The sequence below is a fragment of the Callospermophilus lateralis genome, chromosome 2 (genome assembly GCF_048772815.1).
Source record: "Callospermophilus lateralis isolate mCalLat2 chromosome 2, mCalLat2.hap1, whole genome shotgun sequence".
NCBI lineage: Eukaryota > Metazoa > Chordata > Mammalia > Rodentia > Sciuridae > Callospermophilus > Callospermophilus lateralis.
The window spans coordinates 207,785,137-207,853,503 of record NC_135306.1 but is presented as its reverse complement, the minus strand read 5'-3'; the positions used below and the strand labels follow the sequence as shown (position 1 = coordinate 207,853,503).

The 68,367-nt window shown below is 57.3% G+C and overlaps 3 protein-coding genes across 4 annotated transcripts; 2 read left to right on the top strand and 1 right to left on the bottom strand.

Annotated features, from left to right (window-relative positions):
- Nucleotides 1-8,225: 8,225 nt before the first annotated feature.
- Nucleotides 8,226-11,769, top strand: Fgf19 (fibroblast growth factor 19). The gene is made up of 3 exons (XM_076842953.1): nucleotides 8,226-8,481; nucleotides 8,724-8,827; nucleotides 11,467-11,769. The coding sequence occupies exons 1-3, from the start codon at nucleotides 8,226-8,228 to the stop codon at nucleotides 11,767-11,769; spliced, it is 663 nt and encodes a 220-aa protein (XP_076699068.1).
- A 17,886-nt stretch (nucleotides 11,770-29,655) lies between these two features.
- Nucleotides 29,656-35,579, top strand: Lto1 (LTO1 maturation factor of ABCE1). 2 transcript variants are annotated; one of them, XM_076844858.2, is made up of 5 exons: nucleotides 29,656-29,786; nucleotides 30,250-30,355; nucleotides 31,265-31,335; nucleotides 33,949-34,063; nucleotides 34,352-35,579. In XM_076844858.2, exons 1-5 carry the CDS (start codon nucleotides 29,737-29,739, stop codon nucleotides 34,418-34,420), a joined length of 411 nt encoding a protein of 136 aa, XP_076700973.1. In that variant the 5' UTR covers nucleotides 29,656-29,736; the 3' UTR covers nucleotides 34,421-35,579. The 2 variants fall into 2 exon arrangements, with proteins under 2 accessions (XP_076700973.1, XP_076700972.1); XM_076844857.2 differs by having other exon boundaries at nucleotides 33,946-34,063.
- A 6,429-nt stretch (nucleotides 35,580-42,008) lies between these two features.
- On the bottom strand, nucleotides 42,009-52,987 carry Ccnd1 (cyclin D1). Its single transcript, XM_076844859.1, has 5 exons — nucleotides 52,645-52,987; nucleotides 51,016-51,231; nucleotides 50,323-50,482; nucleotides 47,223-47,371; nucleotides 42,009-44,647 (listed from the first exon to the last, which is right to left on the bottom strand). Exons 1-5 carry the CDS (start codon nucleotides 52,840-52,842, stop codon nucleotides 44,483-44,485), a joined length of 888 nt encoding a protein of 295 aa, XP_076700974.1. The 5' UTR covers nucleotides 52,843-52,987; the 3' UTR covers nucleotides 42,009-44,482.
- Between the last annotated feature and the right edge of the window lie 15,380 nt (nucleotides 52,988-68,367).

The window sequence follows — 68,367 nt, the reverse complement described above, 5'->3', positions numbered from 1 at the left end:
GGAAGGTCAGGGCCCGTCACCCTCTGCCAGCCAGGCCCACATGTCATCTGTCCCCTGCTTCAGGCTGGACATGGCCTGGACAGCCACAAGAGCAGATGCCCTGTCCCACGGAGGGCGGGGGCAGAGAGGGATGGAGCGCTGGGTTGTCCTGACGGAGGGAGGCCTGCAGGACCCCTGGGGAGGGTGCCCCTAGCGGTGAGGCCAGGCCTGACCGGCAGCGGCGCATGAATTTGGGAAGAGGACCCTTCCTTTCACAGACCAAGCTCGGCTGGAGGCCTGGGCTGGGACTGGTGGCCCTGGCCCCGGAGGTGACCAGCCCCCAGGTCCCATGCCTGGGGTCCTGGCTGCTCCAGCCACGCCCAGAGGCCCTCACTCTCCACACCCTCCGCAGCCTCCTCCCTGCCCTCTTCCCTGGAAGGGGAAGCTGGTCAAGGACTTGTCCCAAGCCACACAGGGGGCCTTCCGCAGGAATGCGCCTTGATCTGTGGTATGCGAGGCCGAGACCCAGCGGACTGAGCCCACAGCATCTGTTCCAATGCCTCAACACAGAAACACCGCTGGCCGCTGGTCCCGCTGACCTGCCAAAAAGGAGGCTCCCCTTCACCCAACAGAGATGGACGGCACCCATTCCACTCCGGGGCTCCCCTGGCCTGGGCATCTAGTGCCGAGACACGTGCTCACCCTGGCCTTGACGGGCACCAGGCAGAGGCCCTGGGGGCCAGCCCTCACCCAAGCCTGCGTGCCCTGGAAGCCACAGTAGGGCTGCAAGTGAGCAGCCCCCAGCCCCCAGGACGGCTTACTGTCTGCAAGGTGGAGACGGCGCCCTCAGGGCTGCCAGGCACTGGCCTCGGTCCACACAGGGTGCACACAAGCACACTCGGGCTCATGCTCACGTGTGCACACCCACGAGCGTGCACACACACGTGTGCATTAATGCACTCACATCCAAACGTATACACAGTGCAGCCACAGCACATCATCACGGTGATGATTGTGGGTAATAAAAGCACAGAATGTTCTGGAACAGTGCACAGGGAATGGGCCTCCTCAAGGTCTTTACCTAAGGGGGCCGTTCTCTGTGGTCTGGGCCTGAGAGCAGCGACTTCAAAGAGAACGTGTCTTCCCCAGGCCTGAACACGCCCGGACAGCCAGCTTCGCAAAATTTTCCCATTAAAAAAAAGCATTGCTTTCGACCCAAGAGGAAGCTACCAAGTGAGGAAAGGTCTTGTCTCCATGTACTTTCAGAGAGCGGATGGGGGCAGGAGAGTGTCCTGGGATGACAAGTCTGGGGTCATCCCTTGGGAAGGGCCGCCTCGGGAAACAGCCTCCCTGCCCTGGACACTGGGGATGCAACTCGACTCCCATCTATTTGGGAGACACGCCCCACGGAGACCCAAAATAGCCTGGTTCTCCTCCACGCCCTTCTTGGGACTGCACCTCACTGGGTCAGCCTGTGGCCTCGAGCCTCGGTCTCCTGCTTTGGAAACTGGGATGCTGACTGTGGTCAGTGCATTTCCAGGGCTGCAGGAGGGGTGCCTGGGGGCATGTTTGGGAAATATGCTCTGGGAAAGCATCCCCCTCCCCCCAGCCCCCCCCCCCCCCCCCGCCGTGGCTCTGACTGACAAGCCACAGTCATGTCCCCAGGAGGTGGGCTGCACTGGTTCCCTTCAATTTTTTTTTTTTTTTTTAGATTTCAAACCTCCAGAGAAAAACATGCAACCAGCTGGGCACAGCACGGTGGTGCCTGCCTGTAACCCAGCAATCCAGCCACTTGGGAGGCTGAGGCAGGAGGATCACAAGTTCGAGGCCAGCCTCTGCAACTTAGCAAGACCTTGATATAAATAGGGCTGGGGATATGGCTCAGTGGTAAAGTGCCCCTGGATTTAAGCCCCAGCACCAAAAAAAAAAGGAAATAAAGAAGCAAGCTCCTTGTCCATCGAGCACCCTGGCCATTAGCATAGGCAGGTGTTTTTAATAAGGAACTTTCATCATGAGGGGTTTTCTTCTCTAAAAGACTTTAGTACAGATCAAAAGTGGAACTGGAACTGCGTGGAGAGGAAGGGGAGCCCGCTCACTGCGTGGACAATTGCTTTGCTACTTTGCAGTGTTTCTTAGCTTGTTCGTTGGAGGGTGAGGGCTTGGAGGGGGCCCTGCAGGTCCTGCCGACCCCAGAATTCTGAGTTCATCTACCGAGTGAGCTGCAGCTGTGCAGCCCTGGGCAGCGTGGCTCCCCGAGGGCCTCTGCTGTGGGATGGGGGGCTCCTCGGGTCTGGGGGCCACGGAGGGTGCCTGCCTGGCCACTACTTGTTGGGACTCCTCCCTGACACCTGCCTCCAGGAGGTGTCCTGTCCAGGAGACCTGCTCTCTGGGTGACCGCCGCCATCCACTGGGCTTCAGAGCTTGCTTGCTGTTCCCGTCCCCAACAGCTGTCTCTGGGCTTTGTCCTCTGTGACTTCAGCCCGCTGCAGGGCAGGGCTTAGGCACAGCAGGGGTGGACGGACGGGACCTAACTCAGAGTGGGGGTCTGTCTTCCACCAGGATTGGCAGGGACTCTCTGGGTCTCTTGCTGGGGAACACAGGGGTCCAGAGTCTGGGCATGGGCAAGTGTCCCCGCAGAGGAATTGTCGGGGGGATGCATTCCTTGGGAGACTCTGGAAAGCTCCGCTCACGCTGCCCCCTGGACCCAGCCCACTCACGACAGAGTGTGCCCACCAACCTGGGGGCGTCCTGCCTGGGGAGCTGGCGGCCCAAACACGCCCCTCTGGCCCTGGAGGAGCCCTGCCTCGGGGGCACCAGGGGACGGGAAGAGGGAGGGTCCCTTTGACCAGCCAGGATGCCTGACCCATGGAAGGGCCTGCAGGTCAGAAACGACCGATGGCACAGTGAGAAAGCCAGGAGAGGACACAGAGCCAACAGCAGAGTGCCCCCAGCTCATCCTGGGCACAGGCCCCAGGGACAAGGTGCAGGTTCTGTTCAAGGTCACCCCGGGAGGCTTCGACTGGGGGGCAGGTGTCAGGGAGGACGTCCCAACACGTAATGGCCAGGCAGGCAGCACAGAGAAGACCTGGCTGGGCCGGGCCGCCCTTGGGGGACCTCTCTGCTGCTTGCTGGATACCCCGGGATCTCAGTGACGACTCTGGGAGGCACCTGGGCAGCTCATGGGGCAGAGGAACTGGACGTCAGCAAGCTCTGAATTCGGGCAGACCTCCTGGCTTTCCCAAGGGATCCGTTTGGTAAAGAGCTTTGTTCAAAATTAACTCCACTGACCGTCGGCCAAATGCGCCCCCCACCTTCAAAAGAGGAAACACCACCGGACACTTGAGGAAAAGGCCCAGCTGCGGCCCGGCACCCCCTGCGGTCTTCCTGGGTGTCCCTGTCACCACCGCCACCACAGCCTGGGTGTGGCACTCAGCAGACTGTGCAGACAAACCTATCTTGGGATTTCCCAAAACCCTGAGAAGAGATGCAGGGCCGCTCTGCAGGGAACGAGAGGGGCTCGCCCGTGGGCCCCGGGGCTCTCCGCGCTGCGCTGCGTGTGCGAGGGTGACTTTCAAGCCCAGGGTTGTGTGGTTCTCCGGTGGCACTGTGGGCACGGCAGGGCTTCCACTGCGCCCCTTTCTGTCTTCTTCAGGTAGGTGGCTCTTGACGGGCTGCTGCGTCCTGGGTGAGGTTGCCACACCACGCTGTCACCCCTCCCCAGATCAGTGGGAACAGAGCTCCAGGCCTGGTCAGCCCCGGCCAGAGCCATCAGCTCCTGGTGCCTGGGGACACCACCCTGCCCGGGCACCCAGGCCTGGGCCTCGAAGGAGCCTGGTGGAGGTGCTGACTCCGGCTTCTCTGCCCACGTGCAAGACCCTGGGCGGCCGCTGCTTGGACACAGCCGGGTCTCCTGCAGGGATCTGCCCTTGGGGTGGGCAGAGCAGGCACTTCTGGAATTGCAGGAGCACCAGCCCTGCCCTTGCACAGGGACAGGGCCGACCTGGGGAAGAGGGACTCAGGATCCAAGAGAGGACATGCGTAAGGCACGTCTCCAGGGGCCTGTCCCGGCGTGGTCCATGCTCAGGGCTGCAGGTGCCCGAGGTGCTGTATTAGTGCTGAGGGAGGGTCTGCAGTTAGGAGGGAGGAGTGGAGGTAAGCTGCACCTTTGAGTTCAAATGCTTTTTTTCTTTTTTTAAGGTACATATGCAGGGCAACAGAGCACGTGCCTGTGGTCGCAGGCACACCTGAAAATCCAGGCGGGAGGGTGGAAGTCTGTGGCCAACCTGGGCAGCTTAGGGAGATCCTGTCTCAAAATCAAAAATAAAAAGGGCTGAGGATGTAGCTCCGTGGTGCAGCAGCCCCAGGTTCAGCCCTCCGCAGCGTAAAAAATAAAATGAAATAAAATAGTAATAATACATTCATTCGCGCCCAGATGAAAACAGTGGTTCGTAATGCAGGGCCGATCCTCGTTTTTAAGCGGTCTTTATTATATTTTGCTGGATCTGCCAAATTTCCCACCATGGCAAGCACTCCTTCTGCGATTAAAATGCTCAATGTTTTTGAGGTGTAACCAGGCAGAGGCTCGGTTTTACAAGATGGAAAGAGAGGAGAGGCACAGTGGCAATGGTTTGCAACATGACATGTGCCCTGGCCCCTAGGGCTGCAGGCTGAAAGCAGTTCAGATGGCAAATCCATGTTGTGTGTGTTTTAACCTGATTTTTAAAACCAGACCAAAAAAAAAAAAAAAGCTAACAAGATTTATGTTAATGCTTATTTTAAATCCAAACACCATTTAGCTGTGAAATTTAATGGAAATTACTTATAAACAAACAAACAGTGCACCCTGATTTTAAGGAAACAATTCAGTGAACTTTGACCAAGGTCGTCATGTGTGTATTTGCCACCAGGACCCCCATGGAGGACACTTCCCTCACCCTAGAAACTCCCTCCTCCCCCGGAAGCCATCTCCACCCCTGGTGACCACGGGTCAGCTTTTCGTCAATGCAGAGTTGTCTTTTTCTAGAACAGCCATTACATTTTAAGATAAGAATTTATTAAAATGTTGCCAGGAACACCAGAGAATAGCACCAAGAAAGAAACAAGAGACGCCCTCCCGGGACCACCCGACCCCCCCCCCCAGTCTCCATGGAAACACGGAGAGGGACAGAGGTACCTGATTCTCATATGAACCCTGGGAACTAGGTGCTCCCTTTGCCCCTCTGCCACAACCCCTGCTGAATTTCTGGGCTTGCTGGTGGCCTCTTTTTGGAGTAACAATCCATAAAGTAAGAAAAAACAAAGGGTTTGGTGTGTCCTGGCAGGTTCCGGGTTCTGGCCTTGGCTCGGCTCTGCCTCACTCAGGTGCCCAAGGCCCTTCCTGTCACTCGGGCAGCTCTTGCTTTCTGAAAAAGGTTTTAACAAATGTTCAGAAACTTCTCCAATTATGAAATAATTTTCAACCACAAGGAAGAGGCAGGGGGCATGGTAGGTTTATATGCTTAAGAGTGCCCGGCTGACCCTGGAATCCAGATTGATTTCATAATGTAGACGCCGGACACGAAGCTGTACACGACTTCCTTAGTTGCTAGGATGCAGGTGTAGAAAGGATGGAAATCTCTCCTTTGCTATGATCACAAAATAGCAACCTTCACATGCTCAGATGGAAGGACAGAAACCCAAGAAAGAGAATTCAGGGTTCAATAGGGCAGATTAAAAAAACCAAAAAAACCAACCACCTTCCCACCTTCCCAGCTAGGGCTGGGGGCATAGCTCCGGGGCAGAGCACTTGCCTCCTATACATGAGGCCCTGGGTTCCACCCCCAGCACCCCAAAATAACAAAAAACACACAAAACCTCTCAAATCAAACTAAAACTCTGAGCTAACATCATATCCAGAATTGAGCCAGGCAGAGGGGCCAGGGGGTGTGACTGGGACTCTGCTCACCACTACCCCCACCTCTGGGTGGATGGAATCTCGCCGGGACAATGCCTGAGGGAGCAAATCACAGGCACCCTGAAAAACAACAACAACAACAACAACAACAACAAACCCAACCCCAGGTGTGCGGGAGGGTCTGGGAGAGGGTCCTCCTCCCTGAGCAGGTCGTGGCTCTCACTAGAGGACCAGACAGGTGGCCACAGCGCCCTTTTCTGGCCAGTGAGCCCCCCCTCCACCCACAGCCACGCCGGGGAGCCCGGTGGGTTGGAGTTCCGCAAAGGCCCAGGGCTGGGAACCCCCGCCACCTGTCTGTCCATCTGCTCGTGCCTCAGTTTCCTCTCACTAGCAGGATTCAGCACACACACTTTCAGAGCTGACCCTTAGGATGGGCCATCATTATCCTAGGTGGTGTGGCCTTGGGTCACCCTGCCACTTTCTGACACCCCATTTTCTACCTGTTCAATGATGAGGAGTACACGGGGGTCCTAGGGATTTGCTCAGGGAACAAGGACAGGGTATAGGAAGCTCTGGAGGCACTTCTCTGAGCGCCGCATGTCCACCTGCGTTCACAGGCTGCCTGAAAAAGATGGTCCCCAAAAGGGAGCAGAGAGACAGGGTGGAGCCAGATGCTGCCCCTCCGTGCCCCCCCCCAGCCCTATCAGCACCCGGCATTTATCACGGACTTTAAAACGAAAGCTGCAGGGGAGGTAATTAAGCTTAATAGGAGCCGCGGACGATTGAAAGCCACAGGGGGGAAGTCATTAGATTTAACAGAAGCCGGGGCCTTCTGAACCCAGCGCACCGCGTGGAGTCCCGGTCCAGAAAACCTGGGATGGGGTCTTTTTGTAAAGGCTTTCCTGGTGACACTTCCTGCGCGCTGCGTCCTTAAGGCCAGGCACCGGCGGGGTCCGAAGGCGGCCTGCGCTCCTCGGAACTCACCGGGCCGGCCTTTCTCCGGTGGTCCCCGCGCTCGCCCGGGACGTCGCCTTTGCGATGGAGTTGGGCGCTTGGAGGAATAACGAGGAGAATCGGTGTTAAGCCAAGCCCCTAGGAGGGTCCCTTTTTCCTTCCCCAGGATGCCCGTTCCTTTATTCGCGGGAACGGCCTCCTGAGAGGTGCGCGCCCATCACCGCGCCTCACCCCTTCCCATCCGGTTAGGAGCTCCCGCCCTCCCTGACCATGCTGCTCTCCCTGGACCCGGCGCTCAGGCGCCCGGAGGCCTGGTCACCAACATAATGACCATAAGGCTCCCAGTCCTGCCTCTCTGCGCCTCGTGACCGCGACGAGCTGGGCCGGCGCAACCCGCCAGTCCCGCGGCTAGCCGGCCACCCAGCCCGAAAGCCGCCTTCACAGCTTCGAGCACCCTCCCAGGCCCCCTCCCCGCGGGCAGCCGCCGGGCGCGGAGGGGCTTGCAGCCGAAACTGAGCCTGAGGCGCCACCTAGTGTCCAGCCCGTGCCGCGCGCTCCCTTTAGGCCTCCGCCCGGGAGACAGCGCCGGCCCCCAGACCCCGGGCGAGTTCCAGGATGAAGGGGCTGGGGCCTGGGATCGCGAGAAGACAGAGTGGCCGAAGGCGAGGAGGTCGACACGGCCGGGGGAATGGGCGACCGTGACAGCAGGATACACTCAGGGCTGGGGCGGTCGTGGGGGGGACGGAGTGTGGTTTTTTCCTGGGAAGGGGCCCGAAAGCCGAGGCGCGGCTTCTGCAGAGCGCGAGCGGAGGAGGAAGGCTCTGGGCCTGCCAATCTCTGGCCCCGGGGTTCCTGTCCCCCGCCCCTGCTGGGGCCCGGCACCAAGCGCATCCCCCAGGGGCTCGGGGCCTGGGGGAGGGGCTGCAGTTGTCTACTTCGCGGCTTAATCAACTGAACCCGCTCAGCCAGGAACGCCCGAGCTGCCGCGCCGCGGAGAGTCGTCCCAGGGACACTGTCGCCAAGCGTGGCCTCAACCTCCCGGAGATCCTAACGGCCTGGGCGGGGTCACCGGGGCCTGGAGTAGGAGGCGCGGCCCACCTGCGGGGCGGGGGAGGGGGCTGGGGCCCGAGGCGGGGTGGGAGTGGGTGTGTGCAGGGGGGAGGAGGCTTGAGGCCATCCCGATAAGAGATTCTCGGGTGTCCCTGGGACCTTAACCACAGGGCAGGTCGTCAGGAGTGCTATATCAGGCCGTAGGCCCAGAGCCGCCGAGCCGTCGGAGCAGGATCGTGGCGCGCCGGAGCGCGGGTAGCGCACGTCTCGCTCTCGGGCAACAGACGCCCTGCCCCGACACAGCCAGCCCGGCAGCTCTTCCCGGTCGCCGCAATCCCCAGGAGGTGCCATGCGGAGCGCGCCGAGCGGATGTGCCTTAGCCCGCGCCCTGGTGCTGGCCAGCCTCTGGTTGGCAGTGGCCGGACGACCCCTGGCCCGGCGCTCCCTGGCTCTCTCCGACCAGGGGCCACACTTGTACTATGGCTGGGATCAGCCCATCCGCCTCCGGCACCTGTACGCCGCAGGCCCCTACGGCTTCTCCAACTGCTTCCTGCGCATCCGCACCGACGGCGCCGTGGACTGCGAGGAGAAGCGGAGCGAGCAGAGTAAGAGCCCGCCAGGTGCCCCCCACCCCGCGCCCCCGACCCACCGCCGAGTCCCTTCCCAGTGCGCCTCCTCCCCTGGCCTTCCTCAGCTCTTGGGGGTTCCCAGGAACTCCCAGAGACTCCAGTTTTCGGCTCCATAGCGTTACCTTTCCTCTCTCGGTCCCCACACGGGCCCGACTGCACCCACGTGTTGCGGGTCCCGGAAGGATCTGGATATACCTTCTTGCTTCCCTTTTGCCCAGGTTTGATGGAGATCAGGGCGGTCGCTCTGGAGACTGTGGCCATCAAGGACGTAAACAGCGTCCGGTACCTCTGCATGGGCGCCGACGGCAGGATACAGGGACTGGTAAGTGTCCCCACGCCGCGGGATGCGCTGGGGTGCGCTGGATCAGAAGCTAGATTTTCTCGCTTCCGTCCAGACTCAAATGGAAGTCAATGGAGGGAAAGATTGCAAGAGCCGATCCAGCTATTGTCTGATTTTCTCCCCCCCCCCCTACGGAAATTTATGGTCCCAGGCTGTAGCCACAGAAAGGGGAGGCCCGCCATGCAGTTCCTCTTGAACCAAAGGCCAGCCCAGCCGCACGAGGAAACCCCATTTCTACTCCTTTGATATTAAACAGGAAAACCCACCTCGACCTTTTCAGCTTGAGGCTTTGCATGTGTGGTCCTCACCTCTCTCTCTCTCTCTCTCTAAAGAAAAAGAGAGAGAGTGGAGAGAGACTATCCCCAAATAGCATCTTTTTAAAAAAATTATCAAGTTGGAAAGCAAAAAGTGCATTGAGGACTGGTCAGGTTTCCTTTTAATTAATTTCTGTGCACCAGGAAAACAGAGGAAGGGGCCCACGCGGTTCAGCAGCTCTCCTCCTGCAGGCCCTCCTACCAGCTCACCTGCAATGCAAATACTTTGGGGCATTTCGGGGGCTGGGGGCTGGGGGTTGGGGGCGGCTGGGAGGGCCCAGGTAACCTCTGAAGGCTTGGGGCTGGAAGCCTGCGAACGCTAGGGCTCGGGTCCGGGAACAAAGGCTGGAAGTTCAAAGGACGGAGCTCTCGCCCCTCCCGCGGCCGCACTGAGGAGCTGTGTGAGGTCCCGGCGGGCCCAGCGCCTCCCAAGCAGCCCGGCTCACTGGAAGGGGCAGGGGCAGGGGCAGGGGCCAGAGAGGAAGCGCCAGGCTGCCTGTGGGGGATGCGTCTGCCCCAGGAAAAATGCTTATGGTGGCAGTGCTCAGCATTTAGAGTCTCAAATTCGTTTTGTGGATCTGACGTCTATTTATTCGATTTATCTACTGAAAGGATGGGGGTGAGGGCAAAGGAAGGGGCACGCGGTCCGCTTGCTGAAGGCAGACTCCCAAGGGCTCCAACCTGCCCTGGCCACTTTTGTTATGTTGACATTTACTGTGACACAGATGCAAGTGGGAGGGCCGCCCGGGCACCCCCATTCTGCCCCGTGCACACTGGGGGTATGCCTCTTTATTTGGTGAGCATAGCCTAGCCCAAACTGAGGGTTGTGCTCCGCTCAATCCGCTTTTTTTTTTCACCCCCTTTTAAGTAGAAATTCCACATTCTTCTAGAAACTCAAAATCGTTTCATTTTCTGCATGGAGAAAGTTTTCCCATTGTATTGGAATAGAATATTTCCCTTGTTTATTTGAAGTTTACATTTCTCAGAAACTCAGCGCAATCAACTCGATGTCTGGTGGCTTTGTCCCAGGGTGTCATCAGCCCGGGCAGGAGCAATGGATTCTTGCTATTAAGACTCTTATCAGGGCCTTATCAGATGTCACTCACCCACCTGCAGTTCAGTGACCTTTGCAGACTAGGCACAGTCAGACTTGTGTTTTCTGAGCAGTCCTCCCTACTGCCAGCTTTAGGCTGTCCTCGCTGTCCCCAAGAGGTAATGACACTGAACAGTTCGGAACTTGGCACCTCACAACCCTGTGGACTAGGAGTGTTCTAAGACCTGGGACCAGGGACAGCTTCCTGCAGCACACATTTCCGGCCACCCGCTGGGTGCAGGCTCGGTCCTGGGCATGGGGGAGGGGGCTGCGGATTATCTCCGTGTTCCTGGCAGGCTGCCTGGAAGGAGAAGGGGCCAGAGGGGCTGATGCTTCTGAAAACCATCTAACAGGCGGCCTCAAAATGGAAGGGGAGAGCGGGCAGATGCCTGGTCTGGGCCCCAGATGGGGCCGCATGGAATGCTTCCGACCATCCTCGGAGGGGTGCAGGTTTGATCAGATTCTCAAAGTCCCGTGGGATACAGTGAACTGTTTCAGGGTTCTGTGAGCGTCATCACTCGGGAGAAGGCTGAATTCAAACAGCAACATGACTTCGTAGGAAATGCTAAGGAGCTGTAAAAAAGAGTATGTGATGAGTGGCTCTATGAAGGGTGTATGTAGCTATTAAAGGAATACGTAATATGTGCATATAGAAGTTGGGCGCCATGGTGCACCCTGTAATCCCAGCAGCTCTGGAGTCTGAGGCAGGAGGATCACAAGTTCAAAGCCACTTAGCAAGGTCCTTAGCAACTTAGTGAGACCCTGTCTCTAAATAAAATACCAAAATAAAGGGCGGAGCTGGGTTAAGTGGTTCAGTGATTAAACACCTTGGGTTCAATCCTCAGTATCAAGAAAGAAAGAAAGAAAGAAAGGAAGGAAGGAAGGAAGGAAGGAAGGAAGGAAAGGAAAGTATATATACAATATATGTGAAATATATGCCTGCGGTGTCTGCGTGTGTAAAACGAGTTTAGCGTATTAATATGTCTGTACTAGTATAATGTCTGTGTTCTCTATACCATAAAAGGTACTAAGTGTCGTCTATGAAACATAGTTGCAAGGAAGTCTACGTTAAGCAGACCAGGGATGTGCACACCCACTACTGGTAGCCTCCAGGGGCAGCTGGTGGCTGTGCGGGACAGGAAACAGCACGAGGTCCCTCGTGTGTTGTTTCGGGGTCCCTCCCTCTGGTGCTCACTTGCTGTGTCTGTCCCCAGCCTCGGTACTCGGAGGAAGAGTGCGCGTTCAAGGAGGAGATCAGCTATGACGGCTACAACGTGTACCGGTCCCAGAAGTACCACCTTCCCGTGGTGCTCAGCAGTGCCAAGCAGCGGCAGCTGTACCAGAGCAAGGGCGTGGTTCCCCTGTCCTACTTCCTGCCCATGCTGCCCATGGCCTCTGCGGAGACCAGGGACCACTTGGAGTCCGATGTGTTCTCTTTACCCCTGGAAACTGACAGCATGGACCCGTTTGGGATGGCCAGTGAAGTGGGCCTGAAAAGCCCCAGCTTCCAGAAGTAACCAGGGCTCCTTCCAACAGTGCCCCGTGACGACAGCCCCGTGCCCCCCTGAGTGTAGCTTTAGGAAGGATGTTAGAAGTTGTACATAATCTGTGCGTCTTGCATGGTGGCGCCGGTTTCTAGCAGATAGACTTGCCTGATCGTAGCATTGAAAGCCCCGCACCTGCCCACCTGCCCTCCGAGCCCCCGCCTGTCCCTCAGCGCCGCGTGGCTCTGCTGGAGGCCCTCTGCTGACGGGGAGCCCACTGTCCCTCAACTCTGCGTGCCACACGGACTTCCCTCCTCCTTTCTTGTTGTTTTTGGCAGATGGTGTCAGCTCTGTACACTGTCTGGGGACTACGATGCCACCCCACGCGAGAACCCATTCAGATCTTAACTCTGAAGCAGTTCCCTTTCCCCACGTGCCCTGGCCAGAAGGGTCAGACAGACTCAGGAGCAGGGGGAGCCAGCAGCCCCTCTGCAGCCCCAGGAAATTTGGGAGCTCCCCTGAGGTTCTGGACAGAGGACTCCAGGGCTCGCTGCCCGGCAGTCAGGACTGCTCACCTCCTGTCCGCCTTGTCCAGTAGCCAGCATCCTGCAGAGAGGTGTCTCTGAGCCAGGAGCAGGGCCGGTTCCCCTGGGGGGCGGGGGTGGCCAAGCTGCCACCTTTGCCCCAGCTCAGAGAGATGGGCAGCAGAGATGGTTAGTCCCAGTGGCTCCAGGTGTCCTGGGAGATGGCACCCCACAGTCTGCCCTCTGACGATGCTCCAGCACCTCCCCTGGGGCTGTGGATGTCCACCCAGAAAGACCAAGGCGCTCACAGGTCACTTGTGCCATTTCCCTGGCTCTTGTACAGCCCCTCGCCCCCAGTCATTGTGTGGACAAGCCACTGCCTCCTGGCAGCACCCACAGCTGCTCTGCCAACCAGAGGAAGGAAGGTTTGGAAGCCCGGGTCTTGCCAACAAGCCGTGGGAGCGTGGGGAGGCTTGGCGCTCTGTCCCCAGCACTTAGTTTCCAGCGTGATATTTATGAGTAATTTATTTTTTTATTTTCTTACTTTATTTATACCCCAAATTATATTTATGTACACGAGGTTTTGTTTTTCTACATTAAAGCAGAGCTGGTTTGTATGTGTGCACTCTTTTATCTGAATTGAAAGTCAGTCCCCTGAGGGGCAAGGGGAGGGGCTGCCCGGGGCAGAAGACCCGCTGGGCTCCCCCACGCCTAAAGCTCCCCAGAACCCCTTCTCTGCTGGGGCACTAAAGGGGCCCTAAGTTGGGGCCCTGGGCCTAGTTGGCCTTGGGGCCGAATGACCCTGGAGGGAGGACGTTCTTGCATGGGACAGGAGCGACCGCAGCATCCCTGTCCTACCGATGAGGTGCCAGTAACAGCCCCCTGGTTATGACAAATAATATCTCCAGGAGTGCCGATCTCCCCTGGGGGCAGAGTCACCCCATGGAGAATCCATGGCCTAAGCAGACAGGACTCCTGCAGGATTTCTCTCTGCCCAGGAACAAGTCCGGAAGAATGGACGTGTGCTGCTGGTGCTCTGTGCCCGGGGGACCTGCCCTCTGTGCTGTTCCTGCCGGCTCTGATGCTGTGGCCCAGTGTGGCTCAGGCCAGGGCGGGGCAATCCTGGATCTGCTCAGGGGAGCCAAAGCCACTGCACCCCTGCACCCCTGGTGCCAGGATCCGGTCGCACCCCAGCTGCAAGGCAGCCTGGGAAAGCAAGTCCTAAGGGTCCATTGCCCCGCCCAGGTGCCCTGCGGGCTCTGTTGGCAAGGAGAACGCAGAGAAGGTGGGGAGCCCAGAACAGGCCCACCCCCTGGAGGAGAGTAAGGGGGGTGCTGGACTGAGCTGGGCATGGGAAGCCCCAATTCTGTTAGTGGTAGCCAGAGGCTGCCAGGGATTTGGAATAGTGGGGCAGTGAGGGAGGGGTGGCTGAGAGGTCTTAGTGTCCTGGACCTGCCCTGGACCTGCACCCTGGAGGTTGCAGTGAGCTGACCAACGTGAAAAAATAAACAGAATTGTACCCGTGGCTAAGATGTCACCCCTGGGGGAGTCGGAGTGAAGGGCACCCAGGACCTCTGTCCTGTCCCTGTAACTGCCTGAGAATCTGTCATTATTTCAAGGACACAGCGGTACAAACTGCCCTCCAGTAGGTCCTTAAGACACCGCTCAAGAATGGCCTGCGGGACCATGAATGTGGGTGGGGCAGCCTGGGGGCTCCGCAGATCTCAGCTCCCAGCTGCTCCCAGAGCAAATCAGTGACCTCCTCCTTCCTGTCTTCATCTGTAATCAGGAGGCAGACTACAGTCCTGAGTCCTGTGCCACTTGACCACGTGGATTTGAGATTTAGGTCCACAGGCTGGAAAATGCTGACACAGCATTCTCCATCCCTGGTTTTGCAGAGGAGAAAGTGCAGGACCAGAGAGGGGAAGGCGCTCAGTCAAAGCTGCACAGCCTGGAGGCAGCATGCCCGGGTGGGGTGTGCACAGGCCAAAGCAGAGATGAATCCCAGAGTCTGTTAACTTGCTGTGTTGCCTTGAGTAAGTCATATAACCTCTCTGGGTCCGCACCCTACTTCACACAAGATGCACAAAGTCTGCCTTGTAGGACTTGCGCAAGAGTCGCAAGAGTCTGATGGAATCGTGCCTGCAAGATGCCCAGTCACAAGGGGGCCACCAACCGCCAGCAGCCCTTGCCAGGGACACAGAGATTACCGTGAGCTCTTAGCTGGTTCACAACTCTGACTGCAGGTGAAGATACCTGGGAGAAGTTCCCACGGTGGATCCAGCTCTGGAGACTCTGGTGTAAGTGGACGGGGTGTGCCCTGACCCAGGGACCATTCAGAGCCCCTCACAGTTCCAATGTGCAGTCCAGGGCGAGAACCATGAAGGACCGTGTGAAGCTCTCCCTTTGTGCTGGAGACACGGCTTCAGGGGGAAACGGAGGAGGCACTGGGTGCTCGGATCTGTGTGGAGTCTCCTTTCCACACGTTCACAAGAAGACACGGTGACTTTGGGCACTAACTCGCGCCAGAGTGTTGATGGCTGATACATTTTTGCCTGTCCTGCCAGCCAAGTCGCAGGGACTCTGTGGATGATGCTAGCAGGAGGGGGGGATTATTCCTTGAGGGTGCATCTCAGCACCCTCCCCGCCCCCGCCCCCGCCCCCGCATCTCTCCGGTGCAGGTGCCTCACCCTCAGCTGCTCACCCTGCTTCGTGCAGTGCTGCCGGAGCCTGTAAGCAAGAACGCCGCGTGCCCCGCGTGCCCCTCAGTCTGGATTGCAGATAAACGAAGCCTTTTTTTTCTGTGTAAGTGGACTTGTTAGCAGAATTAGCATATATTTATACTAAAAAATTGTTCGTTGTTGATCTAAAATTCATACTTATCCAGATGCCATGGGTGTTTTGTTTGACCCTAGCTTTGGATCCCCTAGATCCCCACCATTGGTGTGGGGTCGAATTACGACACAGGACCAGGGACAGACAGTGGTTGACTGGACCAGTCTGTCCAGTGGCGAGGATGGGAACAGAGCAGAGCACCCAAGCGCCAGGCTCCACCGGTGGCGCGGGGTGGGGGGGGGAGTGGAGGAGCCTCCCCATCTCGGGCGCGGTGACGCACCCTGTCATCCCAGAGGCTCCGGAGGCTGAGGCAGGAGGATTGAGAGTTAAAGCCATCCTCAGCAACAGCAACTAAGCAGCTCAGTGAGACCCTGTCTCTAAATAAAATACAAAATAGGGCCGGGATACGGCTCAGTGGTCGAGTGCCCCTGAGTTCAATCCCCGGTACCAAAGTGCTCCCCAGCCAGCAGGGACCTATGCTGTGATACAGACCGCGAGAGCCTGGGGGAGGGCTCCTGCAATTGCAGGGACAAAGACCTGCTCCAAGTAGGAAGGGAACTGGGACTAACTGGCTCACATGGGCCAGGGGCTGCCCAGCTTTGAACATGTTGTGTCCCTCTGGGGACACAGAGGACCTCAGGCGTCGTGCCCTCATGACTGGGGCTCCCACAGCTTGGGCTTATCTGCTGTCCAAGTGGTCCCACAGAGATGACTGACCCTTCTCCTTACTAGGTCCCAGAGCAGAGCTTCACAGCCCCTCGCTCATCCCAGCCCGGGGTCCGGACGCTCTGTCCCTCCTCCAGCCCAGAGAAGAGCCAGCCCCCAAGGGACTCTGGGACTTTGAAAGGAGGAGGTAAGGGGCACCCAGGGACAGAGAGTCCCTCTGGGATCCTGCTCTCCCTCCTCACCAGCCCCTGGAGGGACGTCCCTCTTTTGATTAGGAGATGAAAGTTGGAAATTTTTTAAAAGACCAGAAAGAAGGAGGAGCGGTCAGGATGGGCCCTGGGGCCCAGAGCGCACTGTCCCTCGAGGAGGGCGGAGAGGAGAGCAGGCTGCTGCCTGGGGCTCTGGCACTCCGAGCATGGATTTGGTCTTCAGCCCCATTTCCCGGCACACACGCCTGGAATCCTGGAATCCTGGAGTAAGCCTGTCTTCTGGGTGATAACAAGTCCACTGTGCCGAAGCCCCCGGTGGCTTCAGGATGGGGCCTGTCACCCTGTCACCGAAAAGACCAGGGCAGGATCAGCCCACCCCACTCCCTTCCACCCAAAAGGACAGGACCAGACACGAGCTTCTGGAGTGGGGGCCGCCCACTCGCCCCATGTCCCTCTCCATCCGTAGCCGGGGCATAGTCTCCAACATAACATAAATGTGAGTGTGCCCCCAGCCCCTGTGGCCTCTGGAGCCCAGGAATCAAACCCAAGGCGCTGTGGGACCCCGGCTGCAGGCCGTCCAGCCAACCCTGGGGCTCCCATGGCGTCTACAGAGGGAGAAGACTGGGGGCTGAGCCTACCCCATCTCCGCCACCCCACATGGGCCCGGCAGGCTGCTGCCCACCTGCTGGCCTTCCTGGTGGGGGGCGTCCCCACATTTCGGGACCACAGAAGCTAGGAGCGGCATCAGGAGACACAGGCTGAGATGGGGTCCTTACAGATACTCCCCGGCCACGGTTGAGGCCACCCGAAGGGAAGCCCAGGCTGAGGAGGGTGCGGGAGGGAGGAGAGGGCTCCAAGGAGGGAAGGGCGCCCTGGAGCTCCAGATCCCCCTGCCCCGCTCAGTGGACTCCCTGTGGCCTGCTGAGGCACCTTCACCACCGCTGCCTCAAAGTCCTTGTCAGATAAACCGGTCGCCCATCTGATTCACTCGGGTTGGCCTGCGTGGACAGCGTAGACCTGCCTTCTCTTCTCTTCTCTTCTCTTTCCCCTCTTTCTCTCTCTCTCTCTCTCTCTCTCTCTCTCTCTCTCTCTCTCCCACCCCCTTCCCCTCCCCCTTCCCCTCCCCTCCCCCTCCCCTCCCTGGAATGGAACCCAGGGGCGCTCAACCTCTGAGCCGCATTCCCCGCCCTTTTTATTTTTATTTGGAGACAGGGTCTTGTTAAGTTGATTAGAGCCTCACTAAGTTGTGGAGGCCGGCTTTCAACCCCCGTCCTCACGCGCCAGCCTCCCAAGGCGCTGGGATTACAGACCTGCACCACCATGGACACGCGATTTTTTTTTCTTTCTGTTTTTTTTTTTTTAAATAATATTCTTCCTGGGGGCTGGCTCAGAGGTACAGCGTTTGCTAGCACACAGGAGGCCCTGGGTTCGATCCCTCAGCACCATGTAAAAATAAATAAAGATTTTGTGTCCAACTACAACTAAAAAACTAAATATTAAACAAAATCATAGTAACATTCTTCCTTCCCTTCTTCCTCCGCCCTTTCCTCCCTGCCTTCCCCCTCTCCCGTCTCCCTTGCTGACTTGATGCTGGGCCACTGGCTTTACCTTCTGTCATCGCTGGCTGAGGGAGAATGTGGCTCCCCCTCCCCTGGTCCTGCAGCCCCTGGTCTGGGTGCCTCGGTCCTGCCCCCCCAAGCTTGGCCTCCGTGTCCCCACAGAGGGGATGGAAAGCGTGACATCTAAGGGACACCGCAACGAAGCCACGTAGGCGCCGCCTTGGGTGTCTAGCTCAGCAAATCAGCTGTGAAAATGTAAGTGTTTTTAATTATCGCTGGTACTGGGGAAGGAACCCAGACTTTGGGCATTTGGAGAACCAGCTTTACCAGCTTCACCAGCTTCACCACTGAGCTCCTCCCCAGCCAAAAGATTTTTTTTTTTTTTTTTATCCATCAAAATAAACGGAGGATGTGAGGGGGATCTGGCGTGGCGCCTGTCACCTGAGACCGTGTCCTGTGTCTCCTAATGCCGCTCACAATGTGACAGGGTCCATCGCCAGGGCTGATTCGGCTGACCTGGCTGGCTAGGTGGGGGTCCCTTTGCTCCCTCACCGCTCCAAGTGTGGCCCTCCCGAAGCTGCATGCTCCATCCAAGAGGACGACCTTCCCGAAAGAGGAGGTCCCAGTGCTCCCAGCGGTCATGCAGGGCCCAAGCTGGCGGTCCACCAATCAGCACAAAATCACCCCAAATTTCCAGACACTGGGTGGAGCGCAGGTCCCACTCCGGGATCCTGTTTTCTTCTCCGTATTCGTTACAGACAATTCAATGCGCTGCCGTGGACCATCACCGCGGCACCTCCCGGCATCACATCGACCGTGCCCTGCTGACGTTCAGTGGCCCTCCGCGGTTGCTGGATCATTTCACCTGTAAATATTTCACCAGGTTCGCGAGCAGATGAAGCTTTGATTTTTAAACATAACGAAACGTGGTTCCTCCCAGCAAACTCACATCAGTACCCGGTGCTCGGCGCCTCCCGCTTATCTTGAGAGCGCGTTTGGAGGTTCTAGCGGAGAACCCGGATCCTCTGTACCCCTGACCGAAGGACCACTGGGAGTTGGCAACCCGGAGAACCTGGCAGCCAAGAAACATTTTTGCAAATTAATAAACATTCTAAATGGAATAAGTTCTGGATACACCGTCCACCTCAGGTCGTGGAAGGGAAGGAGGCCACGTGCCCAGGTCCAGGCACACAGTGGGGGCTCTGTGAACCGGACTGGTGTGCACTGGGTACTCTTTGCTTCCTGGGGGCTGGTCTGCAGCAGTGGGTGGGTCAGGGTCACCAGCAGACCAGGCTGGTGGATGCGCAGCAGCTGGGTTAGCGCCAGACATTCCCGTGGCTTCCCAGTCCGACCTCACCCTGTAAGGGGCGCCTTCCTGAAGCTCAGGACCCGCGGGCTCGCGCGCCCGTTCCGTGTGCCTCTGCCCAGTGGCGCCTTTGCAGTGTGGACAGGTCCTCTCGGGCCACCCCCCCATAGCACTTTGGTGCTGGAACCTTCTTCTGAGCCTCCACTGGTCCCAAGCAGACCCCAGGAATGACACTCAGGACCCGTGTTGTGTCGGACCCTATTCTTGGGTGATAATTCTCAAAACCACTGCTTTGGAGATGGACATTGTTGGCATCACTCAGGGCAAGGTACTGAGACTCCAAGGGCCTCCTAAAGGGCACTGTCCAGGCCAGCCCATACCTGGCCACTGCACGCGGCTCTGCCAACCTCAGTTACAAGCCCCTCCTCTCCACTGGCCCAGCTGGGACAGGCTGCGGGTCCCCACGTGGGCCTCCCGTTTCCCACCTGCTTGGAGTTACAGGCACGTTTGCCAGGGCTGTCATGACAAGATGCCACAGGCTGGGCGCTCGGACCTCAGGGGCCACCCCCTCACAGAGGCCAGAAAGCCCAGGTGGAGGCCAGCTCCTCCCAGGTTCTCCTCGCTGCCCGGTGGCTTCTTCTCCGTGTCCTCACACGCCTGGTCTCTGTGTCTCAGAAAGCCCTCAGTCTGGCTGGTTACAGCGCGTGGCCTCCGTGGCCTCCTGTGGCCTCCCGTGGCCTTCGTTACCTCCTAAAGGAATGGGGGACATACTTCACTCACGCTGGGGCAGTACCCAGGACCTGGGTGTGCTGAGAACACTCCACACCACTCCTCCCCGAAGGCCCAAAGACCCCGCACCCCAGCTCCCTGGTAGGGTTTATATTTTGGGGGGTGTTGGGGGAGACAGAACCAGGAACTGAATGAAGCAAAGGGTCAGGAAAACGTCCTCTCAGGCCCCTCTGGGGTCCTCCCTCCCTTGTCCCCAGAGGCTCCAGTCACCTGCTTTCTGGACTGCCCTCCAGCCACGTTCCCCGTGTGTGGTCCAGAAGTGCTGGGGCGGGTGTGAGCATGTGTGCACACGCGTAGCTGTGAACTGCAGCTGTGAACTGCGCTGTTAACTGCGCTGGGAACTGCGCCCGCAGGGTGGATGTGGGAGGCGGAGGCGCAGTGACAGCCAGACCCAACCCTCCAGGACTTGAGATGACATGACATTCTTCCTTGCCCCATGCCCCACCCCTGCGTCCCGTGGTCCCAGCGATCATGCAGGGCCCATGCTGGCGGTCCACCAATCAGCACAAAACCACCCCAAATTTCCAGACACTGGGTAGAGAGCAGGTCCCACTCGGGGGTCTTAGTTTCTTCTCCGTGTTCGTTAGAGACAATTCAACGCGCTGCCGTGGACCATCACCGCGGCGCCTCCGGGCATCGCATCGACCATGCCCTGCTGACGTTCAGTGGCCCTCCACGGTGGCTGGATCATTTCACTTATAAATATTTCATCTGTAAATATTTCACCAGGCTCGCGAGCAGATGAAGCTTTGATTTTTAAACATAACGAAACGTTGTTCTTCCCAGCAAATTCACATCAGTACCCGGTGCTCAGAGCCTCCCGTTTATCTTGAGAGCGCAATTGGAGGTTTTAGCAGAGAACAGGGCTCCTCTGTACCCCTGACCGAAGGACCACTGGGAATTTTCGGGGAGGAACAACGTTTGGTTATGTTTAAAAAATCAAAGCTTCATCTGCTCGCGAGCCTGGTGAAATATTTACAGGTGAAATGATCCAGCCACCGCGGAGGGCCACTGAACGTCAGCAGGGCACGCACGGTCGATGCGATGCCTGGAGGCGCCGCGGTGATGGTCCACGGCAGCGCGCTGAATTGTCTCTAACGAACACGGAGAAGAAAACAAGATCCCGGAGTGGGAACTGCTCTCCACCAAGTGTCTGGAAATTTGGGGTGGTTTTGTGCTGATTGGTGGACCGCCAGCATGGGCCCTGCATGACCGCTGGGACCACGGGACGCAGGGGTGGGGCATGGGGCAAGGAAGAATGTCATGTCATCTCAAGTCCTGGAGGGTTGGGTCTGGCTGTCACTGCGCCTCCGCCTCCCACATCCACCCTGCGGGCGCAGTTCCCAGCGCAGTTAACAGCGCAGTTCACAGCTGCAGTTCACAGCTACGCGCGTGCACACATGCTCACACCCGCCCCAGCACTTCTGGACCACACACGGGGAACGTGGCTGGAGGGCAGTCCAGAAAGCAGGTGACTGGAGCCTCTGGGGACAAGGGAGGGAGGACCCCAGAGGGGCCTGAGAGGACGTTTTCCTGACCCTTTGCTTCATTCAGTTCCTGGTTCTGTCTCCCCCAACACCCCCCAAAATATAAACCCTACCAGGGAGCTGGGGTGCGGGGTCTTTGGGCCTTCGGGGAGGAGTGGTGTGGAGTGTTCTCAGCACACCCAGGTCCTGGGTACTGCCCCAGCGTGAGTGAAGTATGTCCCCCATTCCTTTAGGAGGTAACGAAGGCCACGGGAGGCCACAGGAGGCCACGGAGGCCACGCGCTGTAACCAGCCAGACTGAGGGCTTTCTGAGACACAGAGACCAGGCGTGTGAGGACACGGAGAAGAAGCCACCGGGCAGCGAGGAGAACCTGGGAGGAGCTGGCCTCCACCTGGGCCTTCTGGCCTCTGTGAGGGGGTGGCCCCTGAGGTCCGAGCGCCCAGCCTGTGGCATCTTGTCATGACAGCCCTGGCAAACGTGCCTGTAACTCCAAGCAGGTGGGAAACGGGAGGCCCACGTGGGGACCCGCAGCCTGTCCCAGCTGGGCCAGTGGAGAGGAGGGGCTTGTAACTGAGGTTGGCAGAGCCGCGTGCAGTGGCCAGGTATGGGCTGGCCTGGACAGTGCCCTTTAGGAGGCCCTTGGAGTCTCAGTACCTTGCCCTGAGTGATGCCAACAATGTCCATCTCCAAAGCAGTGGTTTTGAGAATTATCACCCAAGAATAGGGTCCGACACAACACGGGTCCTGAGTGTCATTCCTGGGGTCTGCTTGGGGCCAGTGGAGGCTCAGAAGAAGGTTCCAGCACCAAAGTGCTATGGGGGGGTGGCCCGAGAGGACCTGTCCACACTGCAAAGGCGCCACTGGGCAGAGGCACACGGAACGGGCGCGCGAGCCCGCGGGTCCTGAGCTTCAGGAAGGCGCCCCTTACAGGGTGAGGTCGGACTGGGAAGCCACGGGAATGTCTGGCGCCAACCCAGCTGCTGCGCATCCACCAGCCTGGTCTGCTGGTGACCCTGACTCACCCACTGCTGCAGACCAGCCCCCAGGAAGCAAAGAGTACCCAGTGCACACCAGTCCGGTTCACAGAGCCCCCACTGTGTGCCTGGACCTGGGCACGTGGCCTCCTTCCCTTCCACGACCTGAGGTGGACGGTGTATCCAGAACTTATTCCATTTAGAATGTTTATTAATTTGCAAAAATGTTTCTTGGCTGCCAGGTTCTCCGGGTTGCCAACTCCCAGTGATCCTTCGGTCAGGGGTACAGAGGAGCCGGGTTCTCCGCTAGTACCTCCAAAAGCGCTCTCAAGATAAACGGGAGGCGCCGAGCACCGGGTACTGATGTGAGTTTGCTGGGAGGAACCACGTTTCGTTATGTTTAAAAATCAAAGCTTCATCTGCTCGCGAACCTGGTGAAATATTTACAGGTGAAATGATCCAGCCACCGCGGAGGGCCACTGAACGTCAGCAGGGCACGGTCGATGTGATGCCGGGAGGCGCCGCGGTGATGGTCCACGGCAGCGCGTTGAATTGTCTCTAACGAATACGGAGAAGAAAACAGGATCCCGGAGTGGGACCTGCGCTCCACCCAGTGCCTGGAAATTTGGGGTGGTTTTGTGCTGATTGGTGGACCGCCAGCATGGGCCCTGCATGACCGCTGGGAGCACTGGGACCTCCTCTTTCGGGAAGGTCGTCCTCTTGGATGGAGCATGCAGCTTCGGGAGGGCCACACTTGGAGCGGTGAGGGAGCAAAGCCAGCCAGGTCAGCCGAATCAGCCCTGGCGATGGACCCTGTCACATTGTGAGTGGCATTAGGAGACACAGGACACGGTCTCAGGTGGCAGGCGCCACGCCAGATCCCCCTCACATCCTCCGTTTATTTTGATGGATAAAAAAAAAAAAAATCTTTTGGCTGGGGAGGAGCTCAGTGGTGAAGCTGGTGAAGCTGGTAAAGCTGGTTCTCCAAATGCCCAAAGTCTGGGTTCCTTCCCCAGCACCAGCGATAATTAAAAACACTTACATTTTCACAGCTGATTTGCTGAGCTAGACACCCAAGGCGGCGCCTACGTGGCTTCGTTGCGGTGTCCCTTAGATGTCACGCTTTCCATCCCCTCTGTGGGGACACGGAGGCCAAGCTTGGGGGGGCAGGACCGAGGCACCCAGACCAGGGGCTGCAGGACCAGGGGAGGGGGAGCCACATTCTCCCTCAGCCAGCGATGACAGAAGGTAAAGCCAGTGGCCCAGCATCAAGTCAGCAAGGGAGACGGGAGAGGGGGAAGGCAGGGAGGAAAGGGCGGAGGAAGAAGGGAAGGAAGAATGTGACTATGATTTTGTTTAATATTTAGTTTTTTAGTTGTAGTTGGACACAAAATCTTTATTTATTTTTACATGGTGCTGAGGGATCGAACCCAGGGCCTCCTGTGTGCTAGCAAACGCTGTACCTCTGAGCCAGCCCCCAGGAAGAATATTATTAAAAAAAAAAAAAAAAACAGAAAGAAAAGAAAATCGCGTGTCCATGGTGGTGCAGGTCTGTAATCCCAGCGCCTCGGGAGGCTGGCGCGTGAGGACGGGGGTTGAAAGCCGGCCTCCTCAACTTAGTGAGGCTCTAATCAACTTAACAAGACCCTGTCTCCAAATAAAAATAAAAAGGGCGGGGAATGCCGCTCAGAGGTTGAGCGCCCCTGGGTTCCATTCCAGGGAGGGGAGGGGGAGGGGGAGGGGGATGGGGAGGGGAGGCAGTGCACACTAGTCTGGTTCACAAAGCCCCTACTGTGTGCCGGGACTTGGGCACATGGGCGCCTTCCCTTCCAGGACCTGACATGGACGTGAATCCAGAGCTTATTCCATTTAGAATGCTTATTAATTTGCAAAAATATTTCTTGGTTGCCGGGTTCTCCGGGTCGCCACGGGAAGTGAGTACCAGCAGCCTGGGTGGTGAGGCTGCCCGGCTCCCTGTCACTGCCGGGCCCTGGGGCCTCAGAGGCAGGCTGGGTAGGCCGGGGATCATGGGGCCTGGAAGGAGCCACTGCCTGGCTTCTGGAGGGGGACACTGGGCGCCGGGAGGGGTGGGGAGGGGAGCAGCTCCCAGCTCCTCTCTGCAGGAAATCCTGCTCCCCGGGGGTGGGGAGAGCGCAGCTGGCGCAGGTGTGGAGAGCTGTGAGGAGGCCCAGGCAGGGGGAGGCCACAGCCGGGGGAAAGTGGACACCAGAGGCCCAGAGCTGAGAGCCATCTGCAGAGGGGGTGTCAGTCACGGGTCATGGGTGGGTCCTTGTCAGGCCGGCCCTCCCCCCATGCAGGATGAGGCCCCGCGGGCAGGATGCGGGCAGGATGAGGCCTCTGGATGGAACAGAGCCGACCCGCCCATTCCCCCCCCCCCTTGGCTGGATGGCCCCGTCCACCCCGCCCACCATTTCTTCCTTTGTCTCTACTCTGCTCTGAGTCTGGGACTGGTTTGGGTAAAGAAAGGAGAGAAAACAGCTGCTTACCTGGCTAGCCTCTCTGTGGAGAGGCCCTGAAAGGCCACCGTGGCCGATGCTGTGGCCAGCGCTGGCGCTGGGTCTCTGGCCCGCTCACCTCCCAAGGCCCGAGGGTGACCCACACTGCCTTCTCATTTGATCTTTCAAGGACTGTTTGTCGAGTGCCCACTGCGTGCTAGATCCTCTGCAGAGTAAGTTCTGCTGACATTGAAATTGTTACATATTATTTAAGTTTTTCAAAATTTAGCAAGTTAAAAAAATCGTTTTCACTGTTTTTGGTAGGATGTGCTTAGGACTCCTCTCTTGGGTGGATGGTGTTTTGCTGAGTTGGGCAGGGACAGGTGAGACCCATCCCATCAGTTTTATTCCAAGGGCAGATAACAACTCCCTCATCTTTCTTCTTTCTCTTTAAATTGGAGAAACTGTATGTTCCTGGAATTAAGGAAGATTTCAGGTAGTGCAAAAGCACGTGGCCCAGCCAGAGGTGACCCGTATTATATGGACTCCTCCATTCCCCCTGGGGTCTGGTGAGGGCCAGTGACTAGCCCCAGACCACAGGCAATTAGGATAGTGTGACCCTTCTTTCTCTCTTTCTCTCCTCAGCCACTGGGGCCTTGCTTCCACAAGGTGAAGGACAGCTGCTCGACCTGTGGCTGATTTTGTATGAGTGGGAAATGGCTCTTCCTGGTTCCCACTGGGATGCGAGGGCTCGTTTGTTTCTGCAGCACAACCAGCCTAGCCTGACTGATACAAGGATGTACAGTGAACAGTCTGTCTCCCTCAGCCTTCCAGTCCCTCCCAGTGGAAGCTCCATTGACAGATCCTTGGGCCACTTTCCTAAAATCTCCTCTGCTTTTATGTTAGCATGGGCACCCTGAGACAGCCCAGATGAGGAGTTCTGGTGGAAGTTGCTGGTTTTTCCCCTTCGGCTTTTGGAACCAGGGCTCTATCCCTGTGGATATGGCAGAGAGGAAAACAGACCATGAGGAGCTGGAGGCTGGAGTCACACAGGCTGGCCAAACCTCAGGTCTTGTCCCCCATGGACGGCCAGGCCTATGCCATCCCTGCTGCCTGGGACAGGTGCGTATGCTCACTGGCCACAGCAACAGACCCCCAAGCCCCATTCCCGCCTCCTGCTCTGTGGCTGCCAGAGGTTCCCCAGCGGGAGGGTAGAAAGTGGCACTTCTGGGTACCTCCTTTAGGGAAGGAACAGGGAGGAAGTTCAGCCAGAAAGCTCAAGCATGTCTTCTCCCTTGGATTCCCTTCCCACTGTCCCATGGGTCAAACCTGGGCCCCCAAATGGCCTCTTTTCCAGCCGTGTTGTCCTTGTTTATAATGAACATAGGAGATGTATGGCCCTAAAGGGAATTGTCATCTGAGAACTTCCTTTTAAGAATTTAAACAGGCCTGGCGCACGCCTGTCATCCCAGTGGCTCGGGAGGCTGAGGCAGGAGGATCGTGAGTTCAAACTAGCCTCAGAAACTTAGCCAGGCCCTAAGCAACTTAGTGAACCCCTGCCTCTAAATAAAACATAAAAAGGGCTGAGGACACGGCTCAATGGTTAAGTGCCCCTGAGTTCAATCCCCCATACCAAAAAAAAAAAAGAAAGAATTTAAAATGGCTTCCCCCTTGAAGAAAGGTCTGCTTGCTTCATGCAAAAGTAACAGACAAATAAAGAGCGGGGGCAGAAACAGGTAAGGGAAAAACAGACCCCTGCCCAGGCCACCTCCCACCAGGCTGCTGTGGCTCGGGACCCCTCCTTGAAGGTAGCTTCTCTACATCTGTGAACACCTGTGGGCGTGCCCCAGGTCCCTCTGAAGCAGAGCACCCGTGGATGCATTTAGTTCAGCGCTTGCTCCTCCGCCCCCGTCCAGGGCGCTGCTGCTGCAGTCCCGCCTCTGGGTCAGCTGACTCAGTCTTGCAAGCCTCTGCTGATTTGCTCCAGAGCTCCCCTTCTAACAAGTCAGTACCTGTTCCTGGACCCTTTTCAAGATTGAACTTTGGATGGATTTGGTTTTTTCACTTCAGGTATGTTGACCTGGTTTGTCTCTTGAATTTTTTCCCTTTAAAAAAAAAAATGTGTTTTATCTTAGTGTGGTGGGTTTCTGAGAATCCATTACACCATCCCCTTTATACCTTTGGTTAAAAAACTAAATATTTTATGATGGTATTCCTTTTCTGCGGTGCCGGGGATTGAACCCAGCACCTCATGCATACCAGGCAAAATGCTCTGCCACTGAGCCATAGCCCAGCCTGCTGCCAGGCAGACACAGAATCAGTGCAACTTCCAGGGAAATGAAAACCAGCCTAGAAAAGTCCACGCTCTCAGAAGCTCTCCAGAGTTTTCACTGCACCAATACTAGATCATTGATACCACAGATCTATCACATCCTCAGGTGAAAATCCAGCTTGTAAGATACACACAGGCAAACATCGCGTGTTTTCTCAAAAACTGTCAAAGCAAGGGAGGTGTTCTGATTTTTCCTGCCTACTTTTAATGTGATCAGTTGCTAAACAAACATCAAATTTGGGATCATTTAAGACTTCTGAAACCAATAATATTGGCACTTTTAGTCTTTTTCCAACATCAGGGCTGTTTTTAAGGTGTGATTCTTATTTGAAAGCAAAGCAGTTTTTAAACATGACAGTGAAATGCCCAAGATAACACAATCAGGCTGGGCACAGTGGCACACGCTGATGTGAAGGCAGTCTGGGTTTGAGCTTGCGATCCTCCTGCCTCAGCCTCCCAAGCCACTTGGGATGATAGGTGTGGGATGACAAGTGTGGGCCACAGGCCGGGCAAGACTTGTTCTTTTTAATTTCAGCTAATAAAGTTCATGCTAAAAAAAAATGTATTTTAAATATGCAGTAATAACAGAACAGTCCCCTCCCTTGGGCATTGTTTGAAATATCATGTCAGTGGGCAGGGGAGGGCACAAAGATGTACACATGTACACGTATTAAGATTCTGGGAAGGGTCAAGAGTAAAGATGTGACATCAATCAGCCGGGGGGCCAGAGTGGCCAGGTGGAGGGTGGATTTCCCAGCTTGCTTCCTCCTTGGATTACTAGTGAGGCCTGCTGCTCCACTGTTGGCTCCCTGTGGCTCTTCCCTGTGAAATGTGAGTACACTGGTCCCTTCTGTTAGAATGTGACGTCCTCTCTCCTGTTAGAAAGCAGGTGTGTCTTCCCCATGTCAGTCAGCTCTTTATGAGCCAGAATTACTGTTCCTTGGTGACACAGCTTTTGTGTCTTCCGGCTCTCCCAGGGCCAAGTTTGCAGTTCCTATGTGGAAGAGGCTCCTTTTCCTGCTGTTATTTGACCCGTGACATTTAGGACCTGAAGGTGCATCTCCTATTTACCCGTTCCCCCTGGATTTCTTAGTGTTTCTTTCTCTTGCAGTTGGACTCTAATTCATCTGGAATGACTTTGAGGAATGGTATCAGATGTGAGTGGAACTTGACTTTTCCCAAGTGGCCGATATTATTTCCATTATAGTTACGGATTGGAATTCCCTCTCCAATCGATTCGGGACGCTCTTTTTACACGTGAGAAGGTTTCACAGCTCCATGTTTTCGCTCTCTGGGCTATTCTGGGGGAATTCCTTCGTTTGTCTCTTCTCGAACCAACATACTGAGACTTTAGCTCTTCATGTCTGATACAGCAAGTTCTCTGTTATCATTCCCCCCCCCCTTTTTTAAGCCTTAGTTATTGTGAACAATTTATTCAGGCAGACAAAATTCAGAATTCGGACACACTTTTCCCAGATCATATGCAATTCTGCTTGGAACTGATTTGCTCAGTGTCCCCACACAAGTTTGTGGTGTATCTCGAGAGTTTTCTTCATATAGCTCCTGCCTGAATTGTTAGAAATATTATTTCTAAGAAATTTATTGTAAGTACTGCAAAGCATCCCCCTCACCAGGCCTGCATAGACCACTGTTGATTATGGTTGGGATAACAGAAAGCAGGGGAATCTGTTTGTTTTGATACTTTTTGTATATATTGCTACTTGCGAAACCCTATTAAAATTCGGAGAAGGTTTTACAGGAGGGCTTTGGGTTTTCCAGATGGGTCACTTGCAAAAAATGATGCCTCTGCCTCCTACACTTCCAGGTGGTCTTCTGCATTGCCCAGGTGTGGCACAGGAACTTCGAGGGGCAGCTCTGTGATAAGGCATTCTTAATTTGAGGGACAAACTTCTGGTGTTCCAGAGGTAGGTTCTCTTGTTGCTGCTCATCTGAAATATTTTTTAAAACGTTGTTCAGAAAATGCCAGAACTAAAACCAACTCCTGTTCTTTCTTTTTTAAAGAAAAGAGTGGATGCCTCGGCTGCAGGGCAGCCTGGACAGGTGGGTGCTCTTGTGGGCAAACCCTTCTGTACAGCTTGGTTCTTGACGTTGCGTGACTTACTCTGGTTTTGCTTAAAACACCAACAGCAAGAGACAGTGCTCGGGGTTGGGGATTTAGCTCAGTGGCAGAGCGCTTGCCTAGCATGCGTAAGGCCCTGGGTTCGGTCCTCAGCCCTGTAAAAAACAACTAAAAAAGTATAAAAAAAAAAAAAAAAGGATAAAAAAGACCAAAAAAAAACAAGGTAACAGCACACACACAACCTTTTCTTCCTCATCTCCAGATCACTCTTGCATTTTGGGAGGGGCAACGTTTATGACATCCTTTTTTGGGCACCGCAGCACCCATCACCCCTGGCCAGGGCTCTAGCGGTGGCACCTGCCGGCCTCGCCCGCGACCCGAGCCTCCGGGCCCGGGCAGCCTGGGGAGTCGGTTCTGTGACAATTCCTTGGGTGTCTCTCGGAGTCACACTGGCCAACTCGGTCCCATCTACTCATTTTTTTTTAAAACAATGCAGACGTGTCCGATTTCCCCCACGTGCGGCCAAGTGGACGCTTCCGGCGGGAACGGACTGGCTCACTGCGGAGCAACGGGGGAGGCGAGGGGGACGTTGGACGGAGCCTCGTCCAGGCTCGCCCCGCCCCCCGCCGCGCGTGCGTCCTGAACCCTTTTGGGCCCTCTCGCGTGCCGTCCCTCCCCAGCCTGCTCCGCGCGGCCGTCCCCGGAAGTGGGCTCGGCGTCCTCGGAAGTGGTGTGTTGTGGCCAGGGCCTCGCGGCGCCGTGAGCCAGGAGCGCCAGTGGCGATGGCCGGGAGGCAGGACATGTTCGACGCCATCGTGATGGCGGATGAGAGGTGAGGGGCACGGCCGGGACCGCGGACGGTGGCTGCCCGCGCCCGAGTGGGCAGCGGTGTCGCGCGAGGGGACCCGGCCGAGCGCCTCGCCGGCCGCCTGCTCCCGGAAGGAGCTGCTGAGCGGCTCCCGAGCGCCCGTCCCGGCGGCGCCGCAGCCCGGTCCGCGTCCCCGAGACGTGGATGCCGAGGTCGGGAAACCGTGGAGCCAGCGGCGTGGCCGGCGAGGGCGGCGGGAGGCTCCGGCCTTGCTGCGGGCCGTCCCTCTCGGGCGGTCCTCACCCGCGTCTGCCCTGACCGAGGGGGTAGCTTCGCGGGAGAGGGCTGCGGCCGCGGCGGGAACCGGCCGTTGGCCTGGGCTTCGGGCCTCTGCTGCTCGGCCTTGGCGGGCTGTGGGTGGCACCGAGAGGGAGGGTCCCCCGAAGCACCTCCCTTGGTTGACTCGCTGCCTCGCCGCCTCCGTCAGATTCCACGGGGAAGGCTATCAGGAAGGCTACGAAGACGGCAGCAGTTTGGGTCGGATTGAAGGAAGACAGCATGGCGCGCTGCGTGGAGCCAAAATTGGGTCTGAGGTCAGTGGGAGCCTCCGCTCACATGGACGCTTTTCCAGGTTGTAATGTACTCGGATGCTCCGTGCGTTAGTGGGACACCAAGCTCTGAAGGCCCATTGTGTGGGCCTTTCCAGGCCGCCCAGGTCCCTGCGGGAAGTGTTCTTGGGACCCAGGGCCGGAGCATGTTGCTGTCTGGAGACCATTAAGTTATGTGGCTGGAGGATGAGAAGCTGGTGGTTGCCTCCACTTGCATTGGAGGCAGGACGCTGTCTTCAGCCACCTGGGTCCTCTCCCAGAGACGGAGCGCCTGTGTTTGTATTGAGATGCCACCTATAAGAGGTTGGCCCTCTTACAGGTAACTGGCCCTGAGTGCTGAGTCTGAGGCAAGGCAGTGAGGACAGCATTCCCTGCTCACCTCTTGCTGAGGTCAGGATGTCCCTCAGCAGCAGTGGGGTCTCCTGGGGCTATGCCCAGATGTCTTCCCCGGCTTCAGTCTCATCTGAAGGCTTGGCTAGGGCTGGAGGATCCACCCTGAAGGTGGCACACTCACATGACAGTGGGCATAGACCTCTCCACAAAACCCCTCAGGTCCTCCTAGCACTGAAGGGCAAGTGGTCCAAGAAAGCAACACAGGAGTCCCCGTCTCTCTATCCTCAGAATCACACCCTCTCTTTGCCTCCATGTTCTGTGATTATACAGGCCTCCCTGTGGTCAGGAGAACTGCTCAGGGTGTGAACGCAGGGGAGGAATGAGGGCTGGCTGCCCCACTGATTAGCTGCCTAGTTGCCACTGCCCATGCTACATGGGTCCTTCCAAAACACTAGCAGAAGCACAGCTGCCTCCACCCCTCCTTGTGTCTAGGAATTTGGTAATTAGGTTCAGCGTAGCCAGCTCTTATTAATTTTATTCTCCAACGTCTTTAAAATACAGATTGGGTGCTATCAAGGCTTTGCTTTTGCGTGGAAGTATCTCCTACACAGTGATGCCAGCGAGAGAGACAGGTGAGCTCTGAGCGTCCTTTCCTTTTTTTCCAGGAGGGGTGCTGAGTTCACTAACAGTGACCTTGGGCATTAGTTTTCCATTTTCTCATCTGTTAAGTGGAGAAAATAATAATGTCAAACTTAAATGCTGTTAGATTTAAAGGAAATAATAAAGACAAAATGTTGGGCACATCGTAGTCATTTGATGAACACTGGTAGTTTTCAATTCCCTAAAAAGTTCCTTTCCCAGCCATTCTTCTGGAATCACCAGTGCACCAAGTGCTTGTGGATACCAAGACAGTAAAGTGATGTTAAATTTGTACTTCTCACTCCTGAGCTTCTGATAAACAGATCACTGTCGTCTCAGTGTGACTAGGGCTCAGAAGTGCCCACTCCATGGTCCCCAGTTTAGTAAGACCTACCCAGGTGCGTTTGGCTGTGGTGAACTCATTTCTGACACCAGGAGGTGCTGCTGTTATTATCTGAAGGGGTTCAGCGCCCAGCCCCTGTGAGCCTGTCTTGCCTGTCCTCTTTCTCAGGTGGAAACAGCCCTCCAGTGAAAGAAAGGCACATGGTTCTCAGGAGTGAGAAAAAGCAGACTTAAGCTTGAACTCTGCATCGTCTGACACCTGGTGTCCTGGTCCTTGTAGGTGGCATCCCTGTTCATGCAGCTTGTCCTTTCATTTGAAATATCTTGAGTTTTTAGAGCCCAGGCCATACCCATATTCAGAAGTCACAACAAAGGTGCTGTGCCTGAGTGCTTCTGGGGTTGCCTGCGTCTGACTTGTCCCAGTCCCTTGCCTGCTCCGCGTGTCTGAGCAGGTGGTACTTGTGCAAAGGCTGCTTCTGTCTGAGCAGGTGGTACTTGTGCAAAGGCTGCTTCTCCCAGCCACAGGGCAGCTGTGGCAGCCTGTGTTGCCACCAGGTGGCGCCCAGAGCTGTGCTTTCCACTCAGGGGCCCAGAGGATGAGGAGAGGGAGGGCGCCAACTTGAGCTCCTTGGCCAACTCACTCTCCCCACTTCTAAAGTCTGGCTTTCCTAACTCCTCAGAGCAGCCCACCCAGTCTGTCCAAAAGAAGACAACCTGCTGCCGCTGATGCCAGGCTGGTGGGAACCCTGCCAGCCACCACACATGCAGCCTGGGGTCACTGAACCCGGAGCCTTGTCTTCACAGGTGTTGGGTTTATAAGTCAGTGCAAAGGGCTGGGCATGCAGCTCAGTATGTAGAGTGTTTGCCCAACCTGCACAAGGCCCTGGGTTCCCTCCCCAGCACCACACCCACACACACAGACACACACACACACACACACACACACACACAAAAAAAAGTCAGTGCAATATTTTCCTCTCTTTCTGGTGCTGGGGATGGAACCCAGGCCTTGTGCACACCAAGCAAGCGCTCTGCCACTGAGCTACGCCTGCAGCCCAGTATGTTTTTTAAAGTGAGAAAGGGCTGCTAGGTGACATTCGACTGCAAGGATGTGAAAGGGCAAAGACTTGTCTGCATGGCCACGTGAAGGAGCGGTAGCGCAGTGCCTGGGAGGCGTGGAGAGGCGGCCCTCAGTCCCGGCATTGGCGCTTGGTCACTCCAAGATGCTGTTGTTCCCTTCTTAGTAGCTGGCGATCCCTGCCACAGCGGCGCTGGCAGGACTGCCCACACCTGTAAATGTGTGCCTACCTGAGCTGCCTGCCAGGTGTGTCTGCAGGTGCTCCCTGAGCAGGGAAGAGGTCACCACCTGCAGAGGGGACGTGGGTGGGATTCTCCCACCCAGAATGCCCCCAACCTCACCTCAGCACCTTCCTCCAGTCTCTGGGAAGCCGGGGCTTGACTGCCTTGCATTGGACTTTCATGGTCTGGCGTTTCCAGGCGACGTGGTCCTTAGGCGCTGGCTTGCCCTTGGTGAGTGTGCTCACCCGCACCTCTGAATACCGGCTCTCGGCCAGCGCGTGGGACCTGGCCGCTCTGAATCGCCATTGCGTGCGTATCCGGCATGCTTCTGTCCTCTGGGACAGGTGGCCCCGAGCAGGGTCATCCTAAGAGTCGCTGTCCCTTGGAAAGCCCTGGGCCCCACCTGGATGCGTATTGAGTGATCTTTAAACTGCCCCAGGGGAGCCGTGGTCCCAGGGTCACTGGAATCGAGGACGCTCATATGACTGTGCACGTCGTCTGTCCTGCAGGTCACACAGATGAGCTAACACTTGTAACCCATGAGCTGTTGTCACTCCCCGTTTTGCAGATAGGACAGCAAGGTTGAAAGATGGGGGTGTCTAAGTGTCTGGGATCAGGGCCTCTCTTTTCTGCCACATCCTGTCTCCTTCCCTGAGAGGTGGCTGGGCGCAGGTGGCCTGCCCAGCTCTGGCAGGGACGCAGGCACGTCCAGAGGTGACTGGGTGGAGGTGGCCTGCCCAGCTCTGGCAGGGACGCAGGCACATCGACAGTTGGGACCCTGCTGTCAAGGCGCTGGGCGTGAGTGGCAGCCATATTGGTAGGTAAACCAGCGTGATTTGATGTAATTAGGAAATCCATTTTCTACCCTGAGCCTGAGCCTTCTGAGCAGGTGACGGTGTGGCCACTGCACATGTTGGCCTTTTGTGTCCCAAGGATCTGAAGGTCTGCTTCTGTGCTTTCAGCAGGAAGATGAAGGTCTTGGAGTCATTGATGGGAATGATTGAGAAGTTCCCCTACGATGACCCTGCTTACGACAAGCTCCACGAAGACCTGGACAGGATCCGAGGGAAGTTTAGGCAGGTCTGTTCCCTGTGTGCCTGTCCTCGGTGAGCTGGCACAGGCCCTGGGGTTCACTCGGTGGTCTTAGGTCTCGTGCACCCCCATGTGTGCTGTGTGAGTCATTGGAGAGGAGCATTGTCTCTGTGTCCCCATTCTAGACAGCTGAGGACAGTCTGGGGCCGGTGTAAGGACCCACCTCAGGGTTTCTGGTGGGGACGAGAACAGCTGTAGCCAAGGGAGGGCTTTGCTCTCGCTAGTGAGCAGAAATGCACGAGATTTTAAAACGTTGCCTTTCTTTTGTGTGTTCAGCTGTGTTCATTACTGAATGTTCAGCCTGACTTCAAAATGAGTGCAGAAGGTTCTGGACTTTCATTTTGAAGATGACAGACGGAAGCAGATAAAACTTCAAGGGACAGATGTCTGCATGTTAAGAATGTGATTAAAGACGAAACTGATGGGGTATTAGTTGTTCTGGAAGTGGGGGTTCCAGTTTGGCCTCCTGTCCCCTGAGGTTTTGTGCCTGGGTCACTGTGGTGCCCTGTCCCCTGTGCTGTGTGAGCCAGACTGCCCACCGCTGCTCTGGTGTGGGATGCTCCACTGGCCTCCAGCAGTGACTGTCCCTGAGAAGGAGGGCTGTGGCTGACTTGAGGCAGGTAATGGGAAGTGGGTGTTTCCCCTGAGAGCTCCATGCCGCAGCCCCAGCAGGTAGGTGGAGTGGCTGGGACTCCCCTTTACCCGGGAGGAGACTGAGCCGCAGCAGCAGAGCCAGGACTTGCACCCGCCAGTCACGCACCCCGCGAGGTACTGCCTCCTGGCACTGTGCGGGGTAGCTCCTGAGCACCTGAGAACCCTGTCCTCCATTGCCACTGTGCCGGGCCCCACGGGCTCCAAAGCTCCACCAGGTTCAGTTTGCCTGGACACTCGGCTGGGAAGAGCGGCCGGCCGATCTTGAGGGGCTCAGGTGTCCCTTCCCGCTGTCCCCAAGAGGGGGATGAACTTCACAGCATTGAGAAGTGGTTAAGCGGAAATGTTCTGGATCAGACTCACCACTGAGCTGCTCTCTACAGAGCGCTGTGCTCACCACGGTCTCCCGCCAGCGCTGGGCGTGGGTTGCTGGAATGGGTTCCTGCACCTGGGTGGGTGGGCACGTGGTGGCACGTGTTGACACATCCCCACTTGGTTGTCCCACTGCTGTTCTAGAGTGTCTGGCAGCAGTGAGGTGAGGGAACATGGTGAGATTTCGTTTCTGAGGGTGCTGCTGCCCTCTCGCTAGGGACAGAGACAACAGGTCACGCTGGGAGCACCAGGTGCAGGCCCTGTCCTGCAGACTGCTCGCAGCCACCCAGCCTCTAGAAGTCCTGCGGCGCTGTCTCCTGTGTCTCCCCCATCTCTGAGGACCAGCAGCGCTTCCCCTCCGGCACAGGGTCTGAGGGCCTCTGGCTGCTGCTTCGTGGTGGGTTTCTCTGTTTTCTAACTTACCCGTTTGATAATGTATTATTTTTCTTATTGGAAAAATAAATAACATTTTAAAGCAAAATTCTATCTAGGACTGTTTGTAACCCCTCCAGCCACAGTGTTCCTCCTCTGGAGTGTCAGAGTCTGCCTACAGAGGAGGCCTGTGCCCGCCAGCCTCCGGCAGCCGCCTCTCATCCATCCTGCTACCCTGTCTGCCTGCCCGCAGCCAGTGCGGTGCCTCTGGCATGCCCTCCCTCCCCACCTCCTCAGCCCCTTGCTCCCCCAAACCCCTGCTGCTGTCCCAGCAGCAGCCACCACTTCTGGAGCCACACCTGCTCACTGGTCATCTTCAAGATTCCTGGACACCGACCTTGACCTGTGCCCTCCTGGCCCTTCCTGGAGTACTGGGCCCAGTGTCGGGGATGCCTGGGTCTCCCAGCCAGACCTAGATTGCTGTGCAGATGGGGCCTCCTTAACAGCCGGGGGCCTCCAGGGCTGGGCCAGCGGGGGCTGCGTCTCCTCTCCTGGCTGTGGAGGTTGGGCATCTGTGGGAAGGGTCACCTCACTCCTGAGAAGGAAGCGCTCTTTGGGATGTGACCCCCCGGGCCAGCACAGGCAGTGCAGCCAACTGCAGGTGATGAGGCCCTGGAAGGAGCCTGGGCCTTGGTGCCCAGAGAACTGTTGCAGGAACTGGCCTCTCGCTCAGAGCCACCCCTGTCCACTGGCCGAGGCTGTGGTGTTTCCGTTGCTTGCAGACGAGCATCCTGCCCTGTCCAGCACCATCCTGTCAGGCTGGTCTCTGGGTGATAATCCTCGTCCGCGAGGCCTTGGCTTGGACTTCATCCCTTCTGGTGGGTCTCCTAGGGCGTGGCTGCCCCTCCTTCCTGTTAGAGCTTCAGTGTGCTTGGTACCACTGCATACGTTTCTGTACCAGTCTCCTGGCTGCCATGACAGAGGCACAGGCCTCGGGCTTGCCTCCGGAGGCTGGAGGGGCCCATGAGGGTGCCGCAGGGCTGGTCTTCTGGCAGCCTCTTCTAGTCTGCGGACAGTCTTCTCCCTGTCCTCACATTGGCGTTCTGGGTCTGCATCCTGATGTCGCTTTTGTTGGTTTTGTTCATGCTAGGCGAGTGCTCCAACACAGAGCCTCCTTCCCTGCCCTTTAAAAATAACGTTTGGTATGGCCTCACTGAGTTGCTGAAGCTGGCCTTGAACTTGCGATCCTCTTGCTGCAGCCTCCGAGTCTCTGGGGTTACTGGTGTGCCTCCCTGCGCCCAGCCTGATTTCAGGACCTTCAGGTGTATTAGCCCTGCCTTGAGACTTCATTTTAACTTCATTGCCTTCTTAGAGACCCTCTCTCCAAATACTGTCACACAGGAGGCAGGGATTAGGGCCTTAGTGCACCTGTTCCGTGGGGGCTTGGTCCAGGCTATCACAGGAGTCCCTCTGGCTGCAACGACAGTTAACTTGGAACTGATGGCGAGTAAAGCCACCTCTCCAAAGTAGATGTCGCATGACTGGGTGCTGCAGAGCCAGCGACTGGGCAGAGGCAAGGCCCCCACGGGAGCTGAGTCACGGCGGTGGCTAACTCGCAGCCACTCAGCTGTGCTGAGCAAGGCCACCTTCACTTTCTCTTGATTCTGCATTCCCTCCTTAACACCGTGGGGAGTGGAGGAGGAGGAGGTGGCAGAAGGGCTGAGAAGCCTAGTTGGCCCTGGCTGCTGGTGGCAGGCCCCCTGCCTCAAGTCGCTGAGCTGGCTGCTTCCCTCCCCCTTGCTGTCACAGTCTGCTCATGGCGGTGGTCAGCGGCTGGCCGCAGGCTGCAGGGGGAGGCACACAGGGCCTGAACAATCTGCTGGTCGTTCGTCCCGAGGCCATTTTCCTGGCAAGGCCTCTCTGGTCCACAGCCTGTCATGCAGCCAGTCTTACATCTCGAAGTCTGAGGAAGGGACAGGCGCGGGACCTGTGCTGGCTGCCAGGAGGAGGACAAGCAGTGACCAATGAGCCCTCAGCTGCCCCAGGCCCTGTGGGCAGCTCTCCCAGGGGTGTGTGTGGCCCCTGGGAGTCCAGAGGCCGGGGTGGTCTTCTGCTATGCCTGGGGACGAGGCCGGGAGGCCCCTGAGGAGCCTCCCATTAATCTTCCAGTTGCAGAATTCTCTTCACTGCTGCACTGCTCCGGGGACACCCGTGCCACCTGGATAACAGAACCGAGATTGCTCGTGAGCTCATCCCGACTGACCGCCGCAGTGGTCCTTGGTGGATGAAGAGAGTTGCAGCCCAGGAAACTGAAGACACTGAGCTCGAGGGGCTCATCAGAGCAAATGGGCGCCGGGTTCAGTGTGTCAGAGGACACGGGAGTCCAAGTGAGAGGGACTGCCCCCCAGGCTCAGTGACTTGGTTGTGCCGGCACTTTTCCAAGGAAAGTTGGTCTTTGCCCCTAAATGTCCCGTGATTCTGCAGGGCTGATGATTTCTCAGTGGGCATCGGGCTCCACTGGGAGGGTGCCCTGGCAGAGCCTCCCCAGTCCCTTTAACCAACTGGTTGGCCTCTGGTCATGGGGCTTGGGGCCTCTGTGCTGGGTGATCCCTTGCCAGGGTCCTCCAAGCATCAGGCACATGGCGGCAGGACCAGCATGGAGAGAGCTGGCCTCATGCTCTCAGCAGGGGTACTTGGGCATTGCTGTTCCCCTGCTGGGTGCACCCCAGAAACAGCAGGGGCTTGCTGAGCCTGCTGCTTGGCTTTGAGAGCTCAGCCGGGTCTGTTGCCAGTGGAATTGTGTCCTCCAAAAGGAAACACTGAAGTCTCAGCCCTGGCACCTGGGACTGTGACCTTATTTGGAAATAGGATCTTTGCAGAGTCTACAAAGCTGTAAGTTAAGATGAGGTTGCCCCAGGGTGGATGGGCCCTCGGTCCACTGTGGCGGGGTGCTCCTGAAGGGGGACACACTGAGAAGCACAGTGCGCAGTCCGCAGCTCCGCCACAGAAGGAGGCAGGGCCTGGGCTGAGGGAGGAGGGAGGCTGCCGCCCAGGGAGCTCAGCCATGCTGTGCAGGCCCTGTGGACCCCGACCCACCCCTCGGCTTCGCCTACTCACCTGCAAAAGGGTCACCAAATATTCCTCTGCTGCCTTTTTTGTAAATAAAACTTTATTGGCACATAGCCCCACGCATCCTTCACTCAACCGTCTGGCTGACCAGGCACAACGCGGTGCCTTGACCATCCCCTGCTGACCTGCAGTCACGCACCGTCAGAGTGCAACTACAGGAGAGCAGGCCAGGGCCAGGGCCAGGGCCAGGGCCACACAGCTTACTAGTGTGTTCCCTGCCTGTCACCAGCTCATAGGGCATTCTGGGAGCTGGGGCAGAGCTGCTCAGTGGTGTTCAGCACCTCGCCTGGCACACAGTAGGCGCACTATGAACTTGAGCTGCCCCGGCCCCTGCCCATGGTCACACGAGGGTGAGGAAGACGCCCCTGAGGCCCGGCAGGACTGGGGCCTGGGCAGCTGGTCCTTGTTGGGCCACTTAGCTCTGGAGCAGCCGCCACTGGCAGGCCCGCCTCTGCTGTCGCTAGGTGAAAATTAAAGGATTAATGGACGCCGGCTTTGATAGGCTCAAGGCCACCAAAGCCCCTCAGCGGAGAGTTCCACATTCTCTCTTCCCCATCCTCCTTGTGTGCCCCTGTGAGTGGTGGTGACAATGGCCCCCGGATGTGGGCCCCAAGGCCAGCCGCCCCAGTGCTGCCCGCCCACCCGTCCGCGGGCTATTGTCTGCCCCAGCCCTGCAGTGTGGCGCTGGGCTGGTGGGGCCCCACGGGCAGGGGGACTGTGGGAACGGATTAGAGGTCCTGGGCTTTCTTCCCCTGTCTTGCATAAACTCTTGATCAAAGACATTCCTGGGATGACAGAGCCCTGTGAGAGGCCAGCCCAGCATGCCCAGCGTGGGGGACGCGCACCCCGTGCCCCTGCCCCTGCCGGCCTGCCGCAGCCTGCTGGCCTGGCCCACCGTGCAGCGTGCTCTCAGCACACGGCCTGCATACGGTGACGGTGACGGAGGGCGCAGGCAGAGGCCGCCATCCCAACAGATGTGAGGCCAGGCCCTGCTGCAGGGCCTTTTGGGAGGGTCACATCATGAGCGAGGACAGCACTGCTACGGGGCCCTTGCTCTTCTGGATGCTGAGGGACACTGCCCACCCGGTCTTTCCCCCAGAAACACGCACGTGCCACTCTGCCAGCCTCTCCCCGCGTCTTGATGACCCAGGCTGCTGCCTGGGCCCCGGGAGCCCGACCCTCCTCAGTGCCCACAACTCAGTACAGTAGCTAAGACTGGCCTGAGGGTGACCCCTGGAGCCCCAGACGTAGGACTGGAGATCCCAAGACCTCCATCCTCTGGAGGGGCTCAGGACCAAAGCGGAAGGTTGCCAGGGCCACCTCTGTGGGTGTGAGGGTGTGGACGCCCTCACGGAGGCCGCCTGTGTTTTGAGCATTGAGGAACAAGCAGAGACGCAGGGGTGGAGGGCCAGGCAACGGCACAGGCCCAGAACCTGGAGCCTGGAGCAGTCGGGCGTGCCCAAAGCCCGGGGCAGAACCAAGGTCCAGGGAATGGAGGCTGGGAAGGCAGGGCCTCAGGGACCTCGGGCCAGCTGGGAGCAAAGAGGCAGCCCAATGGGTTGTGGACAGAGGAAGGGGGGCTGCCTGGGCACTGGCAGGCTGGTCAGGGAGCAGGAGGGCCCCACCGACTGGGTAGCAGGGAGAGCTGACCAGCAAGGCTTCATCTCCAGAGACCTTCAGAGGGCAGGTCTTCAGAGGCCAGGTGACTGGAGAGACCAGCACCCAGCAGGGCACCCTGGGGGTGTCAGCTGAGCTTGAGGGCAAGGATCACAGTCTGGGGTGCCAGCAACATCGTGGGTTTCACTGCCTGGCCAAGGAGTGTGCTTTAATGGTCAGCCATCACTGTGGGCACCAATGCCAACGAGGAGGCCATCGGGAAACCCTGCCCTGGGCCCAAACCCTCCTCCACCCGACAGGGGCGTCTTCGCTGCTCCCCGACTGGACAGCAGGACCGAGGCCACGCTTGCAGTCACATGGGCCTAGGGTGGGGACCTGGCTTCCTGCCCCAACAGGGACCTAGTTCTGGTCAGAGCTGGGCCACTGCCATGGTGAGCCTGGACGCTTCACTGTAGGTGGCTCTGCCCAAGGAGAAGGCTGGGCTCTCCTAAGTCATCGGAGGAGCCAGGTAGTGGCCTTCCCAGCTCCCTAGAGCTCTTGCTATGACACTGCCAGGGGCCTCATCTGCCTTCGGGAGCCCCCACCTTTAGGGGAGGGGCTGGCAGTGACTGTGGAGGCCAGGCGTCTCCTGCACACCCCACCCTCCTCTCAGAAGCGCAGGAGCCCACCGTGCACCACCACAGCCAGGGCTTCCCAGGCCACCCCTTTCCCCGGGGCTGGGACATAAGCTAGTCACACCCAGAAGCCAGAGGCAGATGATGCAGGGGTTCAGCAAGGCCTCCCAGGCGCCCTGTGAAAGGCTGCCCTGGTCTGTGGCCCTCATGCTGTGAGCTTTGGCAGCACCCAAGGACCATGATTCACCCAAGGCACACAACAGTTTGCGCCAGGAGAGGGCCAGTGGACACACCTCTGTTTACCTTCCCAGATGCAATAACCCGGGGAGGGCACACTGGCTGGGGAGGGCCAGGAGATGATCCTGATCAACGGCACCACTAGCGTCTCTGGCACCAGGACTGCTGGCTTGTGTGGTCCCAGACGCCACCTGCGGATTCTTGGGAATCTCCTGGGGTCCAAACTGGCCCTCCCTCCTGGCACCCCAGGGACTCCTCCCACATGTGCACCTACAAGCTGGTTGGGGTCTGGCCCCCACCCACGAGAAATCATTTGACAATGTCAGCAGACACTGCTGGTGTCAAGGGGCAGGGCTACAGTCATCTAGCAGGTGGAGGTCAGGATGTCACTGCAGAGCACAGGATGACCTGGCCACGCGCCCCTCCCTGTCTCCAGCCGGCCTGGGAAACACACAGGCAACACACTGGGGTTTGACCAATTTTATTTCTAGACTTTTCATGTTTGTTTGTATCTCTGCTGGGAATGTGCCAGTTCCCTGTCTGCTGGGAAGCACCGTGTGTCCACTAGGCACAGACCCAGGCTGCCCACCACCAGACCCTCGCAGGCTCTCGCATCACAGGACACACTGCTGTGCTCTGTGGACCTGCCACCAGCCTTTGGCCTTTGGGCAGTGTTCAAGACATCTGCCCCCACCCGCGACTATGGACACACCACCCCCTCGAGAACCCTGCTCGGTTCAGGCAGATGCCGCAGCCAGGATGGTCGCGGTAAGTGGAAACGGGGCTCTGGAGGGAGGGCAGGCGGGTGGGCGGCCAGTCCTATACCGGCACCTGCCAGGCCCCCAGCACAGACCCACCCCGCCGGGGCACAAAGGGTACAGATCCTTTGGGTTTGGCAGCTTGCTAGGGGACCGGGCACACGGCACTGTGAGCTGGCTTGGTTGAGATTTGGAGTCTTTAATTTAGCATCATGCTGCAATCAACAAACAAGAACAAACAGAACACTAGCACATGGAACAGAGGAAACGCACCCGGAACTCGAACAATTCCAGAAGTGATTCCAATCATCCCGATGACGAGTCCTACGGCCCAGCACCACAGTGGCACGTAAGACAGACTGGTATCACAATAATAATAACAACATGCAATGTTCATAACTACACGTCAAGAACGGCACAGCTGGCGAAGCTATACCACAATGGCACGTCCAGACCGGCCGAGCCCAGCACTACAGGCGCAGGGACACAGCTGGGCAGCGACAGGCCTGCGCAGGTCTCCTGGACGTGGCCCCGTTGGCCGGGGCCGTCTTGAGATTCGTCTGTGTGTCTGTCCACGAGGCAGACAGAGCCGACTGGTGGGTCTACACATGGCTAAGTGAAGCATGAGGTATCGTGAACAGGGACCTTTTTGGAATAGAGCAGTAATCACAATAAGTCAAAATTGATCACATAAAAAAAAAAAAAAAAAAAAAACTACAAAAAAGGGCATCTGTAATACAATTTTCTATGAGAAAATTAAAACGAGCACATGGCAGTATATGACATCGTAAAACAAAAACTGATCCTCCCATAGCAGCAAAACAACGTGAAAGAGATACAGAGAAGCTGTGAACAGTTTCCGACTGCGGGAAGTCACCGGTAGCAGCGCAATAGGAAGTGGAGCCACGGCCTGTCCCTCCTGTGGGCACTGCCCGTCCCCTCGGGAGCCTCCCGCCTCACTCCTCCCTCACGTGCTCTCTCCAGCCTCCGCCTCAGCCTCCACTCTTGCCACCTCCCCTCAACACGTCCTCCATGCAAAGGTACAGGGCCAGGATGGGCAGGGATGCGAAGGTCCTGGACCCCACTCCTCTCAAGCACCCTTGGGTCCCTGTGCCTTGGGTGCCTCTAGAGCAGACCACTTTGGGAAATGCCCCACAGGCCGAGTCCAGGTCTGGGCAGTCTCTCTTGAGATCTTCCCTCACCTACCAAAGGCCCCATCTCTTCACCTGCAGCTGAAAGGCAGAAAGGGTTGAGTGTTGAAATCAAGGGAGACTGCGTCACTTTATAAATCATACTGGCCTTACGAGCATCCTCTGCAATAAATATTCTTTTTAGCCTTAACTATAAATTATATATTTTAGTGTTTAAAAACCTTCCGCTGTGAAATACCTAAAAGTAACCCTTACACTACTTGTTCTCTAGGTGAACCTTTGAGGTCCCTACTTTCAAACACCAGTTGGCACCAAAGGATTCCCGCGAACTTCAACCTCTCTACAGGACAGGAAGGGGCCTACATCCTGGCACTGTGACAACACGGACCTTTTTCTTCTTGACTGGTACAAAACCTTCAGGAACACCCTCTCGCTGACACCACGGTGTCACACCCTTGCGGTCCTGTGCATGCAGGAACGTGAATATTCCCCGCCATTCCACTGGGAAACCGCCCCGCATGTGACAGCGAAGTTGCCTCTAACTGCTGGACCAAAGTGCTTTGACATGGAATGGTTTAGAATATCAAGAAAGAAAACACAAAACCCCAAAATGATAAGAAGAAAGTAGCTGTGGATTGAACCTGATGTGAACAGGTGGCAGGACCGACGGGTGAGAACCCAGCATCTCACGAGCAGGTAACTACAAAAATAGGAAGATTATAAAAATAGAATCTATCATGTCGCTCTTTGCTTCCCTCCACAGCAGCACGTGGTGGTGGACAGCTGGCCTTTCCCGAGCTCCCTGACTGGCACCTGCAGACTGGTGCCCAGGTGGGGGTCCCCAGGCACAAGAGCCCGGGCCGCGCCCCATACCATGCTGACCCATCTGCAAGCTGCAGAGGTCACACGCCTACCTACCTAGGAGATAAACACACAAACAAGTGACTACGTGGCGAGCAAGCGGGGCACAGAGCGAGGGCCGTGCGAAGCCGTGCCTCTCGGGGGAGCGGGGACACACTTCCTACCTAATCCTCTTCTACTTTAAAATGGTTTTTCAAATTTTTCTTTCTTTCTTTTTTTTTTTAAGAAGTTTTTATGCTTTTTTCTTTTCTGAACACATGCAGAGAATCCGACCTAGCCCTCGGGGACCCTCGTGCGTGTTAATGCTATCCTTACAAGAGACACGAGCTCACTCACATACAGCTACTTGATTACGGAGTAAAATCCTCTATTTTGTAGCACAATGCCCCTCCCCCCACTCAAGGTCATGCAAATTCTATCTTTTCTTTCTTTTTTTTAAAGACAGTTTTCAGGATTTTTTTTTTCTTTTCTTTTGCTTAAGTCAGAGACGGAAGGAGAAAGAGGAGAGGAGAAGGAGACTTTCCCTTCTGTTAGCAAAATATCCCTGAAAAGAGGGACTTTGCCTGGAGCACTGGGGGCGGCCCCTCCCAGGCTGCGGGGCTGCGGCCGCTGCTGGGTGCTCCGTGGTGCCGCCGGCCGGGCGCCTCAGACGTCCACATCCCGCACATCGGTGGGCGTGCAGGCCAGGTCGGCCCCCGCCGCCTCCTCCACCTCCTCCTCGGAGGCCTTGGGGTCCAGGTTCTGCTGGGCCTGGCGCAGGCTGGACTCCAGCAGGGCTTCGATCTGCTCCTGGCAGGCGCGGAGGCAGTCCTGGAGAGACGGCGGGAGGGAGGGTCCTAAGGAGGAGGCCCACACAGGACCTCAGCCCCAACGCCAGCCCAGGAACTAGTCACAGGTGCCACTCTGGTCCCCGGCAGCCCCTGGCCTGCTGACCTCGCCTGGGGATAAATGCTTCTGCTTCTGCCTCTGCCAGGAGGCTGTGGCTGTCTTGTGGGAATGAACACACACCAGGTGTCCCCGGCCTAGCCCACCTCCCAGCAGAGACCGGCTTCTTGGAATCCTCCAGAACTCTCACCCCCAGGCCCATAATGCACATAATGTCCTGAGCAGGGAAGCCCTCTGAGCTCCAGCAAGGTGGCCACCCTGAGGTGCCCCTGGTCTTCCCTAGGTGTGACCAAACGGATGAGGGGAGGCCCAGGCCTCCCGCCTTGGTCCTCTCCCTACAGCTGCATCCTGGGCCCCAGTCCTGCAACTGAGAATCCACCATGCCGCCAGAGGCCCCAGCACATGGAAGCCTGCACCTGCATGCTGGGCTGGGGTCCCCTCGGCAGAGCTGCCCTGCACCTCAGGGAAAGAGGAGCCCTGGACACCCAGAGGCCCTCCCGGCCTCCACAGGAGGCATCTCCCAGCAGCGCCCTTTAGCTGTTCTTGGTGCTGGGTGGCTTCTGAGTGAAGAAGCTGGCTGCAGTGTCAGGCTGTGTCCCCAGTGCTGGCTTCTGAGACCCAGCAGTCTCTAGCCTGGGAAACCCCTTCCCACAAGTAACAGGGCCCAGGGGTCACCCCGTGCAGCCTAACATCTCAAGCAGGGTGGCACTGCCAACTGTCCCAGGCCAGCAGGGCTTGAGGGCCCCAGGGCCACGTGCAGGGCTTGTGCCCCCCCCCCAGCCGCTCATCACGGTGGACGGGGCGGCAGGGTGCGGTGCAGTCCCATCTTACAGATGGGAATACCAAGTCCACAGGCCTGGGCGGGAGCCCTGGCTGCACCCGCCAGCCCTCCAGGCACCTTCTCAGGAGCCCCTGGCGCCCTGGGAGCCCCGTGTTGGAGGGGGCAACTGAGAGGTCCAAGAGTGGTCCCCGGGCTGCCACACCCTGCCCTGGCTGTGCTCCCTCCCAGCAGCCCCACTCTTGACTGCGGCTTCGATCCCACGCTGAGGTCAGAGGGGCTGGACTAGGCCTTCTGGGCACTTTCTGCCTTGTCCCTGTCCCCGCATTGTCCTGCCAGGCCTCCCCAGTGGATGGTGCCCTTTACTGTGGCCAGAAGCCCCAGGCAGGGCTGTCTACTCCCTGGTCAAGGGGCACATGGACATTTCTGGAACACACCCTCTGCCACACTGGAGTCCTTTGTGGACTTGTCTGCCAAAGGAGGCTGCCCCAGGAGGCCCGTGGTCTGGCAGGGGACCTGAGGAAGGCCGTCTGGCCCAGGCCACAGGAGGAGAGGAAGAGCCCGTGTGGGAGTGAAGCCCAGCTCGCCAGGGAGGAATCGGGGCCTTGCTGCCTGGGGCGCTTTCTGAGTCCAGCTCAGTATGTCTGGCTGGGAAAGCCGGCACAGTGATTTCAGCCTCAACTGCTCTTTCTGGTGCGCGTCATTAACATCGAATTAAAACAGTCTCTATTCACACGAGGGCAGCTGCGGCCCTTCCTGCACCAGCCAGGAGGCACCCACTGTCGGCCAGCGATGTACCCGGGAAGCCCTCCCCGAGTGGCCGCCGGGTGAGCAGCCTCACCCACGTGTTGGGGGTGGAACCAGGGCCCCTCGTGCTGGGGCCCAGCCCAGCACTTTGTTTCTGTGGAGAGATTTCCTCTCCAGCTCTGTCCTCGCAGCTGGGGGACACTGCTGCTCCCGGCAGCGGCCAGGAGAGGACGCTCACCCCAAGCAGGTGAGGCCAGGCGGTGGGTGGGAGGGAGGTGTCTCACCCTCTCAGGGGTCATGCATGGGCTGGGCTGCCAGCTGTCCAGCAAGAACCCAGGGCTGGGGACAAGCAGGCAGAGTGTCTGGCTGGGACCCCCAGGAGCCCTCTAGACGCTCCACGGCCAAGGGCAGCCTCAGCAAACCCACCTGGACCCAAGCCAGGGTCACGGCCCAGGGCCACTCCCCCAAGCACACCGGGCAGAGCTGACCCCCACCCTCGCTGGTCTCATTCACCTGGGCCAGGGGCTGGGGCTTCACAAGAGCCCTTTACGGCGCTGCTTACTGGCCACGCACACTGTGGTCCAGACACAGCCTGGTGGCACTGCCCCAGCCCCATGACCACACAGTTCATCACCAGGTGTGCGGAGCCTGCCTGCTGGTGGCTGTTTCTTAGAAGAGTTGGCGTCTCCTGCCTGATCCTGGAACTCCTAGTGGGGTGACAGCAGCCTGTGAGGACCCTCTGCCTAGTTGACAAGCCTCAGGCCCCCTGGGAGGGACGGGAGAAGCCGGCACTGTCAGCTGTGACCATCACAGTCCCTTAGACACAAATAAGTCCCGAGATCAGGGAGTGGTCGGGGGCCCAGGTCCTGCTCAGCACCCTAGACGGTCCTGAGCTGAGCAGGCCCCAGCCCGGCCGTTCCCCGGGTCGCCCTAGCACCTCCCCGGCTTTAGACCTCTCTCGCTCCCATCACTCACCGGGTCACACTTGATCACTCTGGAGAGGAAGTGGGTCAGGCGGTAGCAGGACAGGAAGGTGTTGGGGCTGCCCAGGTGGAGGCCCTGCACTGCGGCCACCACGCTCCCAGCGGCCACCATGGAGGGTGGGTTAGAAATGAACTTCACATCTGCAGGAAAGCGGGAGAGGGGGCTGTGAGTGGGCACATGGCAGGACCGCCCAATTCAGGCATGCTGGCCCTATGTTCAGGTCTTCCCAGCCTTCTACACCGCTGGGCGCCCGGACAGCAGGAGTCGCCTGGGGATAGCCACCAACGCCAGCATGCATGCCCTCAGAATCTGCTGCTACCTAGGAGCAGGGACTCCAGAGAGTTGGTCCATTCCAGAGGGCCACCGCAAAGCTACAGAGTGTGGACAGCCAGCCGCTTCCAAGTCCCTCAGCGACTGAACCCTGGACAAGACCCAGCAGGTGGGTGTGACGGGGCAGTCATGTTCCAGCTGCCCCGGGAGGGCCTGGCTGGTGCTCAGCCAAGGAAGGAACCCTCCGGCCACCCACCTCAGCAAGGCCCACTCCCGCCCTCTGCTGTCAGCTCTGGTCAGCCACAGGACAGCTTTCTGCGCTCCTCCCACACCTGACCATTTGCCCGCCTCCTGATCTCCAAAGTTGGGAGGTACGTGGTTCATATCGTGGTTGCCACACGAGATGCCCCAACCAGGCAAGCGGGCAGCTGTGGCCAGCCAAGCGGAGCTTCCCAGGAAGCCCACGGCCCAGCCTCCTGAGCCTAGTCCCGCCCCTTCCCTCTCTGGGTCCTAGGGACCCCACACCCCTGTGCCCCTGCTGGTGGGAGGTAAGCCCCGGTGCTGAGCCGGGCGGCCCACCTCACCTCCCCGAGTCACATCAGCGATGTCCCCTCAGGATGACACTTGGAGGTCCCCCCAGACCACTGCAGTCATGGGCACCCGCTTCTTTCTTTCCCACCTGCCCCCACTCCAGAGCAGCCCGAGGGCCTGAGGGCCACCTTCTTGTTCTACTCCATGAGGGCTTTCTGGTGGGGATGGTCACCAACTTCACCTAGGAACCTGGGCCCTGGGACAGTGTGCATCTTGTCCACTCCCAAAGCCTCATCTCGTGCCACTGAGCGCCTGGGAACAGGGGTCTCAAGTGAGCTGAACAGCAGCCGGCCGGCCCAGGGGAGGCCCCACCAGCTGGGGTGCCGCCGCCACCTGAGGCTTCATGCCTTGTTAAGGGACAGGGAGGAAAAGCAGCCACCGAGGAAGACCCCGCTCCTGGGTGGCGCCATAGACTAGAAAAAGAAATCTGCCTCTCCCCTGCAACGGAGCCCCTCGGCCAGGCGGGGCAGCGGGGCAGCGGGGCCCGGAACAGAGACCGCTTCACCGCGGCAAACCAGGAGAGGGACAGCGGAGAGGTCCGCCCTGGGGGGTGGGGGAGGGGCAACCTCCGGGGCCACAGCGGGCACAGCCCGTGCCCCACCTCCAGGTGGAGGGGCAGAGGGGTGGCCACGCAGGCCAGCAAGGGACAGCCAGAATTAAACCCAAAGCTCCAGCGTTTACTTCCATGGCCACCTGATGGGTGAGGGCACACAGGGTCACGGGAGCTGGGGCAGGGCTGGCCCCTGCCAAGACCTCCGTCATTCAATCATGCGCTCATGGAAAACGTGCTGGTCCTGCCTTCACCAAGCTGTGTGCAAACAGGCAACGCCAGGGCCCGCGAGGAAAGGCACGCCTGCGATCCCAGTGACTCAGGAGGCTGAGGCCCACCACAGAGCCCACCCAGAGGGGACGCCCTGGCCACGGGCAGGAGCAAAGCTGAAGTGGGGGGCTCCTGTGGAGCCCCATGTCAAAGGCCCTGGAGCAGCCAGGAGACCTGGCCATAGCCTGGTGCTCTGCACTCCCTGCCAGCATGGGGCCTGCAGGGGAGGCCCAGCCAGGGAGGCTGAGGGAGGCCAGGCCCGTCCAGCGCAGCATCTCCCCAGCCACTTCAGATCCATAAAAGGCTGCCCAGAGCTCCAGAGCCGCTCTGCAGAGGAACTCCAGCCAGAGGAGGCCTCCCTGCTGCCCCAGGGCCAGCCCCAACAGGCTGGTCACACTCTCAGAACCCACCCCGGGCCTGGCTCGAGAGGACCTGGAGGGACACGTGCCCTCAGCAGGGCAGGACAGTGGAGGCCAAGCACCCCCTGTACCAGCAGTTCCAGAGGACCAGGCAGCAGGGCTCTGCTCCTCCGGGTAGGTGGGAGAAGACATCAACTGCCCCCTTCGATTCCGCCTGCCAGTGGCCCTCTAGTGACCCAGGGTGAGCTCCAGACAGAAGTAGCACCTGAGGCCTAACCAAGGCCACAGCCAGGCTGGGGAGGAGCTGGGTCCCCCATCAGGGTAAAGCCTCCTGGACATGGCCTGCGTGGGTCCCAAAATCCGACACGGGGGTGGGGGGGCAGCGTCAGTGGCAGAGCCCGGTTCATCTGTGTGTCTGTCCACGCTGGGTTGGGACAGGCTTCCCATCTAGGGTATAGGGCCAGGAGGAGGAGGACGGGCTGACCCCCTCTGCTGCCAAACAGCGCCCAAGCCCAGGCTGCTCCAAAGGCCCTCCCAGGACTCAACTGAGTAGAGCTGGCCTGAGGCGCCCCTAGCGGGGCCTCAGGCGCCCAGGCTCCTCCACTGGCCGCCCCCGCACCAGGGCTGCTGCTGGCCGTCTGGAGCACGTGGTGCAGGCACTGCCGGCTGCTCTCCCTGCCCCTGCAGGCGCCCCTGGCAGGTGGCCCAGCCTGGGAGAGGCCAGGAGGGGGCCCCCGAAGCCCAGGCTCCTTGAGGACACAGGGCGGGCTAGAGGTGGGTAGCGGCAGGCAGCCCAGCGGCCAAGGTAAACCCCTTTTAGCACGGCGTGGCCACTGGGTGCCTAGCTCAGGGAGGAGAGGGGGCAGCAGCCACGCAGAGGAAGGCTAGACTGTCCCATCTCCGGTGCACTGCAGGGTGGCCGTGAAGGGGACAGGGCATGCTTCTACCAGCACCTGGCCCCTGACCTCTTCCTAGACAGGAGACCCCCCCAGAGAGCAAGCCACTGGCCAGGGTTACTTAAGGAAGCCCACCAGGCTCTCCAGCTCCCTACCTGTGGCACAGAGGGCGACAAAGGTCTGAGCATGCTTGCGGATGATCTGTTTGTTCTCCTCGGCCTCTGGCATTTTGGAGAGGAAGTGTTCGATGAAATCGTGGGGGGTCATGGCAGCCAGGTTCCACTTGAGTTTGTTCACCAGGAGCAGCTCCATTTGCTGCGGATAATAGGGACAGGCAAGTTACTCCCTGGGGGGCCCCGCAGCCTAGCCACTGGCCTTACATTCTGTTTGCAGACTTGGGGTGGGGCAGGAAGGTTGCGAATGTTCGAAGTGCAGAGAGCAGGGCAACGTGTGACCCCAGACCAAAACAGAAAAGGTGAGAGTAAAAAGGCTCCATCCCCACACTGAGAAGGAGACTGCTGGGGACAAAAAGGCCTCCCACCGCCTGGAACCCAGAGCTTGTAGTCGGCAGTGCAGGCCGCGAGCCGCTAGAGGGCGCGCGCCGCCCGCGTTTCGGCACCTTAGGACGCAAATATGGTGGGAGTTGGGACTCTGGGTGCCCCGCAGGGGTGGAGGCAGAGGGGTTCAGTGTGCAACAACAGAGGCCCCGCAGTGTGGACGTTCCCTGGTGGCGCGGGAGACCTGTCCGAGGTGGATTCGGACTCCTGCCACCTGCACTCCCGCTTCCCCACCGCCAGCGCGGGGTACCGCGGTTAACTGGGCGACAGTGCGATGGGGTCCGCGGTTACCAGCAGCTCGTCGGGTCGGATGGAGTTGTCAGTGTAGATGCACAACTTCTCGGCCGTTAGGGGGATGGTCTCCTTCATCTTGGAGGCCACGAACATGCAGGTGGCCCCCAGCAGCTGCAGGCGGCTCTTCTTCAGGGGCTCCAGCGACAGGAAGCGGTCCAGGTAGTTCATGGCCAGGGGGAAGACCTCCTCCTCGCACTTCTGCTCCTCGCAGACCTGCAGGGGAACCTGGACGTGATCGCCAAAGCCGGGCCCCCGCAGTGCGACCCCCGCGCCTCTATCCGGCCCGCGTGGGAGGGCGCAGAGGGTAGAGCGGGGAGTGGCAGACGCTTCGCGCGATGCGCTCCCTGCCGCGTGTGCCCAGTGCCCACCCAACACGAAACTGAAAGTCCGCGCGAGGCAGGCGGGGCGGGTACCGTGGGGTGGCGACGAGGGACCCCGGCCCCGCCCGGGAGCCACGGGACTACCAGGGCTCAGAGGGGCCACGGCTGCCCCGTGCTGGGCGCCGCGCTCGCCGCCCTGCGAGACACAAAGGTGGCGTCTCAGGCCGCCGCGCCGCATTTCCCCAGACGTCATCTTTTCAAAAAATATTTAAAAATATTTAAAAAATAACTAGGTGCCTAAAAACCCCCTGAAAACGCTCCTCGGGCGGCCCCTGGCACACGCTGGGGGTCGGGAGCTGGTTGCGGGGTCCGGGGAGAGCTCCAGGAATTCAAACTCCGGGACCCCCCTGCCCCCGGCGCTGCTTCCCTCTCGCAAGGGCACCACGCTGCACTTTCAGAAATTATTTAAAAATACTTTCGGGCTCCTGAGGCGTTTGCTGAAGGCCTGAAAATGTGCCCTGGGTCCCCAGCTCGTCCCAGAAACGTCCCTTAAGCAGAGACTTACGCAGACGGGGGGTCAGTCCCGGGCGTCTCGGGAGCCACGCGACCTTTCAGCCCAGCATGCTCTCCAGCTCAGGCTGCCCGCGCGGGGCGTCTCGGGCCCGATCCGTGAACAAAGGGTCCCCTCCCGAGCCGGGTCCCCCCAAAATAGTCACTGAGCATTACTGCGCCCCTCCCGCTGACCGCGCGGCCCCTCAAGCCTGTCCCTGCGCCCCGCCGGCCACTCCCCGCCCCCACCCTACCCCCAATTATTAATAAACACGTTTGCTTTGCAATAAAAGAGCAAAGATGGCGCATAATACTGGCACGAGTGGCCCTTGCATACGTGTCCATGGATATTAATTTAAAAATCAAATCTATGCCCCCTCCCCCCCGAGCCGGCGGCTCCGGGCAGCCACAGCCAGAGAGGCGCAGCGGCACTGGGGCGCAGGCGGGGGGGCCACAAAGGGCGCCCAGCCTGCACCCTCGCAACCCACGGGGCACCCTGGCACCGGCTTCCCTCGAAGGCACCTCTTCCCGACCGTCCCCCACCAGGAAAGGGAATTTCTAATGCCCCAACCCCCACATCTTCCTTGTTCAAAAATACCCGCAATATCTTATTTATTTTGAAAAGACGGGTTCCTAGCAACACCCCGACAAACTTCAAAGTTGAAGGGGAAGAGAAGGGAGGGAGATGAGGGGGGAAGTGTGGGTTTGAGCAACAAGTTGCAGGAAAGCGCTAAGAGAGCAGCGTGAAGCCCCGCACCTCCAGCATCCAGGTGGCCACGATCTTCCGCATGGACGGCAGGATCTCCTTCTGCACACACTTGAAGTAGGACACGGAGGGAGCGCAGGTCTCCTCCGCCTTGAGCATGGCCCTCAACACTCGGTCGTTGAGGAGGTTGGTGTCGGGGTATGCGCGGCGGATGGACTCCACTTCGCAGCACAGGAGCTGGTGAGCCATGGCGGGGGCTCTGCCTGGGCCGCTCGGGAAGGGCTGCGCGTCTGGGTTCGGTCCGCGCTCGGCGCTCGCTCCTGCTGCCCCACGCTCCCTCGCGCTCTCCTGCCCCTAGCCGAGCGCGCTGACTCTGCTGCTCACTGCTACTGCGCCGACAGCCCTCTGGAGGCTCCAGGACTTTGCAACTTCAACAAAACTCCCCTGTAGTCCGTGTGACGTTACTGTTGTTAAGCAGAGATCAAAGCCGGGCAGAGAATGGGACGGGGGGGGGGGGGAGGGACTGGGGCGGGCGCAGGGGGAGGGGGCGCGGGCGCAGCGCGCCGGGAGCAGCCAGGGGCAGAACCCAAAAGCCTGTCCCGCCGCGGAGTTGCCCCCGAAGTTCGGTTTTCATAGAAATGCAAATCGCCCCGCGGCGGCCTTTCTCCCCGCGGGGAAAGAGAGGTGCAGGGGGGCCGTCCTCCCCGAGTGGGTCACCCGGGATTGGGGGGTGGGAGTGGAGGTGGCTCTGTGAAGGAGTACAACTAAGAGAGCGGGCAGGCCACACGCAGCTGGGGGACACCGCGTGGAAGGGGGGCTCTGGGGCGCTTCAACACTCTGTATCCGAGCCGGGAGAATGGGCGCATTTCCGAGAACGCCACGAGGGCACCCACGCGCGGAGAGAGGGCCAAGGAACCCCAGCCTCTGCGTCTTCTTTCATTTTCATTAACACGTGTAAATTTCAGGAAGCATCGAGCATGCGGGGACAGGGCAGAGCACTCAACACCGGTGGCGGCTTCATCCCAGAGCACGGGGGTCGTTGCAAGTACCCAAGAGGGCAGCTCTGAGCATTAAAGACTTCAGCCTAGAACGCGCTCGCTCATAAAATAAAATAAAATAAATGCCCGAAAATTCCAGTAACAAGATGGTGGCCAGCATTTCCTTCATCCTGTCCCCGTCTGGGGGATCTGTGCATTGTCTGCCTACCTTGACCAGTCAGACCCTGCCTGGATCCCCAGATACCTACCCCCCACAGTGCCTGCAGTTTACCCGGAGAAACACACCTTTGAGTGGAAGGCTGAGAAACAGTAGTCTTTGTCCCAACTCATTGTTTAATTAATAAAAAATACAATGCTTGGGAATATTAGTCTCCTCTGCCTGGGAAGAGACCACCGGAAGCTTCCCAACTGGTTTTGCCGGGTGTGGAAGTTCCTTTCCCTTTAGAATTTGCCTTAGGGCTGCATTTGTGAGCGCGAGGGGGCTGGCAAAAGCTAGAACAATCAGAATTTAAAATTTTAGAATGAGTGTAGGGATCTGATGATTTTCAACAAAATCTATACGTGTTCCAGGATGCAGGAAAGGGTCCCTAATATTCCCTGCAAATTTAGAGTTTTTATAAGTTCTGCCTCTTTTGGTACTTTCAAAAAATTAATAAAAGGACATCTTACATTTTTTTTTTTTTTTAGTTTTACAACATCTAACCCCACCCCCAAATTAAAACTGTTCATTTACTTCTGAATGTAGTTTCGTGAATCCGACCGCCGTATCCCCCGACAGTAAAAGGATCAAAAGAAAACGGATGCAAAACCCCCTCTCCCTCGAAAGGGTGCCTAGCAAGAGGCGACCCCCACCTCCCTTTCAGGGTCCGTTTCTCTCCCCACCCCTCCCCCGCCGAGAATTAGTGTTACTAATATTCCGGGTCCCAGAGGGCACTGACCCCCCGCTCCAGCCCGGGAGGTGGTGGGTGGCCCGGGCAGGGCGCGCCATCCGTGTGTCCCCTCCCCGGGCGCCCACGCTCGCGCTTGGCGCCAGCACCGCGGAGCCTGGGAGCATCAGCCTGCGCACGAGGGCGGCCCGGCAGCTTTTTCATTCATAAAATCCGGACCGGGCGGCTGCCCGGGTGATTTATGGGGCCGCGCGCTATCACCGGCGGCGCCCGTCCCTGGGGGCGAGGGGTCCGAGCCCCGCGTGCGCCCTGGCGCGGCCAGGCCGGGACCGAGGCTCGCGGGCGAGGGGTTCGGGGCATAAAGGGGCTCGCCCGCTCCGGCGACACCGGCTCCGGGTCCCGAAGGGAGCGTCCCCCACCGCGGGAAAGACGAGGAAACTGGAATTAGCATGAGCCAATGGAGGCGCCGTGTTGTTACTAGGCGGACCGGGCAGATCTCGACGAGGAACTTCGTTGATTTCCAGGCTCAGGGACAGGCGCAAAAGTGCAAGCCTCACCGCCGAGCGAAAACTGCCGTCCAGGAACCCGCGGGGGAGGCGCTGGAATTTGGGGCACGGCAGGGAGCGCCAGCAGCCCAGCCCCCTACACGGGGCACTCTGCTAGGCGAGCTCTGAAACCCGCGAGGGGTCCACCAGCTCCTGGTCCCTGAAGGCCATTACATCAAGAAGTGCAGAGGAAGCATTTTGATTTTGATTTTTTTTTTAAGGAGAAAAACCAACTTTAAAAAACTTTTTCTGTAGCAATTTAATTTTGCACTGTCTTTTTAAAACCCACCGCGAAGCAGGAACTACGAATTCTGGGCTCATTTAAAGTGCTCTGCGCTAATTTCTTGGTGACCATTTGGAGACAAAGGGCAAGTGACCCAGTCGGAAGGGAACCACGTTGGTTGGAAAGAATACCCAAAAGTAACTTAAATCACCTTCCTGCTTTCCTCTCTGCACCCCCCCCCCTCGGTAGCCGAGGCCCGGAGGAGGGTCGCGGGGAGAGGGCGAATTCCGCCGCAGGCGCGTTTGCCACCGTCCCTGGCTGTGGGAACCTTCATTCAAGCGGGGGAAGGGAGCGCGCTCATTCAGGAACCCGCGCGGCCCAGACCCCAGGACGTTTCGCGGCTGCGCGCCGCCGGGATGGGGGCTTTGGGGAGGGGTGCCCGCCCAGCGCGGAGCTTCCGCGGGGATAGAGCTCCCGCCCCCGCCCCTGGGGAGAGGCCGGGAGGTGAGCGGGCGCACCCAGGTGGGGTTGAAAGACCCACCGATTCCCTGTCCAGGAAAGACGCACGAGGCACTGGCTGCAAACGCATGAGGTTTATTCAGACACAGACGCCTGTGGGTGCTCAGCGAAACCTCAGCCGGAGCTTCGGTGAGCTGGCACACCAGGCTTTGGGGTACAGGTTTTTTATAGGGTCAAGGGGCAGGTTTCGCGCGCGCGGTAAGCAACAGGTTTCTTATTGGCTATTTTGAACCCAGCATATAGGTTACCTAAAGGGTAAAGTTATTTTTCATTTTATGTTCCTGAAACAATACCACATGACAGTTACATATGAGCATTCTGATTTTTCTGTTCCTGCTTATTAGCCCCTGTTTATTCAGGCATGCCCTGGAATCTGTTTTTCTGCTCTTTCCCAACCATCCTGTTTTTCCCTTTTCAATCGGTCACACTTAACTGATTATCTGAAAAACACATTGTCTGCAGGTTTGTGACGTGCCCTAATAATTTTGTAACTAAGCCTAAGGTTGCTGGGCTGGGGTCTTTCATTCCCCCCTTTGTCTGGAAACTTGGGAACCAATCATGGTTCCCTCAGTTGGGGGCCTATTTGGGCTGGCTCTACATCTTGGTAAACAGTAATCCTCAGGGGACAGTCTTTAACTTTCCAGACTAACTTAAAATTGACCTCCTAGATCCAACCTGACTCGATTTACCTATCTATACTACCTATCTACTTTTGGCTTTGTTCCCCCCCTAATTTTAGAAACTTTATTGCTGTGTGGAGAAGGGGCGATGACTCGTTCTTGCTGCTTCAGAGCTGAAAAGGGGTGTCGAACATGAGGGGGCTTGAAGATGTTGGGGAGCGACGTGGGGGACGTGAGTTTCCTTTTAGAAGTCAGTTCCATTTGAGGTCTGGTTGGGGAAAAACAGGCTGTCATCTGGGGATGGGTGCTTCTATGAGAGAAACAAAAACCATGAGTACTGAATAAGTGTTGCAGCAGCTGGAACATGTCACTGTACATAAGTTTTCTCACCAGGCTTTAACATCCCCAGTTACTAGGACTGTAAACATAACATTTAACTTTTAGGGTTACAGATGTCCCTTTTTAAGACACAGTTTAATAATTTAATGTCATCTGATCTTGTAAAATCTTTAATTCTGTTATTAGGGCTGGATAACCATACTAGCAAAAACTAAGCCCACCTGTATAGGTTAGAAATAAAGGCCTTAACCTTAAGCTAAAATTACTCTGGCAGTTCCCTTTTGATGGTTATCAGGCATTTCTACATAAGAATCTCTTTTGAAGCCTCCAGTTTATTTATTTATGGAAGTTACATTTAACTACTATTATTTTATTTAAAATGCCCAGGAATAACTGTGTTTTGGCTTTGACTGTCTTTGCTAAGTGTTTAAGATGAAGCAAGTCAAACTGACCTTTGTTTTTATCTATTGTTAACAGTCAGCTGAGTTTTCTTGGGAGTCCTCGGGAACTTACAGCAGCTTTTCAGATCTGCTAGTGCCATTTGTGCTAGGATGGGTCCAGGCCTTGCTTGACCATGTGGCTTCCCTCGGAAGCATCAGGGATGTCTCCCTTTTCTGATGACCCTCCTCTTTACAGCAAATGCACTGATTGGCTTTCTGTCCTCCACTGGTCTCATTAATCTCCCTGTTCAGGAGGTTATGTGGCCTAGAGTTGCAGAGCCCTTTGGAAAAGTCCCCTATCCCCTGACTCATACTGACTCAGAGGGCAAAAGCCAAATTTTTAATTTTAAAACTTGATCTTAAACATCCAGCAAATAAGTCAACAGCCTTATATTAAGAGCACTGGGCTTTAATGTCTATCTCTCTATCCTGTAGGTGATAACTTTTTTATCTTACATTAACCCAGGTTGTGAGTTCTTAAATCAGTACCTCTGCAAAACATTAACAGGCAGTATTTTAGCCATTTTGAAAACTACAAGATAAAATTATCAAAGAGTAAAAACATATTCAGTTCATATAATAGATACCTTGAATTTTGGCAGAGTTATACATTATAATTTCCTGTTTGAGATCTTAGTAATCTTAACAAAAAACTAACATTTGGACATAACTTTAAATGTACTGAAATCTAGCCTACTTTTTTATAGTCACTTTTACATATAGTGGGATGGGACATAGAGCTTTATCTCAAGTAAGGTGGGGCTCTTTATAAATCTTAAGTACTGCAATTCTGAGACTGATCTTTACTTTTTAGACATCATTTTATAAAAGCCTACATAAATTGTTGTGAACTTGAGCAAACATAACATAATATCACATTTAAAACATGAATTAAAGAAAGGCTGAAAGCTTTTAACCTTTTGTAGAAAAGTGGCAAAGTACTTTTGTGTTTTGCAATAAAACCTTTACACAGATTAGGCTCTCATTAACCTAAAAATATATTTAAATTGTATCTCAGTGTAAAAAGTAACATAGAACTTTACATATCTTATTGATAACAAGTCCAGTTATAGAACACAAATGATATATATAAATTTCTAACATTTTTTAAACCTAAAATTACCATACAACTTTAGGACACCAGTTTGATATAATGTTCTTTTGAAGCTTTTACCTTACAGACTTGTATACCTGGAAGATATAAACATATTAATGGCACCACAATTACATTGATGTTTTTATATTAACCAAGTTTAGCTTTTTAAAGAGATAACATAGCACAATTTTTTAAAACAACAGCACTTGTTTAACCAGCTGTTTAATTTTTTTAAGATTACTTGTTTAAAAACTTATAAGCAACTTACACAGACCTTTTTTATATTATTTACTTAAACTTTTTAAATTATTTAATCATATAGACTTTTATCCAGAAATTTTTTTATTAAATTTATATCTAGAACCTTTTAGTTTTTTTTTTTTTTTATCTGTTTACCCAATTTAAATTGAACCATTTGAATCACGTGAGTCAAAGATATTTTGGATCTATTTTTAAAATTTTTTTTATGAGCGCTCCTCATCTGTCAATTGTTATATCACTACATGATACACGGACATACACACATACAGACATACTGACATATAACACGTAACAAGTGTAACACAATACAATAGCAAAGGCCTTGTTGCCTTCTCAGGTGGTATCTCATTGCAATGTTTAAAAACTTCATAGTTGATCAAAAATAGAACTTATCAGAAAAACATTAACTTGTCTGTAGGATCAAAATCATGAGCTCAAAAAAAAATACAAAATTTAAGGAAAAAGCAAAAATCCTAGAAAAAATTGACTGGCCAGTAATTAGTAAATGCCATACAATTTACCCTCTGGTTTAATCTAGTTTGAGTTCCCATAAAAAGACATTTTTACTATTTTTTTTTTTTATACTAGAAAAACTTGCTCACACAAAACTGAAAATAGGATCTTATTTAATAATATAAAACTACCATCAGAAGAGATCCCTTCAGGATCATTAAGTCACTTTCTTTGTTCTGAAGTTTTTAAAGTAGTACTAAGTTACATTAAATCACCTGGAAAAAAAATCTTAAAAAAGAACCACACACTACCATGTATATCCAAAATTAAGCTTTAAATATTTTCAAGACTGTTGCTATTTAATGTTATTTTAATAAGCCAGACCAACATTTTAATTTAACATTTTTTTTTTCTGAATCTTACACACTAAGGGGAACAGATACCAAATCATAATTTACTATCCTTGTCCAAATTAATGCACTGGTTCACCTAGTGAAATCTTTTTAGGCTACCCAGTTCAAAATTGATGGAAAAAATAAAACTGAATGATTGGGAGTTACTTGCCAACTTGGAAGTAGAGTTCTTTTAAATTTTTTTATCTTAAGTATCTAAGTTCTCTGGCATGAATTATCTGAAATCACAAACTACACAATTACCTAACCCCAACTTTTAACTGCAAGATTATACAATGCTTCAAACTTATTTAGGTACCAGATTGTTACAAAAAATTATCTTTTAGACACACATTTAACCTAGATTATCTCCAAGAAACAATCAGACAACTAGATAAGAAAATATCTCTCCAGGTTTTGAACTTTCATTTAATTATGACTCCTATCAGTGGCACCATAGATTTTCCACGAGTGGACCAGATGTTTTTACATAGGGGCAACTATAGGTATAAAATCAAGGGTCTCGGTGTGACTGACTTTACTGCATTCAAGTGGAGTAATCCTTGCAGTGCAGGGAAAGAATGAGGAAATTCCCCAGAGCAAAGATGGCTCTGGCAGCTGCTGGGAGTTTCTCAGTCTCTCCTCCACTTAAAGGATCAACTTTTTTGGATAGACCCAATTTCAGGCAATCTGGCATATCTCCTAACTTTCCAGCAGAGTCAGTTTTTATCTGTCTTAGGTCTTAAAGGGGGAAGAGGGTATGTACTTTGATCGGCTCAAATTTCTCTCTTGACTCTTTTTTTCCTCATGGTGGATCTGTGGACTAAAGAAGCCACCTAAGTGTTAAGGGATATCTACTGGTTTTAAGGTCCCATGTTAGTCTTAGATGGAATGAGAAAGTACAAAGGCAAGAAGACAGACACAAATATCAGACTGGACACAGAGAACGCTGCGCGGCTGGAGCACAAACCGAACGGATTAGGGAGAGGAGGGATACCGTCACCTCCGTCACCCACGAGTACACTGTACTCTACAGAACATTGGAGGCCCCCCCAGATGGGCCTCCCTGAGTCCCTGGGACGTCTCCCAGGGTGGCAGGGGAGAAGTCTGAGTTCGTCAACTCCTTCTCAAGCTGCCCAGATACAGAGCAATTACGCGTAATTGTACAGACGCTGCGCATGAACAGATAACAATCAGACATAGACAGAGACACACAATGACACGAACTGGCCAGCTTACCTCCCAGTGGTTATCGGGTGTTCCTCGGGCAGGGATCCGGACGGGGTTACAGGAGTTCTCCTGGCTGGCTCGCCAAATGAAAGACCCACCGATTCCCTGTCCAGGAAAGACGCACGAGGCACTGGCTGCAAACGCATGAGGTTTATTCAGACACAGACGCCTGTGGGTGCTCAGCGAAACCTCAGCCGGAGCTTCGGTGAGCTGGCACACCAGGCTTTGGGGTACAGGTTTTTTATAGGGTCAAGGGGCAGGTTTCGCGCGCGCGGTAAGCAACAGGTTTCTTATTGGCTATTTTGAACCCAGCATATAGGTTACCTAAAGGGTAAAGTTATTTTTCATTTTATGTTCCTGAAACAATACCACATGACAGTTACATATGAGCATTCTGATTTTTCTGTTCCTGCTTATTAGCCCCTGTTTATTCAGGCATGCCCTGGAATCTGTTTTTCTGCTCTTTCCCAACCATCCTGTTTTTCCCTTTTCAATCGGTCACACTTAACTGATTATCTGAAAAACACATTGTCTGCAGGTTTGTGACGTGCCCTAATAATTTTGTAACTAAGCCTAAGGTTGCTGGGCTGGGGTCTTTCAGGGTCACCTGGAGCCGCATACCTGGCGGCAACTTGAAAGGCCTTGGCTCCTGCCCTGCGAGTTTGCCATTGTTAAGCCCTTAAGTCTCCCAGGAAGACGCTTCCGAATGCCTGCCCAGGTTCCGGGGGCGCTGGGGCTCCCCTTCCCCCACACTGCCTGCTTTGGGGGCGCGCAGGGCGGCCCACGTGTTGTGGCAGCTCCTCCGGGACTGGGAGGCGCTGATCCTGGGTGCCCCAAAGCCGTGGGCGGGCGGGGGCCAACTCCAGCCTGGATGCCCACCCGGGACAGCCACGTGTGGGAACCCTGGGGACTGCATCCCCGCCGCCCTCTGGCGCAGACTCGCATTTCCGCCTCTGATCAATTAATTTGAGCCGCACACAGACTGCCCTGTCCCCAGCGCCCCGGAGCGGGCCCGGCAGGCTCCAGGGAGACACCCCTCCCCCGGCTGCGGGCCGCGGCGAGGTGTGCGCGGTACAAAGCAAGCCCCACGGGCAGGGTGGGCCTCGGCTCTGGTGGCAGCTGGGACCCCCGTTTGGGGGTGAAGGAGATTCCAACTGCTCGACCCCACCCCTTAAAACGCAAGCCAAGCGTCCGGAGCAACAGAAACCCCAAAGTCCCTAAGAGTCGGCCTTCCGCGTCTGGCCCCGGGCCCGCCTCGGACCAGCAGTGGGGAGGGGGCGCGCAGATGGAGAAGAAAGTCACCGCCACCCCAGGCCAAAAAGTAAAAAAGTCTGGCGGGATGGGGTAATGGCCTCTGAGGCCACGTCCGGCCCTGGCTCTCGTGGTCAAGCAGGGCCGCCGCCCACCCGAAGCTCAGCCGACTCTCGCACCAGACCGAGGTGCGGAACGCCGCTGCGGGGCTTCCGGGGGGGAGGCCCCGCGCCGAGACCCGGGGGGCGTCCTGGGCGCTCCCACCCGCCCCTTCCGGAAGACGGTCTGCGCGGAGGCCCGGCCTGGGCGCCTCTGCCTGCTGGCGCGAAGCCCGGGGGGGGGGGGGGTCTCCGTCCTTCCGCAGACCTGCGGGTGGGAGGAGGGCGCGGGGTTTTTTGTGCGGAGTCTGCGAATTCTGGGCCTCCCCACACCGGCCGAGGAAGGAACCGGAGGGGAAACGGTCCCCAGGTTTGGGAACGAGGTCGCCTGCCCAGCGCCCGCCCCTTGCCCGGGATCCCTCGGGCCCCTCCACGTGGGCTGACGGCGGAGGCGCGTTCAGACCCCAGGCCGAGTCCGGGGCCGCGGGCCGCGCTGGGCCTGGCTCCCCGCTGGGGTGTTGGTGCCGGCTCTTTCGCCGGGGGAGGGGAGGAGGCGCGAGCGCGCGCTGTGGGACCGGCGGTCGAGCGCCGCGCGAGGCCGCGCCGTGCATTCCGCGCATTCCCGCCGGGCCTGGGTTCCGCCGCCACGTGGTTGCCTTGCGCTCCGCGCTTACCGTAAAGCCTGGAGACGGTGCGCACCTCGGCTCCCCAGCGTGAGAGGAGGAACGCCCCTGGACCCACCTGGCTGCGCCGTCCCGCCCCAGTGCAGAACCCGCGCAGGCTCGGGCGGGTAGTCGGGATCGCTGGTTTAGGTAACTAGAAGAGCTGAACTGCCATGAAGTCCAGCAGGAAGGAGGGTGGCCAGCGCCCCCGCCCCCGTGTGTGCAATGGTGCGGGGCTGCCCAACTCTGAAACCCCACAGAACCGGACAGGGAACCATCATGCCTTGCCAGCAGCCTTAGAGGCTGGAAAGGAGTCGCAGCCTTCTGGTTGGTCGTCTTCCTTTTCCCTGATCATTCACGATCAGTGGTTCAGACCAAGGGGAAGGGGGTCTGGAACGTGCTTAGCAAACAGTCCTTAACATGGTTATAACCGATTTTTAAAAAGTAGATTCTGAAGGGTCTCTTTCCTGAGGGTCAGTGTGGTCAAGATTCAGCGCCCCCAGGAGTCCTGAGCTGTCACCTGGAACAGGATTGTTGTCTGCCCCGGGGACTCTGGGGTAGTGGGGCCCACCAGGGTCCTCCCTGGGTTGTGACACCCCCTGCAAGCTTGGATGGGTCTGGAGAAATTTTGAGAACCCTCCTGGGCCCTCTCTCCAAATCCATGCTTGAACAGAGGGCTCCCTCATACTCACACGAGGCAGGAACGGGCCTCTATTCCTGAGGGCCTCCAGTGTCCGCAGTCTAAGGGAAGCACGGTAGGCCCAGCTCCATGTCCTCTCCCAGGGGGTTGGCCAATGGCCCACTGTTTTTATGCAGTTGACGGTGAAACTGAGGCACAGAGGAGCCAGGTATCCTGTCCAGGTTAGCAATGACGGTGGCCGGTCGGAGCCCACAGTCCTGAGCAGGAAGCCACAGCCCTCCACGTCATGGGTCCCTGTCAGAGCAAATCGGGCTCCTCAGAGACGCTGGGGGCTGGGGGCTGACTTAGGCTTGCAAGACTCCCTGCCAAGCCAAGCCACTTCTTTTGCAGGATGTCAGGAAGTTGGCGACCATGTGTAGGAAACAGAACAAGAGTGTCCCCCAGGCCTCCATCTTCCAGGGGCTGAGAGGCACATGTCCATCCCCTCTTGAGGTGGGGTGTGGGCTTTCCCTGTGGAGCCCACAGGGAGGGGGATCAAGGTACCATGCAGGAGGCTGGGCAGAGCCACTGGCCGGGCCCCATTCAGGCCTGTGTCCCCATGCAGAGCCAAGGCCCGGTGCTGTGTGGGATTAATTAAATGTCTCAATTTCTATTCAGACAGGGAATTTTTCAGATGACTTTGTGCTGAATCAGCTGGCTTCTCCGCGGCCTCCGGAGCCGTTCACGCCCGTGAGACTTAAACTACAGAGAAACTGAGGTTGAAGGGAGCCCCCCATCAGCCGCCCTCGCGTTTCCTCCTCGACTCTCCCTCTCCTTGCCCTGCAAAAGGGGAACAGGATTCGATTTTAAGACGACAGACAGACGGGCACCGACAGACAGACGGGCACCGCTGAGGGCCCAGAAGTCAGCGCAGGGGTGAGGGGAGAGGCCTGAGGGAGGCTTCTGCTGGCCACTGGTGGGATCTCTGCCCAGGACGGTCACCCCACTGCCCAGCCATTCTGCTCGGGCAAAGGGGGACAGTCACAAGTGAAGTGGGCCATAGGTGGGGTCAGCAAGGCGCGGGGGGGGGGGGGGGGGAGCAAAGAGCCGCCTGGCCAAGCCAGCTGACGGCTCATGTCAGCCAGGGCTGGGACCCCTCCCTCCAGGCGCCGCGCCCTCTGTGTCCCTACAGCAAGGCGGGGAGTCGCCGTGGAACCCCCTGGGAGTGAGGCTGCTGGACCCACCAGCCTGGTGGGGCCCTGACCCCCGACTCCCTGCTCCACCTTCGTTGCCCCTTTGGACTCCGGCCACCCGCTAGCCCACAGAGGCTTAGAGCTCCAGGTCTCCCCCAGGCCCCTGGGTCACAGGCTGGGGCCCCAAGGAGTGCTCTTGGGAGGTGGTACAGCCTTTAGGAGGTGCACCCTGGGGGTCCTTATGTGTGGGTCGAGCCCCTGAAGGCAACTGTGGGGCCCTGGGCTCCTCCTCTTTTGCTTCCTCGCCTTGAAGGTCCACAGTTGGTGGTGCCATATGCCACCTGCCTTGGACACCCACACCCCACCCAAGTGCAAAGCAGTGAGGTCACCGAACTGAACAGAAACCTCCAAGACTGTGAGTCACGATAACCCTTTCTCTTTATAAGTTAATTATCTCAGGTGTTTTGTTACAGTGATGGAGAACTGTCTTCTTCACTCTCGTGGCAGGTGTATGTGTGTGTGCTGTGCATCTTTTGTTGGGTTTCTTCCTAAGTATTTGATATTCTTGAAGCCAGAACTAGAAAGGCAGGCAGTATAGACAGGTAAGTCGAGTCAGGTCAGACCAAGGAGGCCAATTTTGAGTGAGTCTGGAAAGACGGAAACTCCCCTGAGGGATTGAAATGTCAGTTCCTGGGAGCCCTTCCTCCACCCGGATCCAGACCCTGCCCCTGCCTGTTGCTGAGGTCACCTGTCCCCAGAGGGCCCCTCCCTACAGGGAGTCCTGAAGCTGTGAGTTCCTGTGTCCAGGGCTGTCCACCCTGCCCTTCCCCCTACCTTTAGGCCACCCCACCAGCACTTCCTCGGCCTAGTCACACCCGCAGGAAGGAGGAAGGGAAGAGGAGGAGAGCAGGAGGACAAAGGACCCTAGGACAGGACAGATAAAGAGGGCAGCCTCCCTTCTTGGCACACCAGGGTACGGCCATGGCCCTTCTCCCTCCAGGAGGAGTCTGTGTTAGGAGTCCAGTGCTTTTTAAATAAACCCTGCTTTATATCCTTGCCTCGGTGTGATGCTAAGGTTCAGACTTCAACACGGGGGTGGGGGGAGCAGGGCGCGTCACCAGGAACCCGCGATGTCATTCTGATGACACCCGTTCAGCTTTTTTGAACAAGATTCTGAATTGGGAGCTGGTGGTGGCAGAAACCAGAGAGGGCAGGGAGGGCCGGGCCGGGGGGCAGGACTGCGGTGCTGCTGTGGGGTCCACGGTGTGGTGGGCCCCGCCGCGGCAGAGGGGCTGCAGGGTCTGCTCGTGTGGGGGAGCAGGCGGCCCCCTTGCGGAGGGACGTCTGCTCGGCCGGCCTGTGACTCGTGTCTCACCGCGTCCCCGTTCCTGCACCCGTTTCCCGTCTCTGCGCACACGGCCACGTGGATGCTATCAAGAGTCACCCTGCAGCGAGCGACCCCAGGTCCCCCGCAGAGGGAAGTGGCACGCCAGGGGACGTCCATAGGATGCAGAAATATTAAGCCAGCAGGGCCAGGTGCCAAGTGCCGCCCACCATGAGCCCTGAGCCCCCAAGAGGAGTGAGCGTTGGTGGAAGGGCCGGGGCTCAGGGTGAGGAGCAGAGCCCCAGGGGCCAAGGAGGGGACCCGCCTCTGTGCCCTGTGCTCCCTCCCGAGTGAATGTCACCTATGACTAGAAAACCCTGCCAGAAACCCCCCCTGCTGTCCTTGAGTGGAACCCTGTGGTTTAGCAGGCAGTAGCCACACCAGGGGTCCCCTCTCATGGGGGAGCACTGACCAGGCCCCCATCGGCAGGGACCCTGCGTCCTCACGGGACCTGGCTTCCAGCCAACCGGGATGGGAGGGGCGGCTGGAGTCCAGGGAGAGGGGAGTTGGTTCTCGGCACAGATGCTGTCCCCCACCAAGGCAGGTGGGGACGTGAGGTCACCAGTGGTGGGCACAGGAGGCGGGTGCTGCTTCCCAAGATACCGCGTGGGCTGCGGCCTCTGACTACAAGGACTGTAGAGGCCAGAGCTCAACCCGGGCAGCGCGACAGTGGCCAGGGTGGGGCGAGGTGGGCAGAGCCGTGGGCCAGGCCAGCCTGGCTGCAGGGGAGGGACTCAGAGAGGGACCTGGGCCAGGGAGGTGCTAGTCTTCTCTTCAGTGGCTGAAGTGGCGGGAAAATCCAGGAGGAAAATGCCGACGGGGAGGAGGGGCCACTGGGACCGGCCTCCGGGGACCTGGGCCCCGAGCACCAGCAGCAGCGGGCCCTGTGGGGCAGGAGGGTTCGTCCACGTTAATGGACGATTTGGGAGAGTCTGCGGCCGTCGGGGCTGGACAGGGAGCTGGCAGGAGGCTGAGGATCCACTTGAGGAAAAGGCTGAAGTAGGACCCGCCACAGCAACAGGGACAGCAGGGGACAAAGAAGACCCAACCAGCGTCCATGAGAAAGGGGAATTGATTCCGGTCTTAGAAGGTGGCAGACGGTCTCTAACGTGGCCGTGGGGATCCTGACGGCCGCCCCTCTGTGGGCCTCCCCTTCCGTGTGGCCTTGCTCAGGGGAAGTGGTGGGAGGCCCTTCTGGGGTCAGGCTGGCCCTGCTGGCCCACCTGGTGCTGCTGCAGTGTTGCAGGGACGCTGTGGACGGTTCATGTGGCGAGGACCTGACGTCCCTGGCCAGCAGCCAGTGAGGTAGCTGCAGCCCCCAAGGCCCTGTGTGCAGTCTGTGGGACACCCAGACCCCGAGGGCCAGCCGGCCCCTCGTCCAGTGCCACATGGACCATGCCATCCCAGAAGGTGCTGTTTTCGGCCACTGGACGCTGGACAGCTTTGTGACCCAGCGACAGAGAGCCGACACAAAGGGAGGTGACCTTCTGCCCCTTTCTAAGCCCACTTTGGGGCCCGCCCTCCCCTGGCCCATTCTGCAGCGGGACATCCGGCCCCCGGTCTGCCTCTGGCCTGCCACCCCTGGCTGCCCCACCTGGACACTGCCCTCCGCCTGCTCCTCTGGGCTGACCTCTGGGGGCTGCAAGTTACTGCCTGCACCTCTGCCTGTGAGCGGCAGGCTCTGGGGGTGGGGCTGGTCCCGCTGTGTCCCCTACCCCCACGCCTGGGGACTGTCCCACAATTAGGTGTCAGTGCCCCACCCCAGGTTCCCTGAGGACATTCTGAAACCACTACCTCGCCCCCCGAGACCCTTCTCACCCAGTTCCCCTGCTCTGTTGAGCGCCCCCCCTTCTGTCCAAGGCACTGGGTCCCCAGGGGCGTCGGGCTTTGGCCATCGATGCCCTCAGGGCTCTGGGGAGGAGGGAGCCCAGGGCTGGCGGCTCGGCTCAGGCCTCCTTGTGGACAGGCGGTGGGGGGGGGGTGCTGAGTTTGGAAGCCATGCGGGAGCACAGAGCCCCTGCGTCATGAGATCCAGGGGCTTGCGGCCGTCCACCCCTTGCGAGACAGGCCAGGACCAGGGTTCGGGAAGGCAGCCCGTCGGCCCCATCGCCCGGAGGTCAGGGCCCTCCCCTTGCCCTGTGCCTTCGCCCTTTGGTTGCTCTGGGTCTTTGCCCTGGAGCCCTGGCTGGCAGTGCCCAGGCCCCTCCAGAGAGCATGCAGGGAAACCAGGGGGAGACTGCCGCCCCCTGGGCCAAACTGGGAGGTTGGCGCAGTCCGCGGGAGTTGCCGCAGGCCCACGCGGCCGGTCAGGGAGCTGGCCTTGGGGTCTTCAGCAAGAGGCCTCTGATTGGAAGACGGTTTTGTGGCTTTGGCCTGTAGTCTGTATGCAAGGGATTGGGCGCAGGTAAGGTGACCAGCCGGCCAGCCTCTGCTGGTGACCGGACGTGGGGAGGGCCAGCTGCCCGCATAGTCGTCACAGTGGCTCTGCAAACACTCTGCCCACCTGCAGGACCCGGGGGGCTGAGCCTTCAGAGTCGGGGAGAGGAGCCCTTTAGGGCCAGATT

Excerpts from the sequence above, each read along its gene's own strand:
- Fgf19 (XM_076842953.1), top strand. The coding sequence starts at position 8,226 with ATGCGGAGCGCGCCGAGCGGATGTGCCTTAGCCCGCGCCCTGGTGCTG. Across the intron at positions 8,482-8,723 it reads GGAGAAGCGGAGCGAGCAGA|GTTTGATGGAGATCAGGGCG; the intron begins GTAAGAGCCCGC and ends CCTTTTGCCCAG. Across the intron at positions 8,828-11,466 it reads ACGGCAGGATACAGGGACTG|CCTCGGTACTCGGAGGAAGA; the intron begins GTAAGTGTCCCC and ends GTCTGTCCCCAG.
- Lto1 (XM_076844857.2), top strand. The coding sequence starts at position 29,737 with ATGGCCGGGAGGCAGGACATGTTCGACGCCATCGTGATGGCGGATGAG. Across the intron at positions 29,787-30,249 it reads ATCGTGATGGCGGATGAGAG|ATTCCACGGGGAAGGCTATC; the intron begins GTGAGGGGCACG and ends CGCCTCCGTCAG. Across the intron at positions 30,356-31,264 it reads GAGCCAAAATTGGGTCTGAG|ATTGGGTGCTATCAAGGCTT; the intron begins GTCAGTGGGAGC and ends TTTAAAATACAG.
- Ccnd1 (XM_076844859.1), bottom strand. The coding sequence starts at position 52,842 with ATGGCTCACCAGCTCCTGTGCTGCGAAGTGGAGTCCATCCGCCGCGCA. Across the intron at positions 51,232-52,644 it reads TGGCCACCTGGATGCTGGAG|GTCTGCGAGGAGCAGAAGTG; the intron begins GTGCGGGGCTTC and ends GTTCCCCTGCAG. Across the intron at positions 44,648-47,222 it reads GAGTGATCAAGTGTGACCCG|GACTGCCTCCGCGCCTGCCA; the intron begins GTGAGTGATGGG and ends CCGTCTCTCCAG.